Here is a 69,129-nt window from a genome sequence, read left to right as displayed (position 1 = left end):
GAGACCTGGTTTTGATTCCTATCTCTACCACAAACTGAGGGAAACAATCCTTCTTTTAGACTAACCAATTTATTTGAGCGTAAGCTTTCGTGAGCTACAGCTCACTTCATCGGATGCATCCAATGACGTGAGCTGTAGCTCACGAAAGCTTATGCTCAAATAAATTGGTTAGTCTCTAAGGTGCCACAAGTCCTCCTTTTCTTTTTGCGAATACAGACGAACGCGGCTGCTGCTCTGAAACCAATCCTTCTTTTGTCTGTCTTGTTTCTTTAGTAGAGCTGGTCATATTTTTCAAACAAAGAGAACTTTTTTCCAAAAAAGGCCTATTTTTAAAAACCGTTTGCAAACCGTTGTTTAACTATCCCACCTTTTCCCATGTTTTTATGGAAAGAGTCGCAACTTTTTGTATTTACCACTAGCCGCATTTTCAGTCAAAAAAAAAGTCCATTTTCCTGACATTTTCCATAAAAATTGCATGTAAAAAAAGATCACGAACGTTTAAAAAAAACCCAAAGTGGTCTGTTTCAAACCCTGTCAGATAAAAGCTTAGAAATTTTGGAATTTGGCATGGAATTATTTGTCCATTTTTAAAACTAGTTCTGCCACTTAGATTAGAAGCTATTCAAGGTAAGGGCTGCCTCTGACCACATATCTGTACAGCATCCCTCAAAACCTTCCCTCACCCCCATCTTGGTTGGGATCTCTAGGAACTAAGGAAATAAAAATAATAATCCAAGATCAAAATGTTGCCACAAGGATAATCATTTCTAACGCAAGCAGAACCCAAAGCCACGATTTGCATTCCATGGAGCTAAGGTGCCTCTGTTGCTTTCTGATTGTTCTGCCACGTGCTGCCCTGCTTGTTTCACTAACAATGAAAAAATAAAAGGGCGGTTGCTCGGGAGATGGCACAGATTCTCTGTGCTTCATGAATTTGCCCCATCCCCGATGACCATTTCAGTGCATCAGAGACCTGCCATGTCCCTTAACCTTTACAATCATGGCTCATTGCGATGGATGGTCATTTGCAGGCAAGTTATTTGTCCTACCTGGTAGCACTTATTGATTGTCATGTAATTAATTGATTTGTCTCTCTAATAAAATCCAGAGTATCTGTAGCCCACTTAACCAGGGCTACCTGAACCGGAGGTGAGGACTTAATGAGTCTCTGCATATGGTCCCCACAAAGTAACATTTTCCATGTCTTCTGCCATCAGCTACAGGAGCCAGTATTTATATTTACAGTCGGACTTAGGCTCTTTGAGACCAGACCCACTTTCAGGCAGTCCTGGAGCAGGGGGATAATTCAGTATGTGCAGGCCAGGAACAAGTCCTGGAGTGGGGAATCTGAAAAGAGCTGTTTCCCATGTCTTTAGAGATTGACAGATCCTGAATTATCCCTAGATCATTGAAATGCAAGATCTGGCTGTCCTCACCCACACCTTCCTGAGAAGATGCTGGCTCCTCTGGGTAACTGGTACATTTTCAACCTTGGGAATTGGATGGGTGGCAGAGGAATGGTGCTCGGGAAAGGTGTAATCACGACAGCCTAGGAAATGGAAGCCCTCCATCTGTCAATTGGTACGATATAGCAAGCTACAATGCGTCCCTACCCAACAATTCCCAACTGCCAATGGCCTCAGTCCTGACCCATGGGAGCCAAATATTAAAGGCCGCTGCTCATTATAATTCACCATCTGTCCCCTGGAGGAAACACCCACCATACCTCCTTTGTAGGAACAGCTGAACCATGAGAAGAAGCCAGGAGAACAGCTGTGGAAGCAGATTAAGCAGGAACCAACACACACCGATCCTATTTTCTATTGTTTAGGCAGGACTCTCTTGACTCTGTGATGTTTTCAGAGCTGTAGAAGCTGAAAGCCGGGTGCACTGTCTGCACGACAGCAATAGATGACAATCTTGAGCCTACAGACTTACGAAGGTTACGTAGCCTTAAGTGCTCGTCATAGGTGGTACTCGGTACATTCACTATTTACATACCCACAAATCTCATTTATGTGTGACTCCCATAAATAACTGGGAATCGCTATGGTTACTGCCACCCACACTAATGAGTTATTCCAAATGCCAGTCAAGTGGAAATGGCCCCAGTCCTGCTAATTAAGGCCCCAAACCTACAGCTGGATTCAAACAACACACTTTGTGCCTGGGGAGCGCCCCAATGACTTCTTGGGGTTCTGTGTAGCCATAAGGGACCATCTGCACAGATCCAGTCCAGGATCATCTGGGGCCTACCTCAGTTCTTTGAGGCAGGGAGCTGTCTTACTTCTACAAAGTGCCAGGCACAGCGACAGAGCTGTACAGCTAACCCCACCAACTCCTTAAGCCATCATTAACTGGCTGGTTTCCTACAGGCAGAGGTGGGTGCAGAGGAGGGATGTGAAGGAGGAAAGGGTAGTGACCCTATAGATCAATCCAGGAAGAGGCTCCCACGGGCAAAGAGCACTGCAGAGAAACACCTGGTGGGATTTTGTGTGAGCCCTAAAATTGAAATTCACACAAATATCCATGTAAAAATTTCCCCATTCTCTGCTCCATTCTAAAAATAACTCTCTGGTTCAACTAGGGTGGCCAGCCACATATCCCCAGACTATCAGGCAGTGTGGTTCTTCTGGGAACAGTGTGGGCCCACCCCGGACAGCCCGACCTCACCTCTACCAGCATGACCCCAACCAACCGTTTAAAAACAGAGCTGTCCGGCTTCCAACTGGACGAATGGCCTGTCTGGGGGCGACTGACAGCTCCTCCATGGTGTCACAAAGCCCTGAATAAAGCAGGGTGATCCTACACCTCCTTGGCAATCCCTGGTTCAAATGCCTCGGCGCAGACTTTCATTGGTTTGTTCACACCAATAGTCCGGCCACAGGGGTGGTTTTGGATCAGATTGGCTTTGATGGTTCAAGCTAAAGAAATAATCAGTGTTCAGCTTTCCCATTTCGAAGTCAGGCAAGCGAATATTACTTCTGATTCTTGAGCTGTGCAAACTGGGCCATACAAAAGAACATAAGAAGGGGCACACTGGGTTAGACCAATGGTCCATCTAGCCCAGTATCCTGTCTTCCGACAGTGGCCCGTACCAGAGCTTCGGGGAGATTGTAGAGGAAAAGGCAGCTGGAATAATCCATCCCTGTCATCCTCTTCCAGCTTCAGGCAGTCGGAGGTTTAAAATCATCCCATGCATGGGATTGCAATCCCTGACCATCTTGGCTAATAGTTGTTGGTGGACCTATCGTGCATGAACATATCTGGTTCTTTTTTTAACCCAATTATACTTTTGGCCATCAAGACATCCCATGGCAATGAGTTTCACAGGTTAATTGTGTGTTGTGTGAAAAAATACTTCCTTATGTTTGTATTAAACCTGCTGCCTATTAATTTCAGCGGGTGACCCCTGGTTTTTGTATTGTGGGAAAGAGTAAATAGCACTTCTCTACTCACTTTTTCCACACCATTCATGATATTATAGACCTCTATCATATCCTCTCTTAGTCTCCTCCCTAATCTGAACATCCATAATCTTTTTAATCTCTCCTCATATGGAAGCTGTTCCAGATCCTTGATCATCTTTGTTGCCCTTCTCTGAACCTTTTCCAATTTCACTATATCCTTTTGAGATGGGGTGACCAGAACTGGACACAATATTCAAGGTGTAGAGGCACCAGGGATTTATATAGTGGCATTATAATATTTTCTGTTATTTTCTGTCCCTTTCCTAATCGTTCCTAACATTCTGTTGGCCTTTTTCACAGCTGCTGCACACTGAGCAGACGTTTTCAGAGAACTATCCAGGATCTTTCTTTGACTGGCAATAGCTAATTTAGAACTCATCATTTTGTATGTGTAGTTGGGATTATTTTTTCTAATGTGCACTACTTTGCACATATCAGTGCTGAATTTCATCTGCCATTTTGTTGCCCAGTCACCCAGGGTTTGTGCAGTCCCCCTGTAACTCTTCACAGTCAGCTTTGAATTTGACGATCTCGAATAATTTTGTATCATCTGCAAACTTTCCATTTCACTTTCCACTCCCTTTTCCAGACCATTCAGAAAGACATTGAACAGCAGTGATTCATTCAGCGCAGGTTCACTCCACCCCTGCCAGTCTCTCTCCTGACTCCCTTGTCAGGAGAGGATCTCAAAGCCAGCTCTCTCCCAGGCCGCCTGCTTTTCCTCTGCTGCCCTGAAGCCCTTCCTTCATTAGTCACTCAGCTCTGTGCCAGCTGGCCCTTGTCTTTCATTCAGCCACCCAGCTCTTCTCCAGCTGGGTCTAATCCTAAACGGGGCCTGGCCCTCCCTCCAGGTGCACCCAGGAGCACTAATTGCTCACTGGCTCCAGGTTAATCCTTGCCAGGGTGCTGTACCTACCCCATCACAGGGACCCTCTACCGCCATCTGCCAGGAAGCATGTCCAGGCACATCGCGCTCATACTGGGCGTCCCCCGCTTCTAACTGGCCCCTCAGCCTGGAGCTGACTCTGAACGTGCTGTTGCACATGGTCATTTCCATGGAGGTGCAGGGATGCAGACTTGTCCCCAGTTTCCGAGTGCCAATGCCAGAGAACCTTCACCACAGGGGCTGCCTGGTATCCTATTGCTTATACGCCACTCTGGGATGTTACCAGGCCCTGCCCTTTTGCTGCCTTTCTACTAGGGTTGCCAACTGGCTAATCACACAAACCCAAAGAAACTTGCCCTGCCCCTGCCCATTCCCCAAGGCCCTGTTCCCGCCCCGCCCTTTCTGCGAGGCCCCACCCCACTCACTCCATCCTCCCTGTCGCTTGTTCTCCCCCAACCTCACTCACTTTCACTGGGCTGGGGCAGGGAGCTGGGGTGCAGGAGGAGGTGAGAGGTGCGGGCTCCAGCCAGGTGGTGCTTACCTCGGGCGGCTCCCACGCGGTGGCACAGAGGGGCTAAGGCAGGCTCCCTGTCTGCCCTGGCCCGCACCACTCCCGGAAGTGGCTGGCATGTTCCTGCGGCCCCTGGGTGCGGTGGGGGCTGGGGGCTCTGTGTGCTGCCCCTGCCTGCAGGCACCACCACCGCAGCTCCCATTGGCTGCAGTTCCCAGCCAATGGGAACCGCAGAGTCGGCGCTCGGGACGTGGAGACCCCTGCTCCCCCACCCTCCAGGGGCCACAGGGATGTGCCAGCCACTTCTGGGAGTGGCGCAGGGCCAGGGCAGGCAAGGAGCCTGCCTTAGCCCCGCTGTGCCACCGGACTTTTAGCGGCCTAAAATCTCCTGGTTTGGTTTCAGTAGGCTCCTGGAGATAGAGCCTGATTCTGGGAGACTCCCAGAAAAACCAGGAGGATTGGCAACCCTACTTCCTACCAGGGCCATCCTTAGGCATATGCAGAATACGCCGCTGCATAGGGCACCATGAAATTTGGGGCACCAAAGTGCCCCAAATTTCATGGTGCCCTATACAGCTGCGTGCTTTGTATGCAGCAGTGCCAGCAGCTGGCCTCATCCCCCATCTGGCCCCCTGGTGCATTCCTAGGGGGGTGCAGGGCCCAGGACAACTCCCTCCCCCCTTCCCCGCCTCTTCCCACTCCCATTTTCCACCCCTTCTCCCAAGCCCCCTCCTCCGAGCGACACAGCGGGGGCTGGGTCATTCCACTTCCTGCTCCCGGCACCAAGCCCCCTGCTAATCCCCCAGGCCGCTCTGGGCCTCTGGGGCCCCCCAAAGTGACCCCTCACAGCTCCTGCCTCTGCGGCCCAGCAGGCCTTGAGCGCAGCCCAGACCCTCCATAGGGGGAAGAGGGAAAGCAGGTGCTCGGGCTGCGTAAGGCACCATAATTGGTAGGGATGGCCCTGCTTCCTACCTGGGCATATGGGCCCATGGTGTACTCCAGGAGTTTCCACCCTCCACTGCCCAAGCCCCTGGGCATTGCTATTAGTTTTGGGGCATGCACGGAGCGCTTGCCATTTGGAGCCATACCTTTCTGGACTGTGCCCTTCGGGCCTGATTCCACAACCAGATACATCGACTCTGCACCAGACCCCGTGGGAGAAACCAGCCCACAATCTGACGACAGCTGTCCCCAGACGTTAATACATTACACAGCCCTTTGTAGTAACAGTCACACGCCCTAGCGACCGGCAGGCAGGTTCTTCCTGGGAAGGTGGCGGTTTCTCTTTCCTCTCACTGCTCCTCGAGTCTGTTTGTAGTCTTGCTCTCCTTTTCACACTGGGGTACCTTAATGCTAGGAGTAACCGTGCTGCAGAATTCAGCCCTCCTCTGCCCCCCGGCATGCCTACATCATGTTCTGTAGCTTACCCCTTTGAAAAAGCAAATCAGGCACCTGTTTCACGACAGGAACTACTTAGCCACCTCTCTCATTTGCCTGGGAATCGTCTTTTCAAATGTAGAGAATTGCGTCGAACCCACAGGAGGAGGAAGTCGTCGTACTTCTCTCCCAGTGCCACTGCTAGATTTGATATCCGTGTTTTTAAGGCTTTGAACTTCTCTGAAGTTAGAGAGCAGCCCCCAAGAGAAAGGCTAGAGAATCGCGGGACAGCGCTGGCCTTTGGAGAGACTCACAGCCCTGGCTAGAGCCAGGTAATAATGGGCAGGTGCCGTGCCAGTGCTTATCTGAGGGATGGGGAGCGGTGGGGGGAACGCAGCTGATCAGGCATGCTGTGGTTGCTCACTATTGTCCTGGCCTTTCTACAATACATGCATCAGAGATCAGTGACTGCAGACTCAAGGTGGAGAAAGCCCTGTTTGGAAATGATTTTTATACACACACGTCAGTTTCCATCGGCTCAGCTTGGATTTTATAAGTCAGAGACCAGCAGCAAATAAGGGATTTTTTTCCTACTTCAGATGATTTATCCTCAAACTGGAAAAAACCCCAAACAACCCAGCAGCTTCTAGGGACCTTGTCAAGGCTATTGGGGCTAAGTCGATCTCTCTTGACAGAAGTTGCTCTCTCTTGACAGCAGTCTTGCTAGGTTAGGGGCCTCTTCCTGAGAAGCACTGATCACCCACAACTCCCACTGAAGTCAAGGAGAGTTTGTGGTGCTCAGTACCTTCCAGGATTAGACCTTCGGCGACTCAGGAAGACTTTTTGATGGGGAAGTCAATCAGACAGGAGTGGTCACAGCAGCGCGAGGAGAGCTCTCACAGGAAATGTTCACGTAGGGATATTTTTTTCCCCATAAAGCTTTTGGAAAGTCTGCTTAGTGCTGGTGAACGCGGAGGGCTTGACAGTCACAGAGACCGGAGTCTCCTCTTTATCCACAGGCCAGGCAGAGCTCTGATCCATTCCAACCACTGCTGCTAAAGTAATCCCGCCGGCTCACCACTCTGACCTCTTCTTTGCGCCAGTCCCCTGGGCCCCCTTCTCCACATCAGCACACACGAGCTTCTTGTCTTTACCTTGAAGGACTTTGACAACAGACCCCCGCCCCATGTAGCTGGTCTATTGATTCACTGTCCCCTTGGCACCCCTCGCGTTCCCAGACCCTCTCCTTCATCAGACAACGTTGTGATTTCTCCCGTGCCAGCCCTTCTGCATGAGAAAAACTCCCAGGAAATATCTATACAGTCACCAGCCTTCAAATCCTTTCTTAATGCCTCATGAGAATGGGTGGGCCAGTGGTTAGGGCACCAGGCAACCCAGGTTCGAATTCCTGCTCTTCCTCTTTGGCAAGTGGGTTAGGCCCAGATGCTATAAGTCAAGGGGAGTTAGGTGCCTAGATACCTTTGAAGATCTGGGCCTTAGCCTCTCTGTGTCCTAATTACATCGCATGAAAGATTGAGAGGCCCTATGGTAATAGGAACCCTGTGAGCACCTAAGAATGTGACTAGCTGTGACTAGGCAGCTGACTGCAGAAGAGCTTGTCCACTGCACTGTTCCTTCCCGCTAACCCAACTGTTTGGTTCATCCAGCTGTTCCTTCTGGTCTCCAACCCAGACTGCAAGCTCTTCGAGGCAGGGGCTGCCATTTCACTTCATGCCTGCACAGCACAATGGGGTCCCAATCACTTGACTGATGCCTCTCTACTGTAATACAAACGGTCAGTATTGTTAGGCTGAGAAGTGCTAACAGCTACCAACAAGGGGGGTCATGGATCCAAAGACAATCACAGCCCTGGCTAAAGCCAATGGGGCTGCCAACCATTCTTTTCAGGCTCAACAGAAGGAGCAATCAAGACCCTTGATGGAGCAAGGAGAGCAGCAAACAGTGGAAATGACTGCCCAAGGACTAGAACAGACAGGTCGGAGCTTAGCCAAGGGGACGCCAGGGTTTGCCTAATTGCAAATGCAGAGGCTAGGATATCAATTTGTAGCCTGTGTGTACTGGAGGCAGAAAAGCCTGGAGAAGGAGTTGTGAGTCCGACCCTGAGAGGAAGCACAGAGTTTCTTGGGCACTGAGCTTGCTAAAGTGGCAGGCATGGGGACTTCTGAGCGAGGAAACTGCCAGCTGTTTGTTTCTACTCCACTCAGGACTTTGTGTGCATTTTTTGTAAATACACAAGATCACACTAAGGGGTATACATGACTCAGAGCATCCATTTCACCTCCTGATGGAAACAACCCGGCAAGGCACCAATTATTAACTGACCACTCAGGTCAAAGGGACAGTAGCAGTAATAAGAAATTAATCAACAGAAATCCTGATGGATCAAAAGACTCAGAAAAGGAAGCCATGTAAGTTAATGCCACTCCAAAGCTGCTCTGCTAGCCTGCTCTAGGAAGCACCTTCTTCTCCATCTTTGCCAGTACAAATAACTGCAATAGCCATGAGAACCATGTACCTTGTAGCCGCTACAAAGCTGTGAAGTTTTACATTCACACAGAGTGTAGTTTGAGTGGTTTTTGAATGGCAGCTGCGCCTGTTAAAATCAGTTGTTTCATTTTTTAGGTGAACATATTGGCTTTTTTTCAGCAGTTAATGATTTGTCTCTTCCTGTAAGCGGCTTCGGTCGAAGGGCAGTTGAGCTGTTTCTGACAGCGATGAAAGGGGATTTCAACTCTAACTGACACCATGGCAATGGGATTGCACTTAGATTCCTCTTGTGGCTTGCCAAGGAATTAACTGGCAAGTATATAGAAGTAATTACTTTATCACCTGCATACACTCAAGCCATGCTCAGACTTGATACACTTAGGCCCTGATCCTGCAGAGATCTGGTTGAATGGATCCAACTGCAAGATTGGGGCCTCAGCAGAAGAAACATAATATCTAATCTAATCTAATCTAATCTATCTATCTAAGTGGCTTTATTTTTTTAAGGTCTATTTTCTGTAATGGAACCGAAAAAGATGTTGAACAAGGACAACGTTTTCTCTCAGTCAGGAGGTCTCTTTCTCCAAACATTTCCCCAGCTCTCTCTGTCTGTCACCCTCTCAAAGTGCATCCTGTCTGACACCTAGATCGTACATTCTTTGGGACAGGGACTGTCTTCATTATCTTTTTGGACAGTGCCTAGCACAATGGGGCCCTGATCCTTGCATGTGATTCCTAGAAGCAACCATAATAGAAAATAGCTTAACAAAGAGAAGGTTAAGGGGTGACTTCATTACAGTCTATAAGTATCTACATGGGGAACAAATATTTAATAGTGGGCTCCTCAATCTAGCAGAGATAGGTGTAACACGATCCAATGGCTGGAAGTTAAAGTAAGACAAATTCAGAATGGAAATAAGGCATTAATTGTTAATAGTGAGAGTAGTTAACCACTGGAACAATTTACCAAGGGTTGTAGTAGATTCTCCATCACTGGCAATTTTAAAATCAAGGTTGGATGTTTTTCTAAAAGACATGCTCTAGGAGTTATTTTGGGGGAAGTTCTCTAGCCTGTGTTATACAGGGCGTCAGACTAGATGGGAAGTGTGTAACAATCAAGATCCAACATGACAATTCTTTGCAGTTCTATGGCTTAATCCTGTAAGGTACAGAGTCCTCCTAAGAGATGGTGATCACCTTCAACTCCTACTGAATTCAGTGGTAGATGATGGAACCCGGCACCACACAAGACTGAGCCCCATAGTAACTATTACCCAACCAAATCCAAGAGCTTTGATTGAAATTGATCACCTCTGCAGGGTAGACTTTCTTTTCATCTTTATGTAACTCAAAAATGGGTGAATGGCATTTGCTCAGATTTCTCCCCAAACATTCACCTTCAGGGAGAGGCCGATCGTGGAAAATTTCAGCCGAAAAGAAAGTTATGAGCATGTTCAAAGTAGGGGGAAACATCAGGCTAAAGTTAACTATGAATTTCAATGTCAGCAGAAGTTATAACTAAGCCCTGCAACTCTGCTAAGTATTAGGGGTGCAATGAGTACAAATGTCTGAATCGGTGGATAGCATCGACTGCGGTAGCTTCTTCAGCTTGTCAGATTGCGATGGCGCTAGCTAGCCAGTGTTGGGTGGTTATCCAAAAGAAGGATGGATTGGTGGTTAAAGCACTGACCTAGCACTCAGAAGATCACGGACTCTGCCACTGACTTCCTGTTTGCTCCTGGACAAGCCACTTAATCTCCTTGTGGCTTAGCTTCCCATCTATAAAAGGGCGGTAATAACCATTTCTGTCAAGTCTATTCAATACTTAAACTCCTTGGGGCATCTTGTGCATCTGCTAATGGTGCTCTGGTCTCACCAGCAACAGCTTGTGCTAATGTGATGCCTTAAGAGTGAGCTGCGCTATCATTCCGCAGATGTTAGAAACACCCCCCACAAACCACACTGTTCTGATTTCCATGACGCCCCTTCTGAATCGCTCAGAAAACCGGCATGTAATGGGAATGGGGTGATTGCGGGGTGTCTGAAGGCTGAGAGCCCCTGTATTGCTCTGCCAGTAGTGGTTATAAAATGGGAGGAAGCACATTTTACCTCCATGATCTTTCCCTTACTCTTGCTAGACCACAAAACTTGTATATTCCAAGAAGAACCAAACAGCAGAAAGCAGAATTACCCTCCATGTTGGGGAGAGGAAAATTTAGTACCGATGTTCTCAAGCCAGGAAAAAGAGCCAATTATCTTTATACATAACCACGTTCTGCCCACTGAGCCAGTAATCCCCATGTCTAACATTAGTCACTGAGTATGGGAAGCACTTCTAAAGTTAAATACTGAAAAATGTTCAAGATTAAATAAAGTCAAGGAAAGGTAAAAGTCAAGGGGCTAGGCCCTCAGCTGGTGAGCCTAGCTCCACTGGCTTTTAGACCCACAACATTCCTACTCTAGGAACTGACCTGGCGTTATCTTACACCCTGTATATTTGATGGGATATATTTAAGAACATAGTCATATATCAATGCATATATTTAAGAAGAAACAGTTGAGTGGAAGATGGAACATACAGGCAGGGTGGCCAAGTTAATTTTACAGAAGGGCCCTTCCTTTTTTGTGTTTCCTATTTACAAAATATCAACCGTGCAACCTCGGTGGGGCCTGAACAATATTTGTTTTTAACTTAATTTCAGAGGTTTAAAACCACCTAAATATTCCCCTCCTTCACACCCCCGGAAAAGAAGGCATCCTGCCTCTTAAAGGCACAAATGACTTTCTTGAAGTGCCTCATTGGAGCGTCTATGAACATTGCACCCTTTTTGCTGCCCTGCTCAGGCCTGCATTCTAAGCTGCCTGCCCGTATCACGTGTCAGTGCAGCGCTCGCAAGATCCGTTGTGATGCTTCCAAATGAGCACTGTGCGGCCCCAGAACATGAGACTACGAGAAACTCAAATGTGCCACGAATGGTGAAACGTCAGGGAGAAAACCACATTGTGACAGCTGTAAGGGTTTGACAAGAGATGGAAGGCTTCAGATTAAAAGGCAACAACTGGACAAAAGTTGTGAAGTGCCTTGTAAAATGGTAGATAAAAGCATGCACTTCTTGATCCATTCGTGCACAAGCCAAATTCTGCTGTTACGCTGGTAAAAAAATAAAGACAATAACTCTAGTGACATAAGTGGAGTTACTGGGCCGATACTGAGAGCAGAATTTGGCCCAATATCTCAGGAAGAGAGAGATTTTGCAGTTTACAGAAAGTCTGTCCTACAAGTGCCCAGGGAGCGAGAGCCCACTGGAGTGATGGAAAATCAGAGCAGAACAGAGAGAAACACTCAGCAGAGGGACCAGAAGTAGAGGGTGAGGGGCAAGTGAGGATGGGTGGAGAACAAATACTGCAGGAGGGAGAGCATTTGCCACCTGTGATCCATGGAATAAGCAACACACCCTCATTCTTTTCTGAAGAGTAGCCCGGCCTCCACTTACAAGTGTAATGTATCTGCTCCCAAATCATTAGCGCTACTGGTTTGTTTTTCACCCAAGAAACCAGAAATGCCCTTGACAATGTACCAGAGGGACTGGCTCTTTGTTCTGTATTTGTTGTATTGTTCTGTACAGTGCCTAGCACAATGGGGTCATTGTCCACGACTGGGGCAGGGGATGGGGGTTTCTAGGTGCTACAATACACATAAATAAACAGTATCTCTTTGTGTTTAGTGCACAGTGTTTAGTGCTCTGAAAGGGCCTCTCCTTACTCCACAGATGGCCTCCCTGAGTATTTAGAGTCAGATCTGCTTGCTTTTGTGCCAAAAGCCAGTATTTCAACTCCTGTTAACATTGCAGAGCCAGGACAGAGGAGGGGATCTGGATACAGCAGGAATGTCCACTGCTCTGATTTTGAAGCTACAATCCCCATCCTCATCCTGCTGTGGCATCATTCTGGGGAAGCATCAGAAATCCCCCTGGAGCTCCCTACGCTCCCCACTTACCCATTGTACATTCTTAGTAGCTCCATCAAAGTCAAAGGGATACCGTGCTGTGGCAGGTGTACCCTGCCCGAGAGCCTGAGACACAAGTGCAGGGAACAGGACAAGAGCCACAGCCCTTCCGAATTAATTTAACTCATCCTGAGTTCCAGCAGGCAGCAGGTTTGAGGAGCTTGCGTTCAAGGCTGGAGCGTTGGACGCACCACGTTTCTTTTCCTGCTAGCACCCGATTCTCGGTATTGACAGAGATTCACTGGCGCTTCATTAGCCGTCTGTAATTATATATGACACAGCGCATTGTGGTTGCTGTTTAGATGGAAGAGGCTCTTCGGCAGACATCTCTGCAGGGGGTTTCTTAAGTGAGCTGTAGCTTATGCTCAAATAAATTTGTTAGTCTCTAAGGTGCCACAAGTCCTCCTTTTCTTTTTGCGGATACAGACTAACATGGCTGCTACTCTGAAACCTGTTAAGTGTGTGTGTTTGCGTGTGTGCAATAAATCTGCCTGGAGCCCTGGCTGAGTGAGTGTCCCTGTCAACTGCTTGCAAACACCAGGGTGAACTGATTTAGGGTGGATGCAAATAACAGGCTAGACGGGGTGTAGCTCCTGAGGAAGACTGAGGCAGCTGGCCACGCATTGATCACTGACCCAGTATCTCTGACAGCGTAAAACACCAGGCTTCGCTCTACTACAGGCCCCTGGCAAGACTGCTAGGCCCAGAAGTAACATAGCCAGGTAACATGGAGACAGATCAGGGAGTCTCAGTCCACAGGCCATCCTTCCTGCAGGCCGCTGTGTTGTCAGTGCTACGGGAGTGCCTTTGCCGTACTGCAGCGAGTCTCTTGTTGGGACAGAGCTTTCAGAGCAACTTTAACAGCTCTGCTTCTCCGACAGGCCACGTCTCTGCACTGCGAGTGACCAGGGAAATGGGCACAGCTCAGAACAGCACGTGGCCGGGGCACGTGGGTGTGTAAACCTGCTGCTAACAGGTTTTAGAGGACTTGGAATAACAGGCTCCATCATGCAGCCATGGAAGCCGGGGGGGGGGGGGGGGGGGGTCTTGCCTCCGGTTTGAATCGGACGCATGGGGTCATTCTCTACTCTGCCCCTAGGAAGGGCTTGGGGGGTGTCAGTGCCCCTTTGCTCTCCCTCCTGTAGTATTTGTTCTCTACCCATCCTCACTTGCCCCTCGCCCTCTACTTTCGGTCCCTCTGCTGAGTGTTTCTCTCTGTTCCGCTCTGATTTTCCGTCGCTCCAGTGGGCTCTCGCTCCCTGGCACTTCGCTCGTTTTGATCCGCCCTGTTGGCTTGCTTTGCCTGCTTTATTCCTTTAATACGTCTCCTTTTCCTCAGCCCATCCCCAGGAGGGGCTCCCGTGTCGCCTGTGTCCCTCCGTCTGTCCCCCCCACCCCTCCGTCTGTCCCCTTCCTCCCCACCTGTCCCTTCCCCACCCCTCTCTCTGTGTCTGTCCCCCACCCATGTCAGTCTGCCCCCCTCCTCTCCACCTGTCCGTTCCCTGCCTGTCTGTCTGTCTGTCCCCCTCCTCTCCACGTGTCCCTTCCCCACCCCTCTCTGTTGGTCTGTCTGTCCCCCACCCATGTCAGTCTGCCCCCCTCCTCTCCACCTGTCCATTCCCTGCCCGTCTGTCTGTCTGTCTGTCCCCCACCCATGTCAGTCTGCCCCCCTCCTCTCCACCTGTCCCTTCCCCATCCCTCTCTCTGTGTCTGTCCCCCACCCATGTCAGTCTGCCCCCCTCCTCTCCACCTGTCCGTTCCTGCCCGTCTGTCTGTCTGTCCCCCTCCTCTCCACGTGTCCCTTCCCCACCCCTCTCTGTTGGTCTGTCTGTCCCCCACCCATGTCAGTCTGCCCCCCTCCTCTCCACCTGTCCATTCCCTGCCCGTCTGTCTGTCTGTCCCCCTCCTCCTCTCCACCTGTCCGTTCCTGCCCGTCTGTCTGTCTGTCCCCCTCCTCTCCACGTGTCCCTTCCCCACCCCTCTCTGTTGGTCTGTCTGTCCCCCACCCATGTCAGTCTGCCCCCCTCCTCTCCACCTGTCCATTCCCTGCCCGTCTGTCAGTCTGCCCCCCTCCTCTCCACCTGTCCGTTCCCTGCCCGTCTGTCTGTCTGTCCCCCTCCTCTCCACCTGTCCATTCCCTGCCCGTCTGTCTGTCTGTCCCCCTCCTCTCCACCTGTCCCTTCCCCACCCCTCTCTGTTGGTCTGTCTGTCCCCCACCCATGTCAGTCTGCCCCCCTCCTCTCCACCTGTCCCTTCCCCACCCATGTCTGTCTGTCTGTCTGTCCCCCTCCTCCCCACCTGTCCCTTCCCCACCCCTCTCTGTCCGTCCCCCCGCCCCCGGAGCCCTGGCAGGCTGTGCAGGAGCCCGGAGCGGATCGATGGGGGCGAAGCCGGGCAGGTATCGGCGCTCGATTGGCCGCGCCTGGCGGCGAGCGGGGCCGCTCGGGATAGAGCGAGGAGCCCGGGAACCCGGGCCCCGCCCCCTCCCCCCGCGCCGCCGAGAGGAGACGGGGACGGGCTGGACCCAGCCAGCCCCCGAGCCAGGGGTGACCCCCCCGCCTGCCCGCAGCCAGCCCCCCCGGCGTGCGAACCCCCGAACCCGGGGCGACCCCCCCCCATACTGCCCCTCCCCCAGCCAGCCCCCCCCGGCGTGCGAACCCGGGGTGACCCCCCCATACTGCCCCTCCCCCAGACAGCCCCCCCGGCGTGCGAACCCGGGGTGAGCCCCCCATACTGCCCCTCCCCCAGCCAGCCCCCCCCGGCGTGCGAACCCCCGAACCCGGGGTGACCCCCCCATACTGCCCCTCCCCCAGCCCGCCCCCCCGGCGTGCGAACCCCCGAACCCGGGGTGACCCCCCATACTGCCCCTCCCCCAGCCAGCCCCCCCGGTGTGTGAACCTGGGGTGAGCCCCCCATACTGCCCCTCCCCCAGCCAGCCCCCCCGGCGTGTGAACCCCTGAACCCGGGGTGACCCCCCCATACTGCCCCTCCCCCAGCCAGCCCCCCCGGCGTGCGAACCCCTGAACCCGGGGTGACCCCCCCATACTGCCCCTCCCCCAGCCAGCCCCCCGGGGTGCGAACCCCTGAACCCGGGGTGACCCCCCCATACTGCCCCTCCCCCCAGCCAGCCCCCCCCGGTGTGTGAACCCCCAAACCCGGGGTGACCCCCCCACATCTGCCTGCCCCCCATACAGACTCCTGGGGTGCTCCCCTCCCCCATAGAGCCCCCAGCTTGCCTGCTCCCTCCCCTGGCCTGACCCCCCCCCTCATACCCCATTCACACCCCTCCCCGGCTTGGCCTGAGTGCCCCCCTCCCGTCCCGAGCTGCACCCTGTGTGGGGCTGGATGCTGCTGTAGCCCCCTACGATGGTAAGGGGGAGGGGCAGCACCCCCATGCAATCACTGGCAAAACCCCCTCCCCCCAACTCCCGTGGGGCTGCCGCACTCCTTCATCGCCATCTCTCTCTCCTTCCTTCCTGCAGAGGAGAAGCCTGGCCCCCAGCCAGCTGGCCAAGAGGAAGCCGGGGGGCGATGACTCAGAGGATGATGAGGACTGGCACCCCGAGGCGGTGAGCTCCGCACCCTCACCCCCCACCCCTTCCCCTCTGTTGTCTGGCTGGCTAGAGGTCTGTTTCCAGTGCTGCTGCCCTTCCCGCTCCTGGGCTGGGCTGTAAGGGTAGCGCCTTCCCTTGGTGGGGCTGAGAAATGCATAGGACCTGCTTGTGTGCTCTCTCCCATGAACAGGCCCAGTTTTCTCAGTAGCTGCCACCTCCCGGGATGCTCAGCGGTGACGCTTTGGCCAACAGAGCACAGGTCCCAGCGCGTGATGGGCAGAGCATTCCCACGGTGGAGGGCTGGGATTATGGAATTCACGTCCACTGGAAATCGGGCTGAGCCTAAGGTGCTCCACTGTTAGATCAAGCTACAAGTCCCAGTTGTTCAGGCAGGTGTTTCTATAGACAACCAGTGAGACCCCAAACATGCTGACCCTGGAAATTTAGCCGTTGGCACCTGATCATCATTTTAAGAAAGCATTTATAAAATCCCATGGAATTCAGTGGGTCTCCAGGGTCTGGTCCAAAGTTTAGATCCAGACTTCACTAGACTTTGGGGATGTTTGGGTCAGGACCATATCTTAAAAGTCAAAGTATGTGTATCTCAGTAGAGTTGGTCTCTCTTCTTGGATAGAAACAACCCCCCACCCTCCAGGAGAATCACTGGATGTGCTGGGGGAGGCTAAATGACCCGAAATAAAGATTCATAGATTTTTTTAAGGCCAGAAGGGACTATTGTGATCATCTAGTCTGACCCTGTGTATAACACAGGTCAGAGAACTTCACCCCGTGATTTCTGCATGAAACCCATAACTTCCGTTTGGGCTACAGAGCATATTGTTTAAAAAGATACCTTCCTTGGAGGTAGAGATGGTTTTGAATGGGATCATTATAAATCATTGACCTCTCTATGTATGTATGTATATGTATTTGTCTTGTCACTTTCCTGAGTGTCTAACATTCAGCTTGAAATTTGCAGCCCTTTCGCTTCCCTAATAAGAACTCTGATCAGGAGCCAATGGGGATGCTAAAAACCCTATAATCAATGTGCTGGCCAGCATGGGGTGCTAACTTTTTTCGTGAAGGAAGTTTGCTAACTGAAAACAAAACAAATGCATTTTTGCTGACCCATATTTCTGCTACGTGCACCCAAATACTGCATGGCATAGCAATGTGACAGCACTAGTTTGGGGAGGGGCTAATGGATATATTCAGAATTAGAGGAGTATTTTAAACACATTCACGTCCAGGTAGGTAAAATTTTGGGCCCATCGACCTTGGCAGTGTCCTTACAATGGCAGTGAGTAATGATGTTCTTTTTTCAAACTTACTCAGCTGGCTGGCTTCATTGTCTGTGTGGTTAGATGCTTATAGAGCATGACGGTGATACATTTATCCTGCGTTGGTCTCTCCAAATCATCCGCAGCCTGTCCTGATTTTCTTTCTTAGACTCCAAAGAAGCGGAAAGCTGGCAGTGAGAGCCAGAGCTGGGAATGTTACGTGTCACCTTTCCGGAAACCCTTGGCCCCATTGACCAATCGACCTCACTGCCTTGATAGCAGCAAACATGTAAGTGGATCGCTCGAGGGCATATTGTCAGCACATGCCAATGAGTAGTTGCTCACTGTACATCTGTGATCAGAAGGGCTCACACCCTTCTATTAGGTTATACATCTTGGGCATGATCTGTACACGTGCACTTAACGAAAACTCTCATTGAGTCAATGGGAATTCCACGTAATGAGGGCTTGCATGATTATTTATGTTATAGTAGCACCTAGAGGCCTCACCTGAATTTAGGGTCCCACTGGACCAGGCACTTTATTCATAATGAAGTTCACACAACTTCCCTATGGAAATATTCAGTGGTGCAGTCAAGTATTAGTGATGTATTTAAGCAAGAAGTTTATGATGCTAAGATGTTTAATCACATGAAGCGGTATTAGTCAGTTTCATGTTTTGGAGAGTCCAGAGGGAAAACATATTAAATATGACTTTAAAATATCTGGGACAGAAACATCAGTGGGAATTGGGAGCACTCACCACTTTGCAGGATTGGGGCCGTAGCAAATGGCTTTTTTGTCTGTTATGTAGCCATCTCTGATAGCAAATAACTTTAACACATATTTTTCTTTCTCCATTCCTAGGAGGCATTTATCCGCAGCATTTTGTCAAAACCCTTCAAAATACCCATTCCAAATTATCAAGGTAAATGAAGGGGGTTTAACAGATCTGTATCAAATCTGCCTCCTGTGAAAAAGATGACATTTTGGTTTTGTCAGACAGTGATATTTTCCTCCATTTGTATGTGTTAGTTTGAACAGAAAAATATAGCCCCCATTAGGGAAGCAGTCTTATTTCTTATTAGTATTTAGTTTGGATAATCCTACATTTCAGTACTGGATTCTGTATTACGACGGTTACGTATTTTACAAAGTACCATAGGCTTGCATGCCATGTTACAGAACAAAAGTGTGAGAGAGGTTTCTGGCCCAAACAGTTTACAGTCTAAATCAGTGGTTCCCAAACTTGTTCCACCGCTTGTGCAAGGAAAGCCCCTGGTGGGCCGGGCCGGTTTGTTTACCAGGTTTGGCCGATCGTGGCTCCCAGTGGCCGCGGTTCGCGGCTCCAGCCCAATGGGAGCTGTAGCTGCGATCGGCCGAACCTGCGGACGTGGCAGGTAAACAAACCGGCCCGGCCCGCCAGGGGCTTTCCCGGCCCAAGCGGCGGAACAAGTCTGGGAACCACTGGTCTAAATAATACCCCCAATATCACTAACTGGAGGAACAATGTATGTGAAACCAATAAGCGTGCACCAGTTTTCTTTATACTTGGCTTGATACTTTAAGTCTCGGGGTGATCTTTTTAATAAGCTGTGTGTGATAGCTTCAGCTGTTCTTAAATATGTGGCGCACAAACTTCTGACTGGAACAAATGGGACCATTTTTTCTCCCTTGATTCAATAACAGGTCAACCAGTTTCACTCAAACTTTAGTCCAAATGTGGGTTTTTTATTAAATGAGACCAAGTATGGTAATTACCAACCCAAAAGGAACTTATTTGATACAGTGGTTAGCAGCTGAAAAAGCAGGTTTGAAAGGAAGTTGGAATTAAGCCTTATTTGTAGAGGGTGTAGTATGTGTCTGCACAGCTTTTTTTTTTATGGTGGGACTCACTAGATGGCGCTGTTACACATAGTCATCTTTTCTTAGCAGGTGAGCAGTGTGCAGTCTTTTAAGAGAAGCTGGATTGTTGTTTTGTGCTGAATGTTCTTTTGGGGGAGCTATTGCAAGCAGCAGGAGATTATGCTTCATTTTAATCTCCCTAACTAGAGTCAATCCTTGGAGCAGAATTGCTTCCTGGGAACCAGGCACTGATGTTTGGGCAAAGATTTCTGAAGGAGAGGTTTCCCCGTGTGCTCTTTATGCCCACTTCTGTTCCATGACTGGTGTATCTGTGTAAATAAATTACACTAAGAAAATGCCCAGAATCCAAGTCACTAATTTCTACTCTTAACGGGAAGCTCACCTGCAAGGCTACAGCACCTGCTACCGCACGGCAGAGGGGGATGACAGAACAGTAGATTATGTGATATCCTTCTAAGATATGGCAGTCCACTGTTAAATGCAGTGCTGTAAAAGTAGATGCTAATGGTCACATCCTACCCTGGGATAAATGCATGCAACTCCCACTGAGCTCTGAATTGGTTTCTGAGAGGAGGATTTGGGCCAGTGGTTTGTGAGATGCCTAGTTATATATTTACTGTACTCCTAGAACGTATAGCTTTTGGCCCTGCTTGTCCTTATACAAGGCTAAGTTATGGTCTTGAAGAGCCTAGGGGCATCTTCAGCACTCAAATGCTGTGGAAGTGCCTGTGTTAGCTATAATGCACCTGCAGCGCTGGCCGGGGAATGTAGTCAGCACCCCCATAGCTAGCTCAGTCAGAGTTACCCAGTGTGCAGAGGGGGTTGGGTTGTGACTGTGAACTTGCTCCCCCACACTTTGCACACAGATTATTGCTGCCTCTGTGTGAGTGCAGTGGGGGACAGGGCTCCCTGCCCTCCCTCTCAACGCACCCATAGAGAGCCATCCGTCAGCTGGCTCGTAGAGCACATCTAAGCTGCTGGTGCATACAGCGTTGGCTTCCTCTTGAATCTGTATTCTGCCAGCATCACACCCACACTGTAAACAGCATGTGGAGCCTCCTCCTTCAGGGCAGTGGATTGTGTCTGAATTCTCAGCCTTTTGCACGGCTCAGTTTTTTCTGGGAGGAAGCAACTGGCATTCCTTTGAATCCTGCCTGTGATTGTTTTCAGGGTCACTGGGCTTGAGGGCCCTGGGCATCAAACGGACAGGGGTAAGGAGCGCTCTCCATGACCCTTTTGAAGAAGGGGCTCTGGTTCTTTATGAGCCCCCGCCGCTGAGTGCACACGACCAGCTGAAAATAGACAAGTGAGTTACCCACAAAGCAGGTATTGTAGCTCCAACCTCGTTGGCTAGTCTTCCATTCCCAAAAGGCTCTGAACCTTGGGAATTTGGATCAGAACTTTGGAGTTAAATGTGGTTCTGAGCCTTGTGGCTCTGGAATGTCTCTAGCTTGTAGCAATAGTAACCAGAGGAAGGAACATATCCATCTTAGATCATTTGTGGTGTTCTACCCATGGGGTTGACTCGTGGGTAAGCCCAAGGCTCATTGTACACTTCAGTCCATTCCTAAGAGGGCTTTATTCCCTGTCAGTTGCACGTTTCAGTGCTCAGTCTGGATATGTCAACATTAAGGTACAAGCCAACCAAAATGAGGAACTAAAAACTGGGGATTAGAATGGGAACCGTCAGGCAACCTTACCTAGAGTGGTCAATGATGCTCCCATTGCAGGGATGAGGCTATCTTTGCTAACCACTGCTTCACTTCCAATAACAGTATGTCAGAGAGGTAGGATGGTACAATGGTTAGGGCACTAGCCTAGCATTGGGGAGACCTGGATTTAAGTCCCTACTCTGCCATAGACTGCATTTGTGACTTTGGGCAAGTCAGTTATTCCCCCTCTGTACAATGGGAATAACAGCATTACCCTGCCTCACAGGAATGTTGTGAGGATAACTACATTAAAGATTGTGAGGCGCTCAGGTGTTATGGTAATAAGTACCTAGGCTAGATATATTCTGCAACCTTCATCTAGGAGTTGCAGGATATTTCAGGTTAGCACTAATTATCTATGTCACAAAAGTACTCAAGTCACAGCATCTAGTCATAATGTGGCTGCCCTGTGACATGGTCACCACCCATTCCGGTATTGTGGTGGGTGCGGGCTCTGTATCTGAATTGTGTTCCAGCTTTGCATTCAGGGACACAGTTACAACGTGGTTCCATCTACACTGCAAAATGGCACTGTGGTGTTTAACTGTCGGGGCAACCATCTACCAAGTCCCAAGCATGGTTGATCTTTGCAAAGCAGATAGGATTGCTGGCAGTCGCCTTTCTTGTGCCACTTACCATGAGTCCTCAGAACAGGAGTGAGCCAAAAAAGCCTGGACCAGGGCATTCATTCTACTCTCTCTCCTTTCTTGTTTGCCTCCTGCAGGGACAAAGTGCCAATCCATGTTGTGGTGGATCCCGTTCTCAGTCGCGTTTTACGGCCTCATCAGAGAGAAGTGAGTTTTGTGGGAAACTACTTCGAACCGTCAGGAGTTCCTTAATCTCCACCTCAAGTGCTTAAACTTTACAGAGAATTCTGGGCAGATGGGTGGAGGGAGGATGTACAAAGCCAACCGCTACCTTCCCTAGGAAGATCTGTTTCTAACTATAGTCATAGCAACTGCAGCTGAATGGATTTAAGATCATCCTTAAATATGCCAAAGACCTGTTAGACCACAGAGATTGTTCCTCTGCTGTGGCACATTCCATTCCCCATACAAAAGTGCTGAGATATTGTGGGGTTGGGCCCTGTAAGAAACACTCAGATAGGTTCAGGGTCAGTTGGATGTTAAACTGATACTATGCTAGACCTTAGCCAAAAATCACTATAGGAGATCAATTAATGATTGTAATTTCCAAGTAATATTAGCTAGGATTCTGGCCGGCTATACACACATCTGATGTGTATGTGTTTATATTAGAGTTACACAGTATCTATCTGTCTTGAAGTCAAGATATGTTCTCGCTCAACCACAAGTTATGGGCTTGATGCAGGAATCCCTTGGTTGAATCTCTGGCCTGTGTTATGCAGGAGGTCAGACTAGATGATCATACTTCTGGCCTTAAAAATCTGTGAATCTACCTGCTTCCTGATGGTAATATTCCCCCCACGTTATGTGTTACATCAGAAAAGTTACTGTCTAAAAATGACACCATCTCACTCCACAGATCTGCTCCCGGTGTCAGACCTGCTCACTTTAGTTTTCATTACTTCAGTCTAGCCTCGCACAGCCAAATGAGGAGGCTTCTGCACTAGCTCGTGCATCATCAGTAGAACTGTAAGGAACAGACAGATCCTGCAAGGAACTCAGCATAGAGCACTACACAGAGCTCCTTGAGGCTTGGGACCTAAATTCCAATCTCTGTTTACCTTGAAGAATTTATACAGAGGTGTTCACCTGCAACACACCTCCATAGGGTTTGTATTAATAGTGTGGTATGCTAGTCAGGAAGAGCCCAGCTTGGCTTACAAAGCCCCCAGTGCCTAGTGCAACAGTCATTGTTTAGGATAGAACCACACGTCAAGGCCTTTTATCATTGCACGTTAACTTGTTTGACTCTCTAACCGTAAATTATCTGCACAGCTTTGCTCTGAAATCTCTCTTCCTAAATGTCAGCTGTCAGTAATATATTTGGATCCTGAGTCAGCCAGTGTAAGCTGCGTGTATGCGTTTCAGTGAAAAACATCTCCTGTCCTAAATACCAGAAACAGCAAAACCCAGGGCTAATGTGTTAAAATAAAACAAAAAAACCCCACCCAACAGGCGAGGTGCCTAATAAGCTGTTGAGGATCATAACGGACACAGGACATTATCAGCGGTAGACTTATAACCAGAGGCTGTATGGGTGCAACCTGTGAGTTCTTAAGACCTTCCAAACTAAGTTAGCTTTGTGCCTGGATGGGAGACCTGCAGGGGTTGGTTTAGGCAGCTCAGTAGCTTGTGTTCTCCTTTCTGAGTCAAAACTGGACCAGTCAGTTGTGTAAGCCAGCACGGTGCTTGTCTCCAGCTGCATAGCTGGAGACACTCTCTTTCAGGAGAGATCCTGACCACTTGTCAGTAAGATCCCATGGCACTTCTTCTGAGTAGGGATGGTAGCCCCAGTGTCCAGGCCAAACTATATATTACCATCTTAGGTGTTCCTCATGTACCTGTCAGTGCAGTATGCAGGCGCTAGTCTGAGCAATCAAATTCTGCATGCCTAATGTCTCTCTTGTAATTTCAGTTGGATACTTCTTCACTTCCTGTCTCAAACTGGTGTGTAGCATTGCTATGCGTTGTTAACAAGTTGTATGGTTTGTCCACCCCAGAGGTAGCTGCATTTCAGCAGCATCTCTGGGGATTCCTCTATATAGTTAGTATAGTGCTTCCAGTTCCTTTGTGCTGTGTACATCTGAGATACTGTGTATGATAACCTCAGACCCACAATGCAGTGAGACTGCGTTACTGCACACGGCTTTCGTTCTGCATCCACCAGTCCATTCTAATCAACAAGCCCCCTTTTTCATGCAGGGGGTGAAGTTCCTTTGGGAATGTGTCACGAGCCGGCGGATCCCTGGGAGCCATGGTTGCATAATGGCTGACGAGATGGGTCTGGGCAAGACCCTCCAGTGCATCACGCTGGTATGGACGCTGCTGCGTCAGAGCCCCGACGGCAAGCCTGAAATCGACAAGGCAATGGTGGTCTCTCCTTCCAGCCTGGTTAAAAACTGGTACAATGAAGTTGGCAAATGGCTCGGAGGAAGGATTCAGCCACTGGCCATCGACGGAGGCTCCAAAGACGAGATAGACCGTAAACTAGGTGTGGAGGCAACTACATGCAGCTGACTTGTCTGTCTCTCAGTCTGTAGGGGAGTCTTCTAGCAGAAGGAAAAGACACTTCAACAGCTGATGTAAAGAACTAGGGCCTGAACCAAAGCCCACTGAATTCACTGGGGGTCTTTCCATTGACTTCAGTGGTCTTTGGCTCAGGCCCCTACATCTCTGTGTTCGTTCAGTGGATGATCTCCCGGTGTGAACCCCCCAATGGGATTCACATGGGTGTGTTTGGTTAGGGCGGTTTCTGAGCCTTCCTCTGCTGGAGAGCAGCCAGCGCAGGAAAGGGCAGGGGATGGGAGGCTGAGGGAGGGACCAAAGGGCGTTGAGTGGGAGGTAAAGGGAAGGGACGGGGCGATTAGCGGAAGAGGAGGAAGCAGAAGGCCTGCAGGGAAGGGAGCCAGTGGAGAGAAGCGTCTCAGAATGCTAAAGGGGAAGTGTCTCAGATGGGTTTGTTTAGGGTCTGCTCAAAAGCAGTTGGAATAAATGGAAAAACTCCCCTGGACTTATCTTCTGCCTGGCTTTCAAATATTTTTCCATTCCCTGTGCCGCTCACGTCTTCCTCTTCCTTCCTGTAGCCGGTTTTATGAACCAGCGCGGCTTGCGAGTGCCTTCCCCCATCCTGATCATTTCCTATGAGACGTTCCGCCTTCACGCCGAAGTTCTCCAGAAGGGGAGCGTCGGGCTGGTCATATGTGACGAGGTACAGAGACGGCAGCTGGTGTTTCTTTAGTCCCGTGCTGAGCTTTTTCTGCTTTCATATGGAGAAATAATCAGAACGGCCTGGCAGCATTTGCATCCCCGTGTTGGAAGTGCTCTTGGTTGCTAGCCCACAAATGGAGTGTGTGATAATATCCAGGCCCAGGCCCCTTTCAGCCAGAGCTTCCCGGGTGCTGTACAAAGGGCGGTCAGTAGCACTGTCCTCACTTCACAGATGGAGAAGCTGAGTTACAGATTGGCTAAATGTCTTACCCAGGCTCATGCTGCAAGTCAGGTCTCATGACCCCCAATCCTTTGCTCTGATCACTAGATTATGCTGCCTCCCATATGTTGTATACATTGCGTGTGTTATCAGGCTGGACCTTTGTCCCCCAAACAGTAGAGGGTCAAGTGTCGGCTATGCTAAGGACAACACAGTAAAGTTTAGGGAACAAAGGGCCTGCTCCAAACGTCCATTGACATCCATGGAAGTTGGATCAGGACCTACTGGAGCATTGGACTCTTGCGTGTGAGAAAGGGTCTCTTTCCTGAGCGCTGGGCTAGCAGGAGGAGCTGTAAGTGCGAATGCTTGCCTGAAGGGGAGCCTCTGAGTGGTCTCCTGGCACTGCTATTGGGATGGGGGGGCTGACGATACAGGGGGAGAATGTGTGCACAGGCAAGGTGAGTGATCCTTGCTTAGGCTAACGAGTTCGTACTCTCCAGGTGCTGGATTCTACTCGGCGAGGGCTGGATTTTTCGAGAGCTGCCTTCACACGAGTAAAATGCAGTTCCATTCAAACCTTTTGTTCTCCGATGCTGTGTATCGGTATCCAGCTTCACATTTATGCTAGAGCTCCATTTCCCTGAAGGGAAAACAAGCAAAGCAAGCCTGTGCCCAGCCCCAGACCAATGAAGAGCCGTACAGCACTCTGCCCATGCACTTACTACTTCCTCTGCCTCCCCTAGAGGAGTTTCATTGAATGCTAGTGACATTCGGTGGCTTGGTTCTGTATCCGCTGTAATGCAGACTGAGATGATCCTGAAAGTGGAGCACATTCTTTTCTATCTACGTATTTATACTGTGCCCCTCCCCGTGGTATCTGGGCACCTTAATGTTTTGCCCTTGAGTAGCAACTTTCAGCCAAGGATCTTGCAGCAATTTACAAATAGCAATAAATTAACCATCCTGGCTATTGCTGGGAGCTAGGGGATATTGTCCCCATTTAGAAAACGAAATGTTTACTTAATTTGGGCCATATAATAATTATTATTAGGCTAGCACCTAAGGGTAGCACTAGTCATAGAGCAGGGCCTCGCAGTGCAGGTGCTGTATATACCCAGAACAGAGACAGTCCTGTCCTGAGAAACTTACAGTTCAAATAAATCAGCGTTGACAGAGATCTCTCAGGCCTGCTTCCTCTCGCCAAGTGCCACGGGATTTCCTGTTTTTTTTTTTTTTTTTCTTTTTAGGGTCACAGGCTGAAGAACTCTGAAAACCAAACATACCAGGCTCTGGACGGCTTAAACACACCACGGCGAGTTCTCATCTCAGGGACCCCCATTCAGAATGACCTGCTCGAATACTTCAGCTTGGTGCACTTCGTTAACTCGGGCATCCTAGGTAAGGAGCGTGACGGTGTTAACCCCTGTGCAGCTTATAGAACCATAAAAATGTAGGGCTTGAAGGGACCTTGAGAGATCATCAAGTCCAGGCCTCTGTGCTGAGGCAGGATCAGGAAAACCTAGACCATCCCTGGCAGGTGTTTATCCAACCTGCTCTTAAAAACCTTCAAGGAGGGAGAGTCCACAATTTCTCTTGGAAGCCTGTTCCAGAGCTTAATTACCCTTCAAGTTAGAACGTTTTTCCTAATATCTAACCTAAATCTCCCTTGCTGCAAATTAAGCCCATTACTTCTTGTCCTGCCTTCAGTGGACCTGGAGAACAAGTGATCATCGTCCTCATTATAACAGCCCTTAACATGTTGAAGACTGTTATCAAGACCCCCATCAGTCTTCTTTTCTCAAGACTAAACTGTGAATCAAGAGGCAGGTGGCCTAGCTGGCAGGGACCTCCCCCAGCCACCAGTGCTGGAGAAGTTAGCAGCACTGGCCTTCGTGATGGCCCTGAACTGCAAAGTTCAAATGTGAATCTGAGCATTATCCTCGTTTATAGTACCTGTAGTCCAGTAGAGTCTAGTCACCAACTAGCTTGGGCCCCAATGTGCTAGGTGCTGTACTCATTTGTAGTAACAAACAGTCCTTGCCCCCAAAGAACTTACAAGCTAAATAGAGTAGGCAGACAAAGGAAGGCTTAATTATGCCCATTTCACAGATGGGGAACCAAGACACAGACAGACTTGCCGTGGGTCACATGGGGATTGTGTGTCAGAGCTGGGAACTGAACGCTGATCTGGAGTCCCAGCCTACTGCCTTAACCACAAGACCACCCTTCCTCTTGATTTCTTAGTCCAGTGGTGGTCACATCCAGGCTTTTGGTTTGGGACTGTTTCCTCCAAAGATGAGGAAGCTTATGAATCTGGGGTTCACCTCGTCACCCTATTTACAGGGGAAAGGAGGAAAGTGTTTGAACAGAGGCATGATTTGATTTGTTTCTGTTTCCTCCTTGCTGGCGGATCTAATGCTTCTTATGGCTGCTTCTGCAGATTAAAACATTCAGTCTCTGGGCTCCGTCTTGTGTCCACTGCCCTTGGTAGTCCATGGTCTGGTTTATTTGAAGAGCAAAGCATATAACTAATCTGTTGGTGTTTTATGTTCTGCACTGCATCAACAGGTTCAGATTGGCTCTGATGCTATCTGGCAGGGAGGGCGAAGGCTTGAACAGAATGTGGCCTTTCTGGAACAAGGGCAAGAATAAATAAACCAACCATAAATCAGTCTTTTATGTTTTGTTGTTATTCTGAGGGCCCTGGTCTCTTTGTTGTGAAACATAATGGCGTGGTATTAAATCTATCCCTTCTTCATGCACAGAACTCTCTCTCCAGGCCAAGAGCAATATGTGGGCTGTGTCTGATTCTGCCCCCAGAATTTCATCAGAGGGAGGATGGGATGGGGATAGAAGGTGTTTTTATTTTCTCTTCTTTTTCTCCATGAGTTTCGATTTGGCTTGGGGACTTAGCACAGGGCGGCAACGTGATCGATTGGCCCGTGTCTTCGGCAACTCATGGAACCTATTTGTGCCTCAGTTTTCCAAGCTATAATATGGGGCTAATACCTTTTGGGGGTTAGGGTTAATTATACTTGTAAAGTCCTTTGGGGATGGAAATGCTGTATAAATGTTAAATGTTATTCTGTTGCTCACATTCACCAGCATTGTCTGAATTATTTCTGATGTGACAAGCTAGGGTTTAAGTGTTAAAAGCTAGGGTTGAAGTGTTTCCATCCAGGGCCCACAACCCTCTGGCAGTGCCTGGGGTGGAGGGGAAATCCACTTTTCTGTCAAAGGCCCACATGCCCGCAGATGAGATGCTGTTGTAACATTTGACCTTTCCCCTCTGTTTTGGACAGGGACAGCGCAGGAGTTTAAAAAGCATTTTGAAATCCCTATCCTAAAAGGCAGGGATGCAGATGCAAGTGAAGCGGAGAGGCATAAAGGGGAGGAGCGACTCAAAGAGCTGATCAGCATTGTGAACAGGTGAGTTCTAACATCCTCTCCCCAGAAAGCGAAGCATAAACCCCTTCCCACATACAGCCATTTTTGAAGATTCCAGTACGGTGTCGGAACAAGTCCTGTTGCGAGTTTTGTGCATTGAATAGCTGATGAGTCAATAAAGCCCTATTAACACTAAGACATAAGGAATATATTTAATGTGCAGTTATACTCTGCTAAGGGGTTGTCAGAATGACACTCATGGTTCCTGCTAATCCCAGTTCATCACGTGTATTCAGATTACAAGTCAAAGGACGATTTTTCTAATTGTCCCATGTTTCAAACTCCATCTGGTGCCTTAGCATCCCACTGTTTTCCTTCTGCTTCTTGCGTCAACACTTACGATAAAGATTCGACAACTAAGACGGCTGTCAACTCTCATGATGATACATGAGGCAGAACAGAACCCAGCTCACTCTCTCATAGCTGTGTTGGCTCTGTGGGGCTCACAAAAATAAACCATATTCATGCCAGTTAGGTAAGACGTTGTGGCACTAGGAGTAAATCTCTTGAGTATTATTAATACTTAGTTCTTATCTAGCATGTTTTGTCAGCTGATCTCAAAGCGTTTTACGAAGGAGGTCAGTATCATTATCCCCATTTTACAGATGGGGAAACTGAGGCACGGAGAAGGAAAATGACTTGCCCCAGGTCACCCAGCAGGCCAGTAGCAGAGCTAGGAATAGAACCCAGGACTCCTAAGTCCCAGTCAGTGTTCTGTCCACTCGGTCACACTGTAAGATAGTTTCATTTTTTTACACCATTACTTTTCTGATTACGAATCGTAAGTAACCACGCTAATGAAATCTTTGACAGGTAACTGATTGACAGCAGAAGAGCCCTCACTAGAGTCTCCTCGGCATTCACAATGTTGCTGAAGTCTTGGTTCTATATAAGCTTTTGCAACCATTGCAAATGCCATAGAGCAGTTTATATTCACGGTCAATTTAATTTCACACGGTAGGGCCGCTCTGCAAAATTGGCCATGACCTTGACACGCCTGGCAGTAAAAAGGCTCAGTGAAACATGTGGCCGGGAGGGGTAGAAGGGACTCCTTATGATCCTGCTGGGCCCCTGCTTTTGTTCATGGTGAAGGGGATTTGAAGCTGGTGCTCTGGGGTCTGTTCAGTCTCTCCTGCTTGGGGAGTTCCCCACTATCCCCCATTCAGTGTGCACACCCAGGTTTCAGTAACTCGCTCATCCTGGAATCATGATACAAAAGCAAGGAGAGAGGACACGGAGGTCAAAGATTAATTGAAATCAGTGGTGCCTATAGTCAAGGCAGCACATGAGAGAGAATGGTAGAACTACACTGTGGAGCACTTCCACAGCACAGAACCCTCAGCCTAGAAACACCTGCCCCCGTCTGCATGTAGGACCCAAGAATACACCCATCCCGGCTGATCACACCTGCCAAGGTAGGGGTGTGAAGCATTTTCTCAGGCACTGCGGGCCTAGATTGTAAGGGACTTGCACAGTCATGTTAGTCAGGGACAATATTGCAGTTCACCAATGGCTTTTTGTTCTTCATGTCATCTGTGTTTCTAATCCCCATTTCCTTCATTGCAGATGTTTGATCAGGAGAACTTCAGATATCCTGTCCAAATACCTACCTGTGAAAATCGAGCAGGTGGTTTGCTGCAGGTATGGGACAGTCTGCCCAAAGCAAGGACAGAAAAGAGAGAACAAAAGTAAAGGCTAAACTCACAAAAAATAGTCTTGACTTTCGGGTCTTGGATTTTAGTGGTGTCTCGTCATGGAATCTGTGTAGGACTAAGGCTCTCCCCAGTGTGAGGGGTGTGTTTCTGTGGCCCAAACAAACTATAGTAGAGATGGAGGAGGAAGATTGAGATCAGCTTGTGGATCTGCCCAGACCTGCCGCACTGTGCTAAGCCCTCTGTTCTGTTTCAGGCTGACACCTCTGCAGACTGAGCTGTACAAACACTTCCTGAAGCAAGCGAAGCCAGCCGAAGACCTGAAGGAGGGGAAGATCAGCGTGTCGTCTCTCTCCTCCATCACGTCCCTGAAGAAGCTCTGTAACCGTGAGTGAGAGGTTGATTTAATGCTATTATTGTATTATCTACAGAGCATTGGATGCAGAGCTTCACGAAACACTTAAGCCCAGCTCTCTGCTCCAAAGAGCGTGTAATGTAATGACTCCATCTGATGCAACTCCCTGTATAAATCACCCCCACATCTGGAGAGCTGGAACTAGACCCTTGAGCCTCCTGACTCTCACAGGTCGCTGTCACTTGACCCAAAAGAGATTTCCTGTGGCTAGGAGTGCTAAGAGGTCCAGCCACTACAGGGCAACATTGCTTCACTCAAATACAGCCAGCAGTAGGGTGGTGGGGAATTTTTTTGACTAAAGATTTTGTCATTGAAAAATTCCAATTCGTTGAAATAGAAACTGTTTGTGAAGCAGGGTTGGTTCTGATGACTCCCCCGACCCGGAATGTTTTGGGGAAAAAAGTTTTGAAAATGTCTAAACCAAATATTCTGTTTTTCTGGTTCAAAACGACTTTTTCTTTTGAAACTTTCATTAATGAAAAAAAGGTCGAAATCAAAAGGAAACATTTCGATTGAGTTGAACCAAAAACCTTTTTTGGTTTTTTGGTTCTCAAAAGAATTTTGAGATTTTGATTTTTCTTCCCCATTTTGGGTGGGAAGAATTTTTAAACTCTCAAGAATATTTGCAGAACAGAAAACCCGTTTCCTGCCCAGCCCTACGCAGTAGGTACATCATGACAAGGATGTACCCACTCAGTCCCAGGCACTCAGAGACACTGTCGGAGGAGATCCTGCAGAAGTAGGCGCTGAGCTGGGACGGGATGGAGAAAATTTGATGGCTAGGGAATGGGAGACAGTTCTCAGCAGAAGGGGTGGCATACCAGAGAGGAGCAAAACTACAGGTGGGAGAAGGAAACCGGAGCCAGGTAGGTGGAGGAGAGGCGAGAGGGGGTGCTGGGCGAGACAAGGATACAGCTGTAGGCAGGGAACAGTTGTGATGCCATTGAAGTGAGGATGAGGAGCTTGAACTTGATGCAGAGGAAGAGGGGAAGCCAACCAGGGTCATTTAGAACCCAGTCCTGCTTCCATTGAAATTGGTGCTAGAACTCCAGTGGATGCAAAGTTAGAGCCCTAATCACCATTGCCATGCTCTTCTGTGGCGCCCTCTGGAGGCAGCTGCTTCCTTTCCTGGTTCTGCTCTTTCACACAACTGACCCTTTTCCTGGGGTGGGGGAAGACCCAGGAGGTTGTCAGCTTGCTTTATGGAGACAGCAAGCTGCTGTGAGATGTGCCGGTGATTTTTGGTCCCATAACTGGATTGGGCTTCTAGAGAAAGAGGAAGACAATGCAGAGGGACCAATGTACTGCTGCTCCGCAGCCTCTTGGCTAAGAACCGTTGTAGTATTCGATCGGTATCTTGTACTTCTTGCGTCTGGAAACTCTCCTGGCCTTCGAGGGTAATGGACTCTGTCAAGGTTCCTTCCCCGCTCTGAACTCTAGGGTACAGATGTGGGGACCCACATGCAAGACCCCCTAAGCTTATTCTTACCAGCTTAGGTTAAAAACTTCCCCAAGGTACAGACTTTGCCTTGGCCTTGAACCGTATGCTGCCACCACCAAGCGTTTTAAACAAAGAACAGGGGAAGAGCCCACTTGGAGATGTCTTCCCCCAAAATATCCCCCCAAGCCCTACACCCCCTTTCCTGGGGAAGGCTTGATAAAAATCCTCACCAATTGGTACAGGTGAACACGGACCCAAACCCTTGGATCTTAAGAACAATGAAAAATCAATCAGGATCTTAAAAAAGAAGAATTTTAATTAAACAAAAGGTAAAAGAATCACCTCTGTAAAATCAGGATGGTAAATACCTTACAGGGTAATCAAAACAGAGAATCCCTCTAGGCAAAACCTTAAGTTACAAAAAGACACAAAAACAGAAATGTACATTCCCTCCGGCACAGCTTATTTTACCAGCCATTACACGAAAGAAAATCTAACTCATTTTCTAACTAGATTACTTACTAACTTAACAGGAGTTGGAAGGCTTGCATTTCTGATCTGTTCCCGGCAAAAGCATCACACAGACAGACAGAACCCTTTGTCCCCCCCTCCCCCCCCCCAGATTTGAAAGTATCTTGTCCCCTCACTGGTCATTTTGGATCAGGTGCCAGCGAGGTTACCTTAGCTTCTTAACCCTTTACATGTGAAAGGGTTTTGCCTCTGGCCAGGAGAGATTTTATAGCACTGTGTACAGAAAGGTGGTTACCAGACTCCATATGAGACATCTACAAATTCTGTGACCCAAGCAATATCAGTGCCGCACAGTGATTTTTACCAACCTGTTATGGTGACCAGTTAGTGTAATACAAGGGTCTGGCAAGAGAACCATGTGTTAACTACTGCTACTAGGTGCAACAGAAAGTTCTTTGTAAACGGAGCTACCTGCTGTGGGTCTCCATGAGGCCCACCCGCAGAAAATGCTTTAAGCTGGTTATTTTCCCCAGTACGTGATCCGTGATTCTGTTGAAGCTCTTGGGTTTTCCCCGATGTCTCCCAGCTTTAACCTCCATCCTTCTGGCCAGATTGGAATGCACGTGCTCCTTACAGAGCCCATCAGTGCTGCTCCTCAGCTGACCTGAGAGGTGGTCATTTAGCAATGCCAAACTCTCCTTCCTTTTGCCTTGGGAGCACGGTCATCATGCAACTCCCTGGCTGCTGGGTGTTTGAAGGAGTGATCCTGGCAGTAGGATATGAAGTAAGATTGGGGAGGGAGGAAGCTGTAGCAGCAGACCTGGGAGCCAGATGGACAGGCCAGTGGGGGTGGGTGACTCTCATGCTGCGTTTATATGTAATTATACAGTCAGTACGATGACAAGGACGCAGTCATCTTGGTGCCGTCGCAGTCATGCTTCCCTCCTCAGGGGGGAGCTCTGCAAACTTCAAAGCCACAGTGGATTTTGTTTGTTCTTCAGACCCTGCCCTGATCTACGAGAAGTGTGTGGAGGAGGAGGAAGGGTTTGCAGGAGCACTGGAATTGTTCCCTGCTGGCTACAGTCCCAAGTCCCTGGAGCCCCAGCTGTCAGGTAACCACACTGTAACTCCGCTGTGTGAATCGATTGCTTGACAGAGGGTGGCCCCCTGCGACCGGGAGCATGGAATCTTATGCAGTGACCAGGGATACTTTGGGGTGACCTCTTAGGAAGAGGCTGATCTTGTGCACATCTCTGCATGTGTCCTCTCCAACCCAGTTAATACTCACTTCATCTGTAGATCTCAAAGCATTTTACAGAGGTGGGTAAATATTATCCCCTTATTCAGATAAGGAAACTGAGGCACACAGTGATTAAGTAGCTTGCCCAAGGTCACACAGAGGCAAAGCTAGGAATAGAGCCCACGTCTCCTGACTGATAGTCCAATGCTCTGTCCACTGGACTGTGCTGCCTCCCTACATATTGGCAATGGGATGTTTTTAACAACATGTTCATTTTTCTTCCTTCCAGGAAAGATGCTGGTGTTGGACTACATCCTGGCTGTGACTAGAAGCACCAGCAACGACAAGGTAGTCCTGGTCTCCAATTACACCCAAACGCTGGACCTCTTTGAGAAGCTCTGCAGGACTAGGAGGTTTGTTGTTGGTCTTACTGATGTAACTATTGTAGGACTATACTTGGAACATAAACCTTAGCCTCAGGTGGCTGTTCTTTAGGTTTCTCCCTGCAAGGCCTCCTGTTCTGAACTCTAGCCTCAGAGGGAGGCCCTGGAAATGGAACTAAATGTGACCTATCAGGTCTGGCTTCCAGGGTGAGACAGCAGAACAGTTCTGTCCATTTCTATAGAGGCCTACAGCCTGGCACTCAAACACAAGGCCATTTGCAGAACTGTTTCTGTTCTTCTTGGGTTTTATCATTGTAAAACCAGGGCTATTAAAAGGCTATGATGGTCTGATCCCATTAACCATCCTGTTGTCCTGTGACAGGTATTTATATGTCCGACTGGATGGCACCATGTCCATTAAAAAGAGAGCAAAGATCGTAGAGCGGTTTAACAGCCTCTCGGTAAGTAGAGCTTCCCAGACCCACGTCATTGGTCCTGCCAGTCTTCGCAGGTGTGATCATGTGACAGCTGGCAGGGATTTAATCTAAGTATGTCTCGCCCCACAGAGCCCTGAGTTTGTCTTCATGTTGAGCAGCAAAGCAGGTGGCTGCGGCTTGAACTTGATTGGGGCAAACAGACTCATCATGTTCGACCCAGACTGGAATCCGGCCAATGACGAACAGGCCATGGCTCGAGTGTGGCGAGACGGCCAGAAGAAGACCTGCTACATCTACAGGTTGCTCTCAGTGAGTCCGGAGTTACCTTTTAACCCTGTCGGGACATGGGTTATAGTCCAGTCTGCAGATGATTATACTGTAGAATAACTGACCTTGCAACTGGAAAGAGACGCTGTGGCTTAGAACCTTTTAGTGTCTGTAGCCATGTGGCGTGGATTGCACTTGATTATATCAGGCCTCAAATCTTCTGCCATGGAAGCTAATGAGAGTTTAGCCATTGATTTCAATGGGATTGCTTTTGGGCCCTGGCTCTTTAATGGTGGCTGGCTTATGGGGAAACAGAAGTGACCAAAGCTTTATAAATAAGACATTAATCTTTTGTGGCAGGGTATAGACATGGCTGTGGGCAGGGCACCATGTTCCCATAATTGTAGTAGATCCCTACAGCTGCTCCCGTAGATGTGCTCCCATTGGTTGTTATGAACAAAAACCCCCGCCCCCCTCCCCCATTGAAAGGGTGTTGGAATTCCTACATGCCTGTTCTCAGGGGTATCTGTGCAACTGTGACACCGCAGCCCACAAGGCCCAGGACTGCCATACTGACTGGGCTGATGGCAGAATCTGCGAGTCCATATTCAGAGCTTTAACCACTCCCTCTCCTCTGCCAGCCGCCCCCGTGGCACAGCATTGCCCTCCACAGCCACTGCGTTCCCACCAGCAGGGCCCTTGGGACCATGCCGCTGAAGGGGAATCTCTGGCAGGAATTCCAAACACTGGTGTCATCGTGTAGCAGTTGTGTACTCTGATTGGTTTTCCTGCATGTCGCCTCTTTACTACAGCCTGCGGCCGCATCAGCTCATGTTGTGATTGTGTCACGTTGCAAGATAAGCGGGATTGGGCTGGGTCAGTGCTGGTAGCCCTCTGAGGGCACTGCATGAGGTAGTGGTGATGATGCGTCCCTTGGATTCTGTATTGAACCTGTGCCCCCAGCAAGGTGGCTCTGGGCAGCTGGAGGAGGTGGAATTGAACCTCTGACCACTTATGGCCAGTAAAGACCCCATGGTACTTTTTATACAGATAAAGGCTTAATCCCAGCGTACTGGCCAGATCCCAGTTTTAGCCTTCTCCATGCTGCCCTTAATCCCATTGGCCGTTCTCTCTCATAGACAGGAACAATTGAGGAGAAGATTTTCCAGCGTCAGACCCACAAGAAGGCACTCAGCAGCTGCGTGGTGGATGAGGAGCAGGATGTGGAGAGGCACTTCTCGCTAGGAGAGCTGAAGGAGCTGTTCACGTTGAACGAGACCACAGCCAGCGATACCCATGACAAGTACGTTTATAAACACTGATGGGTTAGGATAGCCAATGACCATGGCATAAACAGTGGCTGACTTCATGACGGACACAGAGGCTGTAGGTGGAGATGCAAGCCCTCTGGTTCGCTGAGAACCTCTTAGTGACCCATTCAGGCTCGTGAAGTTATTGATCTGCTGATTCAGAAGTTGCTGGTACAGCAGGAAGATAATTATATTACACAGAATGTCTCATTAGTAGATTTCAAAGCACGTCATGATCTTTAATGGATTTATCCTCATAACACTCCTGTGAGGCAAGGCAGGGCTATTATCCGCATTGTACAAAGGGGAAACTGAGACACAGAGACGCTACGTGACTAACTGAAGGTCCCATGGGAAATCTGTGTCAGAGCAGGGAATTAAACCTGGGACCCTCACATCCTAGGTTAGTGCCCTAACCATGTGACCATCTTTCTCTCTATTTCTGGGGAGGTAGAGGAGAGGAGAGTGTCTAGGGTGGACTTCCATTTCCAACACTCCATTAATCATAAGGAAACGGACACTTCCTACTCACCCTCTCATTTTATCATGGAAGTTTCTATTATCGGACAAGTACTCAAACCACCCCTGCTGATGCATCCACCTACATCCTCGGGAGGATGAGAGGCTGTAAGATATCACGGGGAAGTGAAAGTTACTTTTAATTTCCCAAAGCTTTTCAAGCACAGAAAGTCCAGGGATGGAAGATCCCTATTGAATCATCCACCCCTTCTACCCCCCCCCCCCCCCCAACACTGTAAGATTGTTACCCATTGTGCATTTAACAAATGGCTTGTCTGGTTTTAAATACACAGTGGGGCGTCCACCACTTCCCTTGGGAGGCCAGTCGACGTTCATTGCCATAGGTAGTGATTCCAAACGAAGAACAATTTTATATACAAACTGACAATTCACCCCGTGCAAAAATTAGATCCTTCCTTTGTAATCTGCCGAGTCCTGAGTTCAGGATTCCTTATTTAAAACCCGCTCCACCATAACCACTTAAAACAGCTGTGCTGGGCTGAGAGATGGTGATGTCTTTAGGTGTGATGCAAGGGAATTACCAGAGTATTTAGGTCCTGGAAGGTAAAAGGACGATTTTCTAAACTGACTTGTAATTCAAGTCTACACACATGCTCTGTTTCTGACCTAGGATTTTACAGGTGATTAGGTTTGAGGTCTTACTGCTCTGAGTAAACTAAAGAGAGTATTGTTTACCTTCTAAATGAAGCACTTTCTCAGCTCCCTTTGGAGCCACTACTGGTTTCATGTAGTTCACCTCTTTTCCCGTGATTTGCCTGAATTTGGATGGATTTTATTATAACGCTTTCATTGTATGTATAAACGTTCACATGTGGAGCCTAGGGTGCTTTGGAAATAAAAGCCCACATTTTCCAAATGGAATCATGGTAACCAAGAAAGACTAAATGACCAGTCACGTGTCCCCGGTCATTTGCACACACTGTTATGGTACGTGTGCACGCAGATTAGACACTTGATTTTGCCTGGGCTTTTTGTTGGGCCGATTGTTAGACAAATGGGAACCGGCTAACCCAAATGTTGATGAAGTGCATTCTGTTCGTTGATGCCATCTCCATTAATTGTACACCTTTTCACCCAAATCTGAAACGCTAGGATTCTGTACCTAGCCCAGCAGGTGTAGAATGTGCCCTGGTCCTCACCTTTGTGTTTTACCATCTTTGCGTTTTAGGATTAAGTGTCGCCGCTGTGTGAATGGCCACCAGGTAAAGCCTCCTCCTGAAGGCTCTGACTGCACCTCTGACCTCTCCCAGTGGAACCACTGTGCTGACAAGCGTGGGCTCCAGGACTCTGTGCTGAAGGCCACGTGGGATGCTGCTGTCACCTTCACGTTCCATCACCATTCCCACGAGGAGCAGCGAGGGATTCCCTGACAATGCGTCTCCGATGGTGGGGGTGAGGGAAGGCTCCTATGGAAGTCAATCAAGCTCACTTCAATCACTTTCAAAGCAGAGGTCTGATAATGCAGCCTGTGCTGTTATCTGGATCCAGAACGGTGGTTCTGTTTTCTTCCACCAAGAAATTGGTAGGTCTTGAGCAAATTGTTAAACTGTACTTGGGACAGCAGGAAGCACGAGGTATTATCCGTGCCACTCGTGTGTCTATAACGTGTACTGGAGAAAGAGCTGTTTGGCTTGTGAAGCGATGTGCTTCAGTCTAACCTAGGACCTACTGTAATAGCGTCAAGACATAACCAGTTCTGCATCTGTGAGAGCACACGCAAGATCCAGTTCACACTTTGTATCGTCTTTTTATTTACCTAAGTCCCATTACAAAAAAACAAGCTCCATCTTCATGTGTAGGTTAATTCCTGGCTGCAGATCTGGTTTTCCGTGTGCAGCTATCACCTACTCAAGATTTTTTTCTCAGAGCCACAGTTTACAGTCTAGATAGTGAATGCATAGGCACTGATGAGATCTGGAATCAGCCGGCAGTGTTTACCTATATTATGTAGTAGACAGCTCTGGGAAACGTCATCATTCATCTCAAGATCAATCCAACTTAAGCCATTTTTGAAAAACTTGGGTCTAAATGACTTGTGCTTCTGGATGGCCCAGTCTGAGACACCTCCCAAGGGCCTGATTTTCAAAAAGCGCATCAGTCAGGCCCCATTAAAATCACTCTTCGCTTTGAAAATCTTGGCGGAAACAACTCTCTAATTTGTGTTGGCATCATTTTAGCAAGATCATTTTTCTACAATGCAGTAAAAGAATAGTCCCTAATGTACCAAAATTTCTACTCAACTATATTTTAAAAAATAAAGTTGCTGAAGGACAAGCAAACTGTTCTGTTTAAAACATTTTTATAAAATAAGCGTATGCATTAAATCAATACAAGTTAAGGAAAGCAGGGCCTAAGAAAGGACTTCCCTCCAAGGGTAAAATGGTTGCAAGCAAAAGCTTTTTGTTGTACTGAAGGGTCTTGTGCAATGGGGATCTCTTTATTGGCCAAAAATAAGAAGGGCCAGTGCATTGGCTTTGTTTAGCCTTTTATTTTCTAGTCACGAGGGTGAGTGGGTTCAGGGTAGTTTGTGTTCCAAGCACAAAATGAAAGATTGAGCCAGAGCTGTTCCTGGAATGCTGCAGTAACTGCAAGATTCCAGCAGACATTATTAACCATTCAACAGTAGCTTAAAGTCCTCAGAGTCCTGCTGTAAGGTGAGTAAGAATGTTGTTTTAAATGTGTCCTGTTCAGTGGGCTAGAATCAGGTGAGATGCTCCTCCCTCCCCCATCTTTATTCCTTTTGTTTATAGCCTCACTGTTGCTGAGTTTGTTTCCTTAACTGAGTTGCACCATGAAAGGGACGTGATCAATTCTCCCTTGCTTGGGGGCGAGGGGTGGAAGAGCCTCTACTTTCTTAGTACACGTTTCTCATCCTAGCCGTGCCTGCTTCTGCACCATGCTTTGCGCACAGTGTGAACAGCAATGCCAACGAGACAGGGAGCACTGTTCTGTACAACTTTATTTCAAGCTATCGCTAACGATTTTACAGCAGTTCCTGGGCGTTCATTACATCACGCTAATGTAGTCAGCAAAGGCCTGCGAAGAGTCCCAGGTGTTGCTGACCACGCTGCACACAGCTCTGAGCCGCCGAAGAGCCTCTTGCGCTGTTGCAGCATCTTGGTCCAACCAGTTCTGAAAGAGGCGGAGGTGGGTAAACGTGATCTGCCCGCCTCGCTGCAGGATGTGGCTCTCCAGCTTCTTTGCAAACTCCAGGAGCCCGTCCGGCTTGATGCAATTTGAGCTTTAAGGGGGTAAAACAAAGAGTAAAATACAGTTAAGATCTTAGGTGCCTACAAGTTAAAATTCATTTGAGGAGGAAGAGTGTACTTATTCTCAAGCATCACAGTAATAATGGTAGGCAGTAGATACTAACAGCTTGATTGTATCCGATGGAGACAGGTCATGCATAAGAGCTGGTTATACTCTGCCTCTATAAAGGGCGGAGCTGTTCTGTCCATTCTCCCACCAGCTAACAAGCATGGTGTTTTTGTCATTAAACTCATTTCTAGCCATTTAAAACTGGGGCTTAGAAGCTCAATGAAAGATGTTTGTATTTCTTTTTCTTCCCTTACGGTATATGCAGGGATACTTACCTTTTGAGAATGCTCAAATCCTGGGTAGCGGCAGCAAGGTGTTCCCTAAAACATAGTCTTAGTTGATGTGGTATCAGCTCAGCTAGTGAACAGAACGAGGCTCAGGATTTACCCTGCTGTCTGGAGCACTGAAGTGTGTTTAAAAAGGGACGTGACGGGAGAGTACTATGGTTGAGGCCGCAGCATACCTGACGTCCAACTGGCAGATGGAAGAGGATGAATCTTCAGAGAAAATGTCAGCCAAGGCAACCAACCTGTGATTCCCTAATGATGGGAAAACAAATGACGTGAAACCGCAATCACTGAAAGCATCAAAGGAAGGAGGGAGGCGCAGCACCAAGGGACTTAAGCAGCTTCAGCAGTGGCCCATTAGTACTAGAAACCGGGCTGCAATCAAACACCACCAAACAGCAAAGTGTGAAAGTCACTATGAAAGTTGGGCTTCACACTGGGGGCCTACCAGTGAGAGAGAGGTTTGATTGGTCCATTATAGATCCATTGAGCCATTCAATTCCTCATCCTCACTACACCTTTAACTGTTACCTGAACATTACTAAAGCAAAAAGGTCCTGTCGGAAATCATTAAAGAAACCTGTAACTTTAGAAAGCTCTAAGTTGCATCGAGTAAGCCGATGCAGTTGCTTTAAGAGGCAGAGTGTCTGCATAGTACACCTGGCTATAGCTAGTGCTATCAGCTTTATTTCTAGCTATTCTAGAATCAGGGCCTTAATCTTCTACATCTGGAATCCCACCTCTGTCAGTGGCCAAAACCTAGCGCTTCACAGAAAGGGGAGAAAAATCCCATCGTGCACCTGGATAATTGTGCAATGCAGCACATGGCTGAAATACCCTATATACCTCCATGAAAAAATATTCATTCCACAAATACCACTGTTTAACAGCTGTTGTGTGTTTAACTCATTGGTAGAAGTTGGTCAGCAATGGCTCTGACTACTCTCCTGATAGTTAGCTGTCAGGGAGCTAGTGTAAGGGGATGCCCACATAGTTGCATTGACAGTACATACCAAGTCTGTTTCCAGGCAATTTGAGGCTCTTCAGAGTTGAATTTCTCTTCACTATTTTGATTATGTTGGATAGAAACTCAGTGGTGCAGCTTTCAAACAGCCGACAAAAGGAAAATGTAATTTCTACCAAAAAATTACACACAGTGATAGATGTATCTTTGGCCTCTCTCACCACAGTCAGTAAATTATTTATTTACATATTGCAGATCGCTTTGGGGGACCTGTTTAAGGTGCAAGAACTGAAACCATCCTTGCTAGATACCTAGTTACAACATGCTTAAAATGAATAGTGTAGGCAGGATCCTCAATGGTGTTGTTACCTGGGTAAAACCCTGATCATATCCCTCAGTTATGTGACCTGATTATAAGGTTATAGCACCATGCATGTTATGTCTAACAGCCACGACCGTAACTCCGTTTTGCACTGCAGACTGGCTTCAGAGCTTTACTGCTCCTTAGTCACAACCCAGGTATGTTTTCATCCCCCCTGCCCGCCGCCCCCAAAAGTCACACATCCCATCTCCTTCCCATTCCTGAGAGAATGAAACTGTCGGACAAATCCTGTACTCCCTAGGATCACACATTGACTCCAACCTCAGCCCCACCAGCAGTCTGTGGTGCAGCCCCTGTGGGTGGGCGGGCGTTTGCTGTACCTTGAAGGACAGGGTCCTGCAGCAGGAGGAGAACTTCCTTCTGGTAGTCAGCAAGGTTCACATCATGGAAGCTCAGTCTCTTCAAGCCTGGATTACACTCTGCAAGATGGACAAAATCTTACTGGTCAGGTATCGTGAGCTTGTGTGTCAAAAGAAATGTGCTATCTGCTAATGAAATCCCAACCACACAGCTGGCTGTCCTGGATAAATAACAGCTCACCATTCACAGTACTTAAACTTACAAATTTAGGGCCAAATTCTGCCTTCGGATTTCTGCAATACAGTAACTCCCAACTCCCCACGGTAATTTTCACTAAAACAAAAATGGGAAGAAAATCCCTGCCGCCTTTTCCATTTTTCTGTGTTCGTGAATTGCGCCAAGTGTGTGCATTGTAGAGACAAGAGTAAAAATTTCAAAAGCACTCAGGTGCCTAATTCACTTTTGAAAATGGGACTTAAGTAGGTTAGGCACTTTTGAAAATTTTACCTAGCACGTACAGTCCAAAGCAACAGAAAAGCAAATGGTTAGGGCTCTAGAAAGGCTCTGCTGAGACAGCTATGCCTGTATAGCTAGGCTGGTGGAGCCCCCTACTGGAGATACAATTTATACCAGCATAAGAAGATCTATAGATAAACCACCTCAGGCATAGCTGTGTCTACACAGGGTTTTGCCAGCATTGCTATTTCAGTCAGGGGTGTGGAATTTTTCACACACCTGAGTGAGACAGCTATGCCCACAAAACTGTGTAATGTAGACCTGTCCCCCTAGACAATACAGGTGGCAGAGGAACAGGGAGGCCCCTAGACAAGCCGCTAAAGGAGACCATGATAGGTTTTGTCCAAGAAGCTCACTGCACAGTTTTATTGTGTTACCTTTGAGTGCCTGCAGAAGGAGCCCAAACTCCAGGGGACAGGAAATTGTAGCACTGTCCAGGGACAACTGCTGGAGAGACCTTGAGGCTTTCAACACAGGCAAAAGGAGACTGGTCTGCAGAGGTTCTCTGGGGAATCGGATCTCTAACTGTTCCAGGCAGCTCTCTAAAGGGAGGGGGGAAACGATGTTTGTTGGCAAATGCTTTCTCTCAAAAATGTTTGATAAATGCATTTGGTTCCCAGAGGAACTAAGTTATCCACTGTACCCATCACCAGTGTCTGGGTGCATGGAAGAGTAATGAATATATAGACTTGGGGTAAAATTTTCCTATGTGACTTAGGCACCTCAGTCTCATTGATTTTCAGTGGGACTTATGCTCCTAAACACCTAAGTCACATTTGAAAATTTTACCCCCTTATCCACAAATAGCTGAATCAGCCTTTCATTCCAGGACACAGTTCTTCACAGATTCCATTCAAAGCCAAAAGCCTGTGGCTTGGTCTACACTTAAGTTATACCAGCATAGCTGTGTTGGCCAGGGGTATGAAAAAACCACACCCTTGACCGACATAGTTACACTGACCAAACCCCCAGCATTTATGTCAGCACAGCTGCGTCTGAGTGCTTAGCTGACATCATTCAGGGAGGTGATATTCCTACACTGACAGAAGAAGAACTTCTATCAGCAAAGGCTGTGTCTACACTAGGGGGCTATGGCAGCAGAGGCTGTACAGTGTAGACATAACGCCCTGAAGACCAACAAATCTGTTGAAAGAAGGGAGGAAGTGGGTTCCAGAATCTGCAGTCCCTGACCTGCTACAGCACTCAGACATGGAAATCCCGGGGCTTAGCAATAGCTTTGCACTTGATCTCAGTTATCATGATGGTGAACAGAGTTTTTTTTCTGACTGACACCAGCCAACCTATACAAGGCCTTATATATCATAGTCAATAGCATGAATTGCACACACAAGTGAACAGGAAGCCAGAACAGCACAGCAGATCTGGACCACACAGGTAAACAAGCCAACAGCCACTTTCTGCACTGACCATAGGTTCTGCCTGGCCTTGTTAGGTGCTGATGTGTTTGGTATTTTACATGACACAATTAAAGACGTTCTGTCCAGGAGCCCTCAAAAGTTGTGCCACGTCAGAGCACACAACAGACTGGAGGTCACAATCAATCTGCAGGTGGAAAATTGTGGCAAGGTCTGACTCTCAAAGGAATGGTCACAATCACCTAGCTAAGTGCAAACTGGGCCAGGACTTAAGCATCTTACCCCGTGTGCAAAGGCGGTTGAACTTACTACTTTAAACAAACAGCAAGATCTCATTTACTAGTCAGCGTCTATAGTCTACCTGGAATTTCTGCCTCCGAGCTCGAATGCCCTTCTGGCCTGTTCCCCTCCAGCTGGTTTTTGAGATCAAAGCTGACAGACAGCGTGTGAAGGCGGGGGAAGGCAGTCAGGATGGACCGAACAAGCTCCACCGAGGGGATGTATGAGAACACGTCACTCACACGCACCACATGGAGGCTGCAGTCTCTGCGGTGAGAGAGGGCCCGGAGCCCAGACAGGATGCAGAAGATATTAGCGCCCAGGCCTGAAACCAACATTTCAATAGCAAGCAAGATGGGTGTTACATACACAGAGAGAGCAAATAATTCAGCAAGGCTGGAACAAAGACACAGCCTGTATCACCTGCACCTTTCTAACAGATCCCAGCGTTGGACTGTGGACCGGTTTCCCCAGGGAAGAGGTAGAAGCCATCACTTTAGCAATTTAAAACTGGACAATGCACTAGACAAATTACAGGGAACAATCCTGCACTTCAGGGATGGATTAGATGGCCTCTGATTAGTAAAATATGTGATTAACTCTAGGCAATGTCTTAAGAACTCCAGAGTCTTTCATACAAACGTCAGATATAAAAGATTGACTAGGTCACTTTGTCCATTTCCACTAGCCAGTGCAGAACTCTTATCAGCAGGGCTTTATTCAGCCCAGAGCAATGTTCCGAGCTTCCCACAATTCCTTTTGGGAACTATTCTATAATCTAAGACTCTTATCCTGTAACCTGCCCCCACAGAACTCCACTGATTTCAGTAGAGCTCAGCATGGGTGCAGGAATCTGCCTGCATGCAAAAGTCTGGAGGATCAGGGTCTATCAGACTTCACCATTAGGAAGTTATCCTTTTGCTCTGTTTCACCCCCACTACTCCTAGTTAGACTCATTTGTCCCTTTAATCTGATGGGTTTACATCCCAGTTCCTTCTCCAAAGTAAAGTTACCATAAATGTACATAGGAACAAAAAATGTTACAGGATGTTTTTACTCTGCAGTGAAGAATCCCCTCTGGACCCCATTAAAATATTAAACCCTTTTGTTATTAATTATGGATAATATAGTGGTGTCTAAGGGCCAGCCAAGAATAGGGCCCCACTGTGCTGTACACAGTAGAAGGTCTCTGTCCTTTTCTTCCTTTCCCTTCTCTCACTGCTTGTATCATCTTCATTATACTCTACTTGCATCATAGCACGTTTTCCTCTAACGCAGACACACCCCTCTCATATTTTAAGCCTGGTTGCTGCTGATCAGCTTTCCCTTGCTTTTTTCCCTACTTAAAGAAAGCCTTGCATGGTTTGAAGCGTCCTTGCTACCTATATTTTCAGGGTGAGCTTAAGAGTGCCCAATGATGTCTGTTCCACCCAACCAAAATTTCAGTGCCGATCTTAGCAGTTTTTAGAATTTGGCTTCAGTCAGAAACCAGATTGTCAAACACGCCTGAAATTAAAAGCTCTGTTATTACTACTAACCATTGTAAGACAGAACCAGCTTTTCTAAAGATGCCCAAGAGCTCAGCAGGTTCCCCAAAGCCCGACAGGTGTCCCCAGTCAGAGGGATGGAGAACAATTCCAGCGTGGATACACTTCGAAAGCGGCATGCCGCTTTCAGAGGAAGGATTCCGACAGATCCTCCTTCCGTGCAGCCAACGCCCTCAAAGCTAGGAGTGTCTGCTGGGGAAGGGGCCCAGCCATCAATGCTTTCCCCCTCCTGGGCATTGCTTTCGTAGAGCGACTCTGCCGCCGCCTCCTCCTCCTCCCTAGCAACAGCGAAGACAAAATCATATAGATCTTCCGAGTCTGCACGAGCTCTGCGGTTTCTCCTGGTGCAGCGGCGCTTCCTCCCCACCGCAGTCTTAAACCGTCTATAGGGCTTTCGGAAAGCGGGGCCAACCGAAGATCTTTTTGGTAGGGAAGGAGAAGACTCTCCTTTAATGTTGTGATACTCAGGGGGCACCTTGCAGCTTGTATCTTGACATGCTAGGTTTTGCAGAGGATGGCTCCTCAATCCACAGAGCACTGGAGTTTTAACAGTGTCACTGCTGCTCCTGGACAGTTCTATAGAAGCTTGAGAGTCAGGATCAGCTTCTTGCAGCACTTTGGCTGAAGCAGTTTGGGCCTTCCTGCTTCTTGACTCACTATCACCCCACTGGACAGTCTCTGATTGTTCAGCAGATCCACAGCACAGCTGATTTGACTCTAGCAGGGCCTCATCCTCTTGAGTTAGCAGGCCTTGGGCATCCGACTCCTCTCTGCAAAGACTGCAAGGGCTGCCCTGGTGCACAAGTGTCTTACCTGGGTGCCAAAACCCAGCACTCATACTCAGAATGAGGACTAAAAGTACTTTGTCGGGAACTGGCCAGGAACACATGGATACCTGGCTGACAGCTCCATGGTGGATCAGATGATGAAGCAGCAAACTTAGTGAATGTCTAATGGACAGATCGGAGGTCAGCAGATGACGGAACTTCAAGGTTCTCAGTGAGCCAGCCAGGTTTTCTAGCACTCTTTGGTTGGGCTCAGCAGTGAGCTCTGCTACCCCCTGCAGCATGTTACAGATGGTGAGCTGCGTAACATGCCGCGAGCTGTGGAGTAGGGGTGAAAAATGACGGTCACTCAGGCGCTGATCTGAAGAAACATCCAAAACTCCATGCAGGACATTTGAGAAGAAAGTTTCAAGGAACTTCTTCCTCCAACTTGTTATGTTCTGTAATAAAATCCCAGAATTAATGGATGTTATCCTCATTTAAACAAGGACACACTGGGAAAGAGGGAGTGGACTTTAACCCTAGGATGCTAATTCAGATTCTATCCAAGTCAGTAGTGACCATAAGCTGTTATCATCTGACAAAGCATTTAGTGACTTCAATCAACATCACAGAAACCACCACTGCCACTAGTTTCCCAGTTGTCATCAGTCTCTGTAGAGGTCAAGGATGTGCCATGGAGACTCAATACCCTCTCATCCCAACAGGCAGTCCCTTCAGGAAAGTTTGGGGGAATATTGGCGGTAAACAAGTTTATACTGCCACAACCTGTGCCGCATGGATTCCATGTTGCAAGGCAACATTTGACACCAGCTAAGGTTCTGATCCTGAAAAGTACTGTAGTCCGACAACTGGCGTTGAAGGTCTTAATTAAAATCAGTGGGAGGGCACAGTGTATCAGAATCAGGCTTACAGACATATTGTACTCCCTAATCCTTCAGGGTTCTAATTCAACAGTTTATTCCCCATGTGTCTTTACTCCAACACCTGCACAGCAGAGGCTTTACAACTGGGGCATCTGGGGGTAGCACCCACACAGCAACAACAGAGACAAGGGCAAAAATTTTAAGGTCAGAAGGGACCTTTATGGTCATCTAGTCTGACCACCGATATAACGCAAGACACAGAACTGCACCAAGTGGCTCCTGCATCAAAAGCCCATTATTTCTAGCTGAGCTAGAGCATCTCTTTAGACAGACATCCGAGATTGATTTACAGACAAAGTGAGGGAGACTCCACCATGTTCCTTAGTAAATTTGTTCCAATGGAGAGTTACACTCACTGGTAAAAAATTGCACTTTATTTCTACTCTGAACTTGTTCAGCTTCAGCTTCCAGTTGTTTGATCTTGCTACGCCTTTGCTGGATTAAAGAGCACTCTACTATGAGAAATCTTCTCCCCAAGCAGGTACTTATAGACCAGGATCAAATCACCTCTTAACCTTCTCTTTGTTAAACTAAACAGATTGAGCCTCTTTATTTTCTCACTCTAAGGGAAGTTTTCCAGACCTCAAATCATTTTTGTAGTTCTTTTCTGATCACTTTCCAATTTGTCAACACCTTTTTAAAGTGTGGACATCACAACTGGACACAGTAACACCATATACAGTGGGTACAACACCTCTCTATTTCTACTCAACAGTCCCCATTCTTATATATTCAAGGATTGCATTTGTTCCCTTAGCCACCACATTACAAAGTTAGCACACGTTCAGCTGGCTATCCACCATGGCCTCCAAGTCCCTTGCTGAATTATGCTTTCCAAAATACAGTCCCTCATCCTCTAAGTGTGACCTACATTCTTGGTTCCTAAATGTAGGACCTTCCTGGAGTGTAATAAAATCAGAGTAAAATAAATTTATTTTCATCCCAATTCCGTGCACGTTCATTGTGAGGCCCAAAATGTACAGCGCACATGCATACACTCCAGCAGTGGGCTTCATCCTAATATATTAAGCCCACAAAGTGCTATAGCATCCTTCTGGATGAAAAATTATATATAAGTACAAGATAAGGTGTTTTACGGAACATTTTGAGTATCAGGGTGACATCCTAATCCCTGATCCTGTAAATATTTACATGTGTTTAACTTTAGACATGTCAGTAGTCTCACTCAAAGCAATGGAATTATTCACATACTCAAAGTGAAAAATATGAATAAGTGTTTGCAAAATTGAGGTGTAAACTTTGTGTCCTTTCTAAATTGGTCCATCAGCAGCTTTCCAACTCACCTCTGACTTGGATGGTCTGATTTTCATCACATCGTTCCAGAGTTTGTGCCATATGGGCTGGGTTGAGAGTCCTGAAATACAAACAATTTTACACCAAATCCTCTATCTCAAAAGATTTACTCAATTTTCCCTTCTCGGGTTTCACAATGATGTTAATTTAAAACAAATAAGATTAGAAACACGAGTCATCAAATACTATTTTTTGGAGAACATTCAGGGCACTAGATCGATACTGATTTAAAAGAAATAAGACATTTTATGTTTGCTAAAGAGGCACTATGTGGTTAAAATAACATTTTAAAAGATATTTAGTACAAAAATAATCTTTTCCCTGTTACCTATTACATATCAGATTGTTATTCTTTTAGTTTTGGTAATCTAATTAATTATTATAAATTAATTAAAACTTTTCTGTACTAATCCTGCCTACGTACTTTTAGTATTCCTCATTTTGGACACTAAATAATAATTTTCACTGTTGAATACTTACATAGAAGCAAAAAGCAGCAAAGTTTGGCTTACAAATGTTGCAGGCAGTGTTATTATTTACAAAACTATTTCCAGTGGAATTTAAACAATCAAATATACTAAGTATTTCTTGTCTTAGGAACTGAAAATGTTATTTTTAGAAAGCCAAAGTTTGGGATGAAATTTGACTTGATGGTGTCTTTTAAAAACTATACATTTGGGGATTTTCACTGAATTCTCATCTATTTAAACAGACTGTATGTAACAGATACCATCAGTCCTTTTAAATAATAATATTATTCATCTCATTGTTATTCATCAGCCATGGTGAGCAGTGATCAAAAATCATTATCTTTAATGCTGTTCAGTGCTCTATAAGAAATGTATTTGGCATTCTAAATCCAGTTCCAATTAGGGAAAACGTCCACACCAAAAAACTTCTCATAGCTGATAGTAATTACTATTCCTTGTTGACAGTTTCAGCGGAGAGGCCCAGAACCAAATGATCAATGGAGACCAAACAACCCTTCAACTTTAGAGAAAACAGTTTTATGAATAAAACTGACCTTTTTTCACAGCAATGTCCTCAATCCTTTCCAGGTAATAGATATTAAGCAAAGGCAGGATGCCCTGGAGTATCTGTCCAGGAAGTGCTTTGGGGTGGGGGAAGAGAAGAGATGCAGAATGCTTTATAAGTCTGGGAGGCGGAAAAGATTTAGAGAGACAACAAAATAAAATGGAGACTGAAGTTCCCACTAGGGTAACACTTTGGTCCATGGATTAATGTTCACCTAAATGTCCTTTTTGGCACTTGCACTTAAAGCAGAGACAAGAACCCATCACCACTGTGCCCCGTGTCCAAGTTGGTCCAGTCAGGTTCCACAGCGATGCCTTCCTCACAAAGACCCTAGGGATGGGGACGTCCTGGTAACTCTGGGGCACTCAGCGCTCAATGTGCTGCCATCACAGATGTCACATACCTAACTCAGCTCCCACCAGACACGCTGCATTGGAAGAAGCCTGGGGACCCCCCCCCCACTTCACCACCAAACACTTGCGACATCCCCCAAGTTGGGACCCGCCCCCAACACACACATATACTGGGACTCGCCCCCCCCCGCAGGCCCCCCACTGCCCAGGACTCAGACGATCCCTCCCCAAACTGCATTAGGACAGACGTGAAACACCCCCCATTGCAGTGGGACAGGCCGGGGACCCCCGCGCCCCCCTTACCCCAAACCTCTCTCTCCAGGGTCCCCATGGCGGAGCTCACCACCACCCCACTCAGCTCGAAGAGGCTGGGGGGGCTCCCAGCAGCGGCCCCTCCCTCCGCCCGGGCCTCCATGGCCGCCGCCGCCCTCACTCAGATGAGCACCCTAGGGACGGGCTCGCCGCACAGAGAGAAACAGCGCCCGGCAGCGCCGCCATCTTGGGAGGGTCACGCGGGCCTGGCTTCCGCTTCCGGGTGAGAGGGGGGCCCGGAGAGGCGGGGTTTCCGGCGGGTGACCCTGGCGAGTCCTTCTGCGCCTGTGAGGGAGCCCGGAGCGCAGCGGCGATGGGGCTGCGGGACGAGGAGATGCTGGAGGGCCGCAGCGGGGAACCTGAGGTTGAGGTGAGGTGAGGCCGGCCTAGCACGGCCGGGGGCTGCCTCTACCCCACCGCGGCCTGTCCCCTGCCGGCCCCGCTCGTCCCGTAGCCGCCCTCGGGACCCGGCCCGCGCCACCGCTTCTCTCCCCGATAGCCGTGTCCCCTGCCGGCCGCCGTACCCTGCCCCCCGCCCTCGGGACCCGGCCCGCGCCACAGCTTCTTCTCCCTCCCCCATAGCCGTGTCCCCTGCCAGCCGCCGTACCCTGCTCTTCCAGGCTGGGCCCCTCACCTGCCGGGAGCCCCGCCAGGCTGGCTGGACTTGCGCTGCGGAGCCTCCCGCTGCAGGGCCTGCGGAGCCGCTCGGCGCCCAGCTGTTCCCGTGCCCACGCCCCGGGCCATCTCGACTCCTGGGCTGCCTGGGACGGGGCGGGTTCCGGGGGCGCCTAGCAGCAGGTCTGGAGCCCTGGCGCTAGGCGCTGTACAGACTCGGACCAACGCGCTGACACACGAAGACAGGAGAGAGCAGGTGGAGACGCTGCGGGAGCACACGGAAGTAACGAGACCGCACTGATCAGCGGGCGCGGGGGGCTCAGCAATGCAGTTTCAACTGCAAGAGTGGGAACGTTTGTACAAAAGAAAACTGCTCTCTAATGGCGCAGGGGAGAGCCTTACGCTGCAGACTTAAAGGATCTAGGCAGACAAATTTGCACAGTTTCTTCCTGAAAGAACAGGCTTAAAGATTACTCTGTTGAGGTGAAAACAGAGTATAAATCAGAAATAAATCATATAACCTGCTGTTCGTTCAGTGTCTGGAATTAATCAAGCCATATAAAATAAAGCTGAAAGACAAATTCCTAAAGCCTGCATGTGACTTGTGGAAATAGTTTTTATACTCAATAGACTCTTAAGTGTGTATAATGGCATAAAAGCTTTCTGTATGGCATAATATAACTGACTTTTATCTGGTATCTCTTTCTTCCAGGAAGAGGAGGAGGAGGCAGAGCTGGTGGTAAGAACTACTGAAGCTTAGAAACCTTTTCCACCAAGGAAAAACTGCAAGACGCATAAATGTTTTGTAATGGATGTGAACTATGCTTTTTATCTTTGATTAACCAGACTTGTTCTAAACAAGGGACTGATGAAATTAACACTTGTGGTGTCTCATTTACTGTGCAGTATACAGGGAATAGAATGAACTAATGTCTAAAGACCAGGTTTTCAGTGAACTTGTAGGTGTACACTTGTGTGCAATTTTGTACCGTGGTTACCATGTACTCAAGCATATCTGGTAGTGTGTGCAAAATAAGTGTTTCTTTGTACATGTGCAAATGTGTGGGGTTTTTATCAGTGTGTTTCTATGTCAGGCCCTGGATATAATGTGTAGTTTATATGTGATATGCTTTCATTTTGAGAGCCATGGAGGCTTCTAGCACCACAAATGGTACGTACTTGTGGTTGTGGTGTTTTTTGCTCATCTCTTTTTTAGAAGAGGTACAGAGCAGGGGCAATTTCCTCAGCTGAGGACATGCCCCCCCAGCTTGGTTGCACGTGTGTAGTGTTACCTGTTAGCATGCAATGGAATTTGGTTTGGAACTATTGTCTGAACTCTCAAAGTCTATTCTTTGCATAAGATTTGCATCTGACCACGTAGAATAAGTAACTCTACAAACTGTGTTGTTGGACTTTTTGTTCTCTTTGAACTTGACCCTCAGGATCCTTTAACCACAGTAAGGGAGCACTGTGAGCAGACTGAGAAGTGCGTGAAGGCACGGGAGAAGCTGGAGCTGTGTAATGCGCGAGTGTCTGCAAGGTCCCACACGCAGGAGGAATGTACGGAAGAGCTTTTTGACTTCCTGCATGCCAGGGACCACTGTGTAAGTCCAACAGAGGCTGATACCTAGTCATTTGTGTTGGTTTGCAATCTCTAATGGGACGTAGCTCAATCAGTACCTTATTTCTATAATACCTGGCTGTTACGTCACACTCTTCATCAGTAGATCTCAAATCACTTTACAAAGGACATCAGTATCATTATCCCCATTCTACAGATTCGGAAAACTGAGGCTCAGAGGTGAAAGTCATCCAGCAAGCCAGTGGCAGAGCCAGGAATAGAACCAGGTCTCCTACTTCCCAGTCCGGTGTCCTGGCCATCAGCCCAGATTGCATCTATATGGCTGATGATGCTCTAAAACGCTTTATTTGATTGCAGTATAGGGTGAATGAATAAGAACAAGCATCTACTGAATCAATGGTTTCAAACTAGCAGCTGTGTTAGTCTCCATTCGCAAAAAGAAAAGGAGGACTTGTGGCACCTTAGAGACTAACCAATTTATTTGAGCATAAGCTTTCGTGAGCTACAGCTCACTTCATCGGATGCATTCATCGGATCAAGTGAGCTGTAGCTCACGAAAGCTTGTGCTCAAATAAATTGGTTAGTCTCTAAGGTGCCACAAGTCCTCCTTTTCTATTTACTGAATCAATGTTTTTAATTTTAAAGAACTCTGAACCTTGATCCTGTGAGGTGATTTTTTTTCTCTTAAATACTTATTTGTTCCTGGTTTTGTGTTTGAAATTCTGACTCGTTATAACCATTACATTTATTGCACTATATGGGATAAGAACACTCAGGGGGAGTAGTTTGGTTTTGGTTTTTTTAGAGGGCCCTGTGCTGAGGGATCTACTACTACTAGATACAGCTCATCTCTGAAGCAGATGGATTAATTTGAAATAATGGAGTTTGTAAGAACACTTGGCTTGAAAAAACAATTTATTATTGCTAGTTTGTCAGCCTCTAGTAGTTGGTTTGAAGTACACTTTTGTAGCCTTCATAAGCTTGTTTGAAGAAAGACAAAGGTGGGACCATATAGACAATTAGAAAATTATTGGTGGTCAAGGAAGACAAACTTCTCTGTGATCAATCCTCTAATTATGTTACTGCTGCTTTAATGAATCTGAGATACAGAAGATAGGGACGTAAAGATAGGGAAGTGAGGAGAGAGAGAGAATGTGATGTCTGTTCAGTTCTCAAGACCTATGTGTTGAGAGAACCTGTCAGTTACTGAAAGCTTTTTTCACCTTGCCTTTTTAGGTGGCTCACAAACTCTTTAAGAATCTGAAGTAAATGTTGGAGCAAGTCCCACCATCTGCCTCCATCGTTCAGCTGGAACACGGTGCAGTTTCTTTTTGGATTCCAAGTGCTGCTTCCTGCCCGTTATTGTGAATGTACAGTATAAGTGAACAGCTTCCTGGCTGTGCTGCGGTGATCCAGGTGCCAACGTGTCATTGCATCTCTGTTCCATGAAAAATGTGCAGCTGTAACAAAACCATCTTCTGTGGTTTTCCATATTAAACATTTTCAAAGTTCCTGTGGAAATGGCTTCATTTTATGACTACTTAATGAAGACTGTTAATTAATATTAATAACTAGACAGTAGGGAGGGGAGGTGTCCTCCCTGTTGTAGGAATTCCCTTGTGCATAACCATTACTAGCAGGATGAGGATCAAGGACAAGCACAGATACAACTTTGTGCTTGTTGGAACTGTGAAGAGATTATTTCTGGGCCCCTTTCTTCTGGTATGTGGAGACTAGACAGGACTACTCATAAATCTGCCAGTATCTTTAATCTTAATCGGCAGGAAGGCACAAAGGTATTTATGCCCTTTCTATAAGGGACAGGTGTGCTACCTCCAGGCTATGCTTAAGAAAAGGAGTGGAATCATGTTTGTGCAATACAAAAGGTCCCCATTGTTTTAAACACCCCTCCCTGGTATCTACCCTACAGCTATAATTACAATAAGTGTATGCAGACTCAAACCATGTTAGCAATCATGTCAGCTAGGCATATCCAATACATTGATACAGCAGCTTTTTCACAAGAATCATGACTGGAAGGGACCTCGAGAGGTCATCTAGTCCAGTCCCTTGCACTCATGGCAGGACTAAGTATTATCTAGACCACCCCTGACAGATGTTTGTCTAACCTGCTCTTAAAAAATCTCTAGTCATGGAGACTACACAACCTCCTTAGGCAATTTATTCCAGTGCTTAACCACCCTGACAGCTAGGAAGTTTTTCCTAATGTCCAACCTAAACCTGCCTTGCTGCAATTTAAGCTCTTTGCTTCTTGTCCTATCCTCAGCAGTTAAGAAGAACAATTTTTCTTCCTCTTCCTTGTAACAACCTTTTATGTACTTGAAAACTGAAGCCCTCTCAGTCTTCTCTTTTCCAGACTAAACAAACCCACTTTTTTCAGTCTTCCCTCATAGGTCATGTTTTCTAGACCTTTAATCATTTGCTCTTCTCTGGACTTTTTCCAATTTATCCACATCTTTCCTGAAATGTGGCACCCAGAACTGGACACAATACTCCAGTTGAGGCCTAATCAGCATGGAGTAGAACGGAAGAATTACTTCTCATGTCTTGCTTACAATACTCCTGCTAATACATCCCAGAATGTTTGCTTTTTTTTTGCAACAGAGTTACTGTTGACTCATTTAGCTTGTGATCCACTATGACCCCCATATCCCTTTCCACAATACTCCTTCCTAAGCAGTCATTTCCCATTTTGTATGTGTGCAACTGATTGTTCCTTCCTAAGTGGAGTACTTTGCATTTGTCCTTATTGAATTCCATCCTATTTACTTCAGACCAATTCTCCAGTTTGTCCAGATCATTTTGAATTTTAATCCTATCTTCCTAAGCACTTGCAACCCCTCCCAGCTTGGTGTCATCCACAAACTTTATAAGTGTACTCTAGGCCATTATCTAAATCACTGATGAAGATATTGAACAGAACCAGACCCAGAACTGATCCCTGCGGGATCCCACTCATTATACCCTTCCAGCATGACTGTGAACCACTGATAACTACCCTCTGGGAACAGTTTTCCAACCAGTTATGCACCCACCTTATAATAGTTCCATCTAGGTTGCATTTCCCTAGTTTGTTTATGAGAAGGTCATGTGAGACAGTGTCAGAAGCGTTACTAAATTCAAAGTATACAACACCTACCGCTTCCCCCCAACCACAAGCCTTGTTACCCTGTCAAAGAAAGCTATCATGTTGATTTGACACTATTTGTTCTTGACAAATCCATGGTGACTGTTGCTTATCACCATGGCCTTATTGGCTTCTACAAAGCTGTCTTGATACACACCCATCAAGTGCATTGTGAGGAAAATCTTGGCAACCAGCCCTTACTGGCTCAGCTCCTAATGCTGGGGCCTGTGGGTGTCTTTTATATTCTGCAATATACTTTACAATCTTGTCATACAGTGTGCCCTAAGATGGCAAAGTGGTATAGTCACAGATGTGGTTAGGCAAGTCCTCCTCAAAGAGTCCAAATGGAGTTACAGTTCAACAATTTTGCTAGAGCCCTGCTTGGAAGCAGGGTTAAAACACTATACACCCATCTCGGTTAAATGCCTCTAGTGACTCTGGGTGCCCCACTTCATGCACCTTAATGGGGACTGAGTTTGAGAGTTGGTGCTCAGCACTATTGGAAAATCAGGCTGCTTTAAGGTCTCAAGTGGGAGACCCAAAACCACTAGTCATTTCTGCAAGTGGCCCATGTTTTGTGGGGTCACCTACAGCGTTGACTCAAAATGCAGCTCTTTGTAGTACAGATGGGACTTATGCTGAATTAAGACTTAAGGGAGCATCTTTAGCATCTAATAATTCTTCATACTGATGCTGCCACAAGTGCATTGTGTCACTTCACAAGTAACTCGATGAATATTTTTCCCTCATGCATGGAGCTTCAGAGCACAATATGTAAAATAACAGTTCTTGGATTTAAAAGCATCAGACTTTCTTGCTACCATAGTGTTCTGTAACTCTATCAGCAGTGAATTAAATGGAGCATCCTTCTCACAACCCTGGCCTGGGTATGAGAGCTTCACGTTAAAGAAAATATTTCGTGGGCTACAGACAATAAAATATCACAGTAATTTTCAGAATACTACAGCAGAATAATGTCTAGCTCATAAAGTGCTTTGAAGTATTAAACATACTGTGCACAAAGACTCTGCTGAAGGACTGATCTGATCATCGTATGCCTTAAAAAAAAAAAAAAAAAAGGGAGTACTTGTGGCACCTTAGAGACTAACCAATTTATTTGAGCATAAGCTTTCGTGAGCTACAGCCCACTTCATCGGATGCATACTGTGGAAAGTATAGAAGATCTTTTTATACACACAAAGCATGAAAAAATGGGCGTTTACCACTACAAAAGGTTTTCTCTCCCCCACCCCACCCCACTCTCCTGCTGGTAATAGCTTATCTAAAGTGATCTGTATACTTTAGATAAGCTATTACCAGCAGGAGAGTGGGGTGGGAGGAGAGAAAACCTTTTGTAGTGGTAAACGCCCATTTTTTCATGCTTTGTGTGTATAAAAACATCTTCTGTATTTTCCACAGTATGCGTCCGATGAAGTGAGCAGTAGCTCACGAAAGCTTATGCTCAAATAAATTGGTTAGTCTCTAAGGTGCCATAAGTACTCCTTTTCTTTTTGCGAATACAGACTAACACGGCTGTTACTCTGAAACCTTAAAAAAAAAGTGTCTTTTGAAAAATTGCGAGACTGGAAACTGGATGGCTGTTTTTTGACTGTAGAAACCTGTCACACAAGGTATTCTAAGCAGCTGTCTCTGCACCAAGGTTTACAAGTATAGTGAATTTTATGCTTATGAAAGGTGTGCTGGCTTGTCACCTATGGAGACCAAATTCATTGGTGTATGCACATACCAGGTATAGCACTATCAGTGAAAGTGTAATTTGGCCCTGAGCTGGAAGATCCTCCTTTTGGGCTTGTTATGCCTTGGGTCTGTTGGGAAGCATATTGTAAATTGCTTTGAGATGCTGTGATATTTCTCAGGGTGCCCAAGACTGAGAGTCACCTTCTTTCCATCCCCTCCAGTGAGAGAGAGGATTGCTTGCGCTTAACTGGGTGTCAGTCACCCAAGCACTCTCCTCAGGTCAATGCTAGAGCTTTACATTGCAGGTTAACAAAAGGTGCACCATAAGCCCCTGTGAAGATCTGCCTTTCGCATTCAGCCCTTACCCACTGAACACTCCCAGTAACACCAGGTATGCTGCGCCCGAAGGAACAGTGTACACACCAGGTTGAATAATTCAGCTCAGGGTCAGCTCCTCTTACAATACCACAGTACTGAGTTGTGTTTATGGTGAAAACAATTGTAAGCTTATTAAAAATCAAGCTTTTTAAGAGCTAGTGAGACAGGATAATGGAAATAGAAGGGTTACCGATAAAACAGAATCAACAGGTGCTTTCTAGAGACTAAACTTTAACAAGCTGACCCCTTCGCTAAAGCAGTCTTATCTCACCCAAAGCCTTGTGAATGTAATCACACTGCCCAAGTACTGCCCAGGTGCAGGATAGAGGGGTCGTCTTTACCTCCTAGGTACACCCTCCCCAAACTTAGTTGTCTTTGCACAGGGCTAGGCTAACCCCCAGGGCTTGTTTTATCTCGGGGGCTCCTTGGCGGTTGGCTTTGTAGGTAAAGAGGGTGTTGTGTTGGCTTACAGTGCTCAATTTAAGCTCTCAAACTGCAGAGGGCTTTGAGGAGGTGGGGAGTCCCCTAGCACAGAGCCAGGGAGGAACCCTTAAACTGGGGGGCCCTGGAGGGGACGGTGGCTCCCCTAGCACAAGGCTGAGGCTGGGGACCCCCAAGCTGTGGGGGGATCTGGAGGGGTTAGAGCGTCCCCTAGCACAGAGCCGGGGGGACCCCCAAGCTGGGGGGGCTCTGGAGGGGAGGGGCCACAGGCTGCCCCGCCCCCCGGCTGGCGGGAATTGACTCCCCGGTGGGGGGGCCAGGCCGGAACCTGCAGCGGCGGCCCCGGTTCCCGGCCGGCCCCGGCCCAGCGGCGCGCACCATGGCGGCGCTCAGGGGCCCGGCGAGGCGCCTGCTGCCGCCGGGGGGGCTGGCGGGCCTGGGGCTGCCCCCGCGCCGGTACCGGTACAAGGAGAAATGGGTGAGCGGGGTTGGGGGGGAACCGGGAACCCGCCTCCAGAGCCCCACACCCCCCCCCCCCCGAAATCCTCCCCCGCCCCATCGAAATAATCCCCCCTCACCCCGCTGCCCCCCCAATCTCCCGGCGGAATTCTCTCCCCCCCCCGCCCCCCGGGACTCGGCCCGCCCAGTACCAGAGCCCAACTGCTGACCCAGCCCCTCGGCTGCTTTGTGCCCCCCCCCCCCAAATCCTTCCCTGCCTCTGACATGATTCCTTCCCCTAACCCCGCCAACCCCCCTAATCTGCCCAAATTCTCCCTCTCCACCCACACCCCACTGGTCCCCCCGCAAAGCTGCCCCTGCCCTCCACTAATCGCCCACCAAAATTCTTCCCCTGCACCCTGGGGCTCGGCCCGCCCAGTACCAGAGCCCAGCTGCTGACCCATCCTCCTGCCTCCCTTACCCCACGAACCTCCCAAAATCCTCCCCTGCCCCTGAAATGTTTTCCTCGCCTCTATCCCCAACTAACCCCCAGCCCCCTGCTAATGCCTTGCCGAAATTCTCCCCACACACCCTTCGACTCGGGCAACCCAGTACCAGAGGCCAGCCTCCTGACCCCCATACCCCACTAGCTTCCCAAAATCCGTCCCTGCACTCCCCACTAACCCCCTGAAATGTTTCCCTTCCCCCCGTCCCCACTAACCCACTCTGCATGTAAAAAGCATTCCGCTCCCCCTCCATCCCTCTCACTAATCCCCCCAAATCCTGTCCCACCCTCAAAATCATTCTCTTCCCTCCACAAGCCCCCTGTCACACCCCTAAAATCATTCCACTTTCCTCCACCTCCTCCACTAATCCCCCTGAAATCATTCCTTTACCCCTTAATCATTCCTCCACCTCTCTGCTAATTCCACCAGCCCAAAATTCTCTTCTCTCCCCTCATCCCTTCCCTCTCACCCCAGTTAACCCCCCCAAAACCTGAATCCTCCCACCTCATGGCTGATTCCCCTCATTCTCTTTCCGATTCATAAATCCCCCCCCCCCCGAAGTCCCTTCCCTACCAGTAACACCCCACTGCTGCCAGTTCCAAGGCCTCCTTTCCACATATTGCTTCTGTGGCTTAACGGCTGGTTCCACACGGCTTTCATGGAGCTGTAAAAAGTGCTGAAGTGAGGCCATCTTCCCTTTCCACCCTGCAAACCCAGTCTTGCCATTCTCAGACTGAGTGCAAATTACCCAGCTTGTCTTTGCTTTAGTTTCCCCATCTGGGCAAAGGGCAGAACAGCTGCCTCCTAGTAGGGCTGTTTTGTGGCTGGATTGTTTGGGACTCAAAGTTCGTCCTGGGACAGGCGCTTGCTGAAGTGCCCAGTGTAACTGTGGTAAAGCAGAGCCTCGCTCTTGATCATTCCCAGTCACGGAAGCAGTGAAATGTTACGGTATAAATGTGTTTGGTTCTTTCCCGTGCCTAATGTTTTAATTCCTCTGAAGGCTGGCACTGCTCCCAAGATCTCGGCCACCCGGCTGGCTCTGCAGAACTTCGACATGAACTACAGTGTGCAGTTTGGCAGCGTGTGGCCCTCAATCCGCGTCAGCCTCCTCTCGGAACAGAAATACGGCGCCCTTGTCAACAACTTCTCTGACGCCAACAGGGTCAGCCAAGAGCTGGAACTTCTAAACGCTGTGGATTTTGTTTATGAATCTCAGAAAGCAGCTTGGCACATGCAGTGGGATTCACGTGTAGAAGGAGTGAGGGGTGAGGAAACAGCGCCCCAAGAAACCCACAGTGAACAGTTGTCTGTGGAACAAACACAGACGCCGTCATTGCTTTCTGCATCTATCAGCCCCAACATCAAGTGTTACACGTTCTCTAAAGGAGATGTCAGTCGGTTTCCTCCGGCAAGGTATGGCGCTTGGAAGCATTGTGGCCTGGAACTCGGGAGATCTGGGTTCTGTTCCTGGATCTGTCACTGGTTTGCTGGGTGGGCGTGGGGAAATAGCTTTAATCACTTGGTGCCTCAGTTTCCCCATCTGTAAAATAGAGATAATTGTACGGCGTTCCTTTGTAAAGCACTTTGAGATCTACTGATGAAAAATGCTGTATAAGAGCTAGGTATTATTATTATGAACTGTTTTGTAACTCTGATTGGAAAGTTTGAGGCGGTTGTGCTATGTGTATACTTTTTACAATTCTTTCCCCCTAACCCCTCCTTGAAAGCGGATGTTCAGTCTCTGGGTTTGAGGCTATCTTGTAGGAGTCGTCTTCAGAGTTAGGACTTTTTGAGTAACAGAAATACAAGCGATTCGCCTCCTCTCCTCCCCTCCCAAATTCACCACTATGGCGTTGTATTTAGCTGCATTGAATTTAATTTTTACATGTTGCTTCTGTGGCTCAGCTGCTGGTTCTACACAGCTTTACTGGTGCTTGTAAAAACGTTTTGCTGGAGTGAGGTGAGGAAGCGTATTAGGGTTTTGTAAAATACGTACAATATAGGGATATTTAAAGCGGACAAAGTACTAAGCAATGTACTTTGAGGAATCGTTCTTTGGTGGTCTGGAGATGAACTAGATCATCATCGAATCAGTGTCTTCCATCTGGAACTTCGTATTTTTCTGGGATTGTGTGTTCTGTTCCTTCATCAAACATATCTGCTGGGTAACTATCTCTGGCAACGTGGCATTCATGTGTATTAACCTGAGTTTTTCAAGCTCTGTATCTTGACCTTTCTTCAGATTTTTCCTAACACATCTTGGTTTTTAATCGTCTCTTGGGATTTCTAGACCAGACGCTTTAGGAACCCTTGGCTACTATCTGCTGGATGCAGCATCGCTCTTGCCTGTCTTGGCTCTCAATGTGCAGCCTGGTGACCTAGTCCTTGACCTCTGTGCAGCACCTGGTGGCAAGACGCTGGCTCTTCTGCAAACAGGGTGTTGCAGTAAGTAAAGTTGGTTAATCCCACCCTTCACCTGTCCACAAGTGGTGCGTCAGGATATAGATGGGGTTAGATGGTTAATGGGTGATCTTTACTCACTATGACAGGGTTAAAGTGATCGATTCCTTATGGACCGCAATTTAACTTTCTGCTTCCTCTCCCCAAGTTATATTGGCATGGAGTATTATGCAGAAGCCCATCCGTTAATGTCAGGTGGGTGTTTCCCATCTGACCACTCTCCTGTGATTATAGGGGTTGGGCAATTGGGACTTCAGTTTGTCTCTGTGTGTTGGTTTTCTTCACGTTCTTTCTCAGTGTGTGTTCTGTTGTCTCTCTCATGGCAGGGCACCTGGCCGCCAACGATATCTCTGCTTCCCGCAGTAACAGGCTGCGCAGAGTTCTCTGTAGCTACGTTCCCAAAGACATCAGCGCTGGTGTGCGCATCACATCCTGGGATGGAAGGAATTGGGGGGAACTGGAGGGGGACACTTACAATAGGGTAAGTGACTGAAAATATGGAAAAGGCAGATCTATCTAGCCGAGTTTCCTGCCATTGGTAGAGGAAAATGCTGTATGCTTCTGAGGAAGGTGATAATTTATTTATCCAGCTATGGAATGGTGGAGAAGGCGAATTCTCTCCTTAACTGTTGAGCTGCAAGAGAGAACTTGTTGTTTAATTTCCCTTCTCTTAGCTGACAGCTACAAATGCGATAATTTCATACTATCAGCCCTTTTAAAATCTAGCTCCCAATCTGCCTATCCCCCAGACTCATGAGGAACCTACCAGTGACAATCCAGTGTGTGTACCTGGACTTTGATACTAGGGTGATGGGTACTATCTACACAGCTGACTAGATCACAATGTGTGCAGGGATAGTGGAGGAACTGGGCAAAGGAAAAGGACTCTGAACACATTTCTAAGCTTTAATCAGGTGGAGAACTGAGCTGAGATCCCAGTCCTCTGTTACGCAGGTGCTTGTGGATGTGCCGTGCACGACTGATAGACACTCCGTCATGGAAGAGAACAACAATATTTTCAGTCGAAAGAGATTGAAGGAGCGTCAGACGTTGCCGATGCTGCAGATGCAGCTGCTTCTGTGAGTGAGCTTGACTCTACCTAAGGCAGGCGATCTGTCTGTCCACTCGGGTTCTTATACTGGCTGCTGGGCTGAGCACAGAAAACCATATCTCAGGGCATGTCTGTCTGGGAGAGATTGGAGTCGAATGATACCTTGTTTGGAGAACTCATGTAGTTTCCTGTAACTGCAGTATCTGAGCACCTCACAGATGTTAATAAACTTGTATCCTCACAACACCCCTGTGAGACAGGAAACTTTAGCATCACTGTTTTACAGGTGGGAAACTGAGGCACAGAGTGGGCACCCAGGGGATTCTATAGCCAAAAAAAAAATATTGAAGCCAATCTTTAGAATCCCAACCTAGTCCCTTAACCACAAGACCATTCTTCCTCTGCATCCTTTTTCAGCCTGTTCTGTGTCCCTGGAGCTTGTGGCTGAATGAACCCTAGTCGACTGCTTATGGTCTCCTTTCCAGCAGAATGACCCATCTTGCTTGTGTTTGCCTCAGTGTGGGACAAATGCTTATCATTGCAGTGTTAAGTTCTCCTGCAACTGCAGTGATAGTGTGGAGCCATCTAGACTGCGGCATCCAGAAGCCCTATCCATCTCTCACTAGCCAGGAGGTTGGCTTTCCCTTTCAGCAGACAATCTGTGCTGATGACACACACAGTCACAGCAGGGTGTGGAAGAAACTCAGCCTTCACTTTTAGGTTGGATACAACAAGTCAGAGACAGCTTTATTCAAGCAATTGCAAGGGAAGAAATACAATGGACAGAGAGTCCCTTTGCCTCAGTAGTTCTTCAAAATACAAGCAATATCACACAAGTATTTATACCCTTTTGTGGCATGCATTAATTGAAAACATCTGCATTTATTTTGTTTCCTGTCTATTCCAGTATTTTCTCACTTTCACTTCTCAAAACATTATCTCAAGGCTGGGTCACACTGACTCTGTTCTGCTGTTTTCCCACTCACTTCTGACGTGAGCCCTGCTTCTGCAGGTCTCGCGATATTAGACGAAGACTTAGCTCAACAGTTGCTCTGTCTCTGACAACTTAACATGACTACACTTGAACCCTCTCTTTCTTTTCCTACCTCCACACTGGTCTTACCCCTTTGCATCCCATAATCATCTTTTTGTTCCCCTCCCATCTAGCGCTGGACTCCTCGCTGCCAGACCAGGAGGGGAAGTGGTGTACTCCACATGCTCCCTGTCTCAGCTACAGAATGAGTACGTTGTCGAGAGAGCTGTTGAGGTAGCAGAAACCCAATACAACATCAATGTCCACGTTGAAGACTTAAGCTACTTCAGGAGACTCTTCCAGGACACATTTTCTTTCTTTGCAGACTGCAGGCTGGGGGAGCTTGTCCTTCCCCACCTCACAGCCAACTTTGGACCCATGTACTTCTGCAAATTACGTCGGGAACAGTAGGGGTGTCAGCTTTTTGATCCCCTATCTCTGGTGGAGGTGAGGTTGGGCAGTTTGTCTTCACCCAGCTGCATCTCTGTTGTGACATTCTGAACTGAGGTGATCTCACTCTTTTCCAGGCTATAATGAAATACCGAGAGGTTCCAGGGAGAGAACTGCTTTGTGATTCTTTTAAAACACCTGGAGGGATGTCTGCTTTTGTGCCACAAACACCGAGAATAAATGATGCAGACATGATAAGAGTGTAATGTCTCTGCTCTGTTTCTGGGAACAGGACTTCATAGGATCTAGCTAAAATTTATTTGCAACTTGATTGTTTTTCTTCTCCAACCTCCTCTGCTTATTTGTAAAATAACCACAGAGGGAATTAGTGCTCAGAGCAGAGGTTGAGCACTCTGGATTTTGCTTCTGGTTCTGCAGCCGCTTGGCCTCAAGCAAGTCACTTTGTGTGTCACATTTCCTCATCTGTAACATTGCTGTGATAACTTCCTACCCCACCTCTGCTGGCGTTTGGAAATGCAGCCTCAGGTCCACAAACGAATGGCTCTGTAGACACGCATGCTATTACAGACGCCCCTGCAATCAGATATGGATAGGACGATATAAGTGACGTATTAGCTCTTGTGTAGCACGTTCCCAGCAGTAGATCACCAAGGCCGGTAAGTACCACTATCCCCTTTTCTAGATCGGGAGAATGAGGTCCGATGGGTGTGAGAGCTGCCAAGGACACCCAGTGAGGTAATAGTAGAGCTGGGGGTAGAACTCAGTCCCGGGTCCTAGCGTGATGGTTTCGTGATGGTAGCGTGATGGTTTCCCGGGTCCTAGCGTGATGCCCCATGCAGTGGGCAGATGTCAGTATTACATCCCCTCCTACCGTCCCCTCTGTTAGCAGACCAGAATAGCCAAGGGTCACACCCACACGAAATAACTTCCTACTTGTACTTTCCCGTGAAGGCAGTTGTTGTGCGGTGTTCAAAAGGCCTAACGGAACTAGGGGTTCAGCTGCTATTGAAATGTTATGGAAGTTAGGGGTGCAACTCCCTTAGGCTCCTTTGAAAATCCCTGCTGCAGGTAATGTCCGCAGTCATGAATGGGAGAGGATCAGCTCTGGCCAATCATGAATGAGAGGGCAGGGAGTCCTTGAGAGAACTTCTGCACCATAAGACCCTCCCATATAGAAACGAGACTTAAGCCCTAACTCAGTTGTTGATAAATTGCATAGTCAATTGCTTGACTACACTGTGGTTATTTGGTCTTTCTTGAGTATATTTCATAAGGAATCAATGTCAGTCAGGTTTATTAAGGTGGTACAGGAAAACGATTCTATACGTTACTAGTCTGCGAAGAGTAGGCCCATTCAGTGATGTTACATTCACCTTACATAGAAGGTGTGCTCCCTGAAGTTGCATCCCTTAAGCCATCTTTTTATTCCCTACTTGTTTACCAGCAAAAGGTACTATATATGTCACCTGAAACTGGATTCAACTGATCAGCTTCTTACCTTGTTTGTTTCTGGTACCATGGTGTACCCCTTTATCTTTTGTTCTAAATCCATGCACTCCAGGTTATGATGCACCCTTATCTTTGTTTTGAACACATGCATTTCATGTACAAGGAGGTATGAAGACACCTAGGTTTGTACAGGTAATTCCTTTCCTGTTGCCATGAGGAAATAATCATATGCTCTGAGACTGACAGTTTTCCTATCTACTCAAGCCAAGGCTTACTTCAGCTAATGCAAGATGTTATGGGCTATGTAGCATAAGTGTAGAAGATTATAACAAAAGTACAGGCCAATTTTGGGCTATATAACAGCTGTAGTAATGCTTAATAATCTGTATACAGTACTTAACTGCTTGGAATATGTATGACAGGTAGTATTATCAGCATAACATGGATGTAGGTTAGCCTGTGTATATTAGTCAGCATCAGCTACAATTAGCAATTACATTTTTACCAGGTGGCAAAGTGGCTGACTATAGAACATGGTATCTATGATTTGAGAGAACATGAAACACGTGTGGGAATGTGGAACTTTGAACCTTGGGCAAGTTTCTCTTGAGCTACAGGCCTTCATGGGAAAAGTTCTGCAGAGCTTAATAGGGATGAAAATATCAGGGTTTTAAAGAAATGTCATAGGGTTCTGTAGAAATGATTCTATCTCCCTCTGGAATGGAACAGAGAATCTTACCAAAGGGATATACAGCTGTACTGAATTCTCTAGGGCTTTGCCACATGGTGGGGGAGTTGTTACAGGGGATGAATAGAAACAGAGCATGGGCAGAGCCTTGGTTATGACCTAACGCCATCTGACAATGCATCATGCTTGGGGTGGAGGCTAAATGGGGCCGATGCATCTTATGGAGTATGGAGCCAGTTCCCCATGGGGACGGTGGCTTCATCTCAGTGGTGGGAGCTGCCTATGTACACCCTGGGGGTTTTGACTGAGGATGGGGCTGGGCCCACAACAGCTGTTGTGACTGAACATTTTCCTATTTTTTTTAATGTTTCTTGTCTATTTCAATAAGTCCTCTAAATTGAAAGGGAACCAGCCAGTCATTTAGAAGCTACATTTAAATAGTTAAGTTCCAGAGGCTGGACCTGAAGAGTCAGTCTTTACAATGTATTGTGCAGAAGAATGATGGAAAAACTAAAAAGCTTGTCAGGCAGAAACAATTCCATGGGAACATGGCAACGTGGGTTGGAGTTCATTCCTATGCCCCACATATGCCTTTAAAACAATGGGACTCAAGTGGGGCAGAGGCCTTGTGTTGGCCTTCAACAAAATGGGTTTCACGCATAACTTCATGGAACAAGTCTCTTGCGTTCATATTTGACCAATATCAGGTTGGCATTAACGACTCTAGTTCAACCCCTCTAGCAAATACTAGCTGTCTTTGGACATAGACAACTATTACAGTTATGAGGGCCAGGGAGCCACTAGATGGTGCTGTTAGGCAAGTTCTGTTTCACTGCTGGAAGAAATCTCAGTGCTGCTTTTAGTTTGGTGTAGGTGTAGAGGATTCCTTGGGGAGAGCTGTAGTGAGCAGCAAGGGAGTTTGCCCTGTTTTAATCTCGCTAATTAGAGTCAATCCTTAAGGCAGAGCTGCTATCCCAGGAACCAGCATAGGGGCTTGCCAGAAAACTGCTCTAAACCAAGTGTGATTGGCCCCCAAAACATGGAAAAAACAGCCCAAAAAAACAGGGGGTGGGGTTTGCATCCAGGTGTCATGACACTGGGTGGGGATTTGCATCCAAACATCATGAGGCTGGTGGGGTTTGCATCATGATGTCACAAGGCTGGGCGGGGTTTGCATCATGACCCCATGCTGCAAAAAATGCCGCAGGGCTCTGGTCAAGGGCGGGGGCGGGGGAAGTGTATTTCAGTGACAAGTGGGAAAACCACAGGCCACAATTGCCTGAAAACATCCACCCAATGCCACACGAACAGGCCAAAAGTCACTTCTAATCAGCTGACTTGGCTACATTTCACCTGCATGCAGTTGCTGACCACCCCTGTTCCAGGACTGGTGTGTATGCAAAGCATTTGCACTAAAAACATACCCAGCCTCCACATCACTGATTTCCCCTCCAACGGCAAGCCAACCTGCAGAGCCCACGCTCCCTAGAATGGTGCCTCAGAGGCACAAAGTAAACAAAGAGCGTGAACAAAGAAAAGGAAAGAACACTTTCACGTAGGGCTGGCTAGAAAACAAGAATTCTCTTCGGGAAAAAAAAATGGGGTTTGACAGTTGTTTTTGCTCCACAAACAAAAAGAAGACACCAGAGAGCTCTACCCCAGAACAGCCACTAGCCTAATGGTTAGGGCATTCACCCACAATGTGGGAGACCCAAGTGCAAGACCTTGTGTTATAGAATCTCTCCTGTTGGAGGTGTTCCACTTGGTATAAATAACAAAATATTCATTGGAGAGAGCCAGCACTATACTGACTTGATAGCCCAGTCCTTAGGGCACTCAACTGGGGTGTAGGAGATCTAGGTTCAAATGCTTGCTCTGCTTCATTCAAACCAGTGACTTGAAGCTGAGTATTCCTATCTCAGCTGACTTACCAAGCCGCTGGTTATCTTGGGAGGGGTGGATTGGTCTTGGTCCCTCTCAGGAACTCCAGCCTGGCCCTGAAAAAACCTTCCGGACCAAATTTTCATATAAACTGACCCAATAAGTTTCTGCTTTGACAAATTAGGATTTTCCGATGAAAAATCATTTTGTCAAAAAAATTCCTGACCAGCTTTTCTTTCCAGACATTTCTGGCTTTCGTAACCTAGCACAGCATTAGTAACAAGGACAAGATCTATATGTTTTGTCTTGATTGGGTCACTTTGTAAACATTTTCACTCCTCTTTCTCCATGGCACAATTCACAATGAACCTTTATGGTAGTGCCTTGTGTTCTCTCGTTTCCTTAGCACACATTAATTAAATAATTTATTTGAGCATAAGCTTTCGTGAGCTACAGCTCACTTCATCGGATGCATACTGTGGAAAGTGTAGAAGATCTTATTATATACACACAAAGCATGAAAAAATACCTCCTCTCACCCCACTCTCCTGCTGGTAATAGCTTATCTAAAGTGATCTCTCTCCTTCTACACTTTCCACAGTATGCATCTGATGAAGTGAGCTGTAGCTCACGAAAGCTTATGCTCAAATAAATTGGTTAGTCTCTAAGGTGCCACAAGTACTCCTTTTCTTTTTGCGAATACAGACTAACACGGCTGCTACTGTGAAACCTGTCATTAATTAAATAGATGTTTGTGCGTTAGGCTCTTTAATGTCTCTAAAGACAATGCGTAAATTAACAGATTTGTG

General features: G+C 47.6%; 4 protein-coding genes across 11 annotated transcripts; 3 read left to right on the top strand and 1 right to left on the bottom strand.

Moving 5' to 3' along the window:
• The first annotated feature begins 15,286 nt into the window (after nucleotides 1-15,286).
• Nucleotides 15,287-39,126, top strand: RAD54L (RAD54 like). Of its 2 annotated transcripts, XM_027832853.3 has the most exons (18): nucleotides 15,287-16,127; nucleotides 16,241-16,327; nucleotides 17,762-17,881; nucleotides 18,460-18,520; nucleotides 20,629-20,764; nucleotides 21,895-21,964; nucleotides 24,020-24,308; nucleotides 24,901-25,025; nucleotides 26,492-26,642; nucleotides 28,547-28,673; nucleotides 30,258-30,332; nucleotides 30,600-30,730; nucleotides 33,672-33,782; nucleotides 34,200-34,323; nucleotides 34,676-34,754; nucleotides 34,860-35,039; nucleotides 36,137-36,300; nucleotides 38,016-39,126. In XM_027832853.3, exons 1-18 carry the CDS (start codon nucleotides 16,125-16,127, stop codon nucleotides 38,215-38,217), a joined length of 2,235 nt encoding a protein of 744 aa, XP_027688654.1. In that variant the 5' UTR covers nucleotides 15,287-16,124; the 3' UTR covers nucleotides 38,218-39,126. The 2 variants fall into 2 exon arrangements, with proteins under 2 accessions (XP_027688654.1, XP_043408749.1); XM_043552814.1 differs by lacking the exons at nucleotides 15,287-16,127; nucleotides 16,241-16,327; nucleotides 18,460-18,520.
• Nucleotides 39,127-39,788: 662 nt separating this feature from the next.
• LRRC41 (leucine rich repeat containing 41) lies at nucleotides 39,789-50,711 on the bottom strand. 6 transcript variants are annotated; one of them, XM_037906244.2, is made up of 10 exons: nucleotides 50,573-50,711; nucleotides 49,866-49,952; nucleotides 48,832-48,902; nucleotides 45,808-47,041; nucleotides 44,352-44,594; nucleotides 42,992-43,156; nucleotides 42,119-42,217; nucleotides 41,466-41,588; nucleotides 40,629-40,704; nucleotides 39,789-40,088 (listed from the first exon to the last, which is right to left on the bottom strand). In XM_037906244.2, exons 3-10 carry the CDS (start codon nucleotides 48,856-48,858, stop codon nucleotides 39,854-39,856), a joined length of 2,202 nt encoding a protein of 733 aa, XP_037762172.1. In that variant the 5' UTR covers nucleotides 48,859-48,902; nucleotides 49,866-49,952; nucleotides 50,573-50,711; the 3' UTR covers nucleotides 39,789-39,853. The 6 variants fall into 6 exon arrangements, with proteins under 6 accessions (XP_037762172.1, XP_037762170.1, XP_043408747.1 ...); XM_037906242.2 differs by having other exon boundaries at nucleotides 50,533-50,671; XM_043552812.1 differs by lacking the exon at nucleotides 50,573-50,711 and having other exon boundaries at nucleotides 45,808-46,369; nucleotides 46,403-47,041; nucleotides 49,866-50,355.
• A 90-nt stretch (nucleotides 50,712-50,801) lies between these two features.
• On the top strand, nucleotides 50,802-54,249 carry LOC102931573 (cytochrome b-c1 complex subunit 6, mitochondrial). The gene is made up of 4 exons (XM_037906245.2): nucleotides 50,802-50,911; nucleotides 51,869-51,895; nucleotides 52,599-52,760; nucleotides 53,975-54,249. Exons 1-4 carry the CDS (start codon nucleotides 50,855-50,857, stop codon nucleotides 54,005-54,007), a joined length of 279 nt encoding a protein of 92 aa, XP_037762173.1. The 5' UTR covers nucleotides 50,802-50,854; the 3' UTR covers nucleotides 54,008-54,249.
• A 4,477-nt stretch (nucleotides 54,250-58,726) lies between these two features.
• On the top strand, nucleotides 58,727-64,541 carry NSUN4 (NOP2/Sun RNA methyltransferase 4). Of its 2 annotated transcripts, XM_043520990.1 has the most exons (7): nucleotides 58,727-58,881; nucleotides 60,348-60,760; nucleotides 61,638-61,792; nucleotides 62,134-62,288; nucleotides 62,762-62,886; nucleotides 64,026-64,338; nucleotides 64,419-64,541. In XM_043520990.1, exons 1-6 carry the CDS (start codon nucleotides 58,783-58,785, stop codon nucleotides 64,300-64,302), a joined length of 1,224 nt encoding a protein of 407 aa, XP_043376925.1. In that variant the 5' UTR covers nucleotides 58,727-58,782; the 3' UTR covers nucleotides 64,303-64,338; nucleotides 64,419-64,541. The 2 variants fall into 2 exon arrangements, with proteins under 2 accessions (XP_043376925.1, XP_037763291.1); XM_037907363.2 differs by having other exon boundaries at nucleotides 64,026-64,541.
• The last annotated feature ends 4,588 nt before the right edge of the window (nucleotides 64,542-69,129 follow it).

Source organism: Chelonia mydas, chromosome 8, assembly GCF_015237465.2.
Source record: "Chelonia mydas isolate rCheMyd1 chromosome 8, rCheMyd1.pri.v2, whole genome shotgun sequence".
Lineage (NCBI taxonomy): Eukaryota > Metazoa > Chordata > Testudines > Cheloniidae > Chelonia > Chelonia mydas.
This window is presented reverse-complemented; position numbering and strand designations above follow the sequence as displayed.

Excerpts from the sequence above, each read along its gene's own strand:
- LOC102931573 (XM_037906245.2), top strand. The coding sequence starts at position 50,855 with ATGGGGCTGCGGGACGAGGAGATGCTGGAGGGCCGCAGCGGGGAACCT. Across the intron at positions 50,912-51,868 it reads GCGGGGAACCTGAGGTTGAG|GAAGAGGAGGAGGAGGCAGA; the intron begins GTGAGGTGAGGC and ends TCTTTCTTCCAG. Across the intron at positions 51,896-52,598 it reads AGGAGGAGGCAGAGCTGGTG|GATCCTTTAACCACAGTAAG; the intron begins GTAAGAACTACT and ends CTTGACCCTCAG.
- LRRC41 (XM_037906241.2), bottom strand. The coding sequence starts at position 50,076 with ATGGACCAAAGTGTTACCCTAGTGGGAACTTCAGTCTCCATTTTATTT. Across the intron at positions 43,157-44,351 it reads CTCGGAGGCAGAAATTCCAG|AGAGCTGCCTGGAACAGTTA; the intron begins GTAGACTATAGA and ends CCCTCCCTTTAG. Across the intron at positions 42,218-42,991 it reads CCTTCTGCAGGCACTCAAAG|AGTGTAATCCAGGCTTGAAG; the intron begins GTAACACAATAA and ends TCCATCTTGCAG.
- NSUN4 (XM_043520990.1), top strand. The coding sequence starts at position 58,783 with ATGGCGGCGCTCAGGGGCCCGGCGAGGCGCCTGCTGCCGCCGGGGGGG. Across the intron at positions 58,882-60,347 it reads ACCGGTACAAGGAGAAATGG|GCTGGCACTGCTCCCAAGAT; the intron begins GTGAGCGGGGTT and ends ATTCCTCTGAAG. Across the intron at positions 61,793-62,133 it reads TCTGCAAACAGGGTGTTGCA|GGCACCTGGCCGCCAACGAT; the intron begins GTAAGTAAAGTT and ends CTCTCATGGCAG.
- RAD54L (XM_027832853.3), top strand. Across the intron at positions 18,521-20,628 it reads ACCCATTCCAAATTATCAAG|GGTCACTGGGCTTGAGGGCC; the intron begins GTAAATGAAGGG and ends GATTGTTTTCAG. Across the intron at positions 30,731-33,671 it reads CCTGAAGAAGCTCTGTAACC|ACCCTGCCCTGATCTACGAG; the intron begins GTGAGTGAGAGG and ends TTTGTTCTTCAG.